This window comes from Pogona vitticeps, chromosome 15, assembly GCF_051106095.1.
Source record: "Pogona vitticeps strain Pit_001003342236 chromosome 15, PviZW2.1, whole genome shotgun sequence".
Lineage (NCBI taxonomy): Eukaryota > Metazoa > Chordata > Lepidosauria > Squamata > Agamidae > Pogona > Pogona vitticeps.
Genome location: NC_135797.1, coordinates 4,052,270 through 4,121,314, shown reverse-complemented (window position 1 = coordinate 4,121,314; position 69,045 = coordinate 4,052,270). Strand labels below are relative to the sequence as shown.

At 48.7% G+C, this 69,045-nt stretch overlaps 5 protein-coding genes across 7 annotated transcripts in view; 3 read left to right on the top strand and 2 right to left on the bottom strand.

Moving 5' to 3' along the window:
- Positions 1-9,739, top strand: part of MUC1 (mucin 1, cell surface associated) — a 13,012-nt gene extending 3,273 nt beyond the window's left edge. The window contains exons 4-9 of the mRNA XM_020797320.3: positions 387-814; positions 2,217-2,290; positions 3,382-3,527; positions 3,783-3,898; positions 4,500-4,646; positions 7,518-9,739. Coding sequence (XP_020652979.3) covers positions 387-814; positions 2,217-2,290; positions 3,382-3,527; positions 3,783-3,898; positions 4,500-4,646; positions 7,518-7,586 — 980 coding nt within the window. The 3' untranslated portion in view covers positions 7,587-9,739. The remainder of the gene's footprint in view (positions 1-386; positions 815-2,216; positions 2,291-3,381; positions 3,528-3,782; positions 3,899-4,499; positions 4,647-7,517) is intronic.
- Positions 9,740-17,238: 7,499 nt separating this feature from the next.
- TRIM46 (tripartite motif containing 46) lies at positions 17,239-32,941 on the bottom strand. Of its 3 annotated transcripts, none has more exons than XM_020797314.3 (10): positions 31,942-32,936; positions 28,855-29,110; positions 27,498-27,841; positions 26,595-26,738; positions 26,071-26,166; positions 25,122-25,375; positions 24,818-24,939; positions 21,541-21,840; positions 19,843-20,140; positions 17,239-18,732 (listed from the first exon to the last, which is right to left on the bottom strand). In XM_020797314.3, exons 1-10 carry the CDS (start codon positions 32,002-32,004, stop codon positions 18,354-18,356), a joined length of 2,256 nt encoding a protein of 751 aa, XP_020652973.1. In that variant the 5' UTR covers positions 32,005-32,936; the 3' UTR covers positions 17,239-18,353. The 3 variants fall into 3 exon arrangements, with proteins under 3 accessions (XP_020652973.1, XP_072840084.1, XP_072840085.1); XM_072983983.2 differs by lacking the exon at positions 31,942-32,936 and adding an exon at positions 31,119-31,535; XM_072983984.2 differs by lacking the exon at positions 19,843-20,140 and having other exon boundaries at positions 18,507-18,732; positions 31,942-32,941.
- Positions 32,942-33,006: 65 nt separating this feature from the next.
- KRTCAP2 (keratinocyte associated protein 2) lies at positions 33,007-36,323 on the top strand. Its single transcript, XM_020797394.3, has 5 exons — positions 33,007-33,161; positions 33,882-34,036; positions 34,796-34,859; positions 35,000-35,066; positions 36,091-36,323. The coding sequence occupies exons 1-5, from the start codon at positions 33,158-33,160 to the stop codon at positions 36,209-36,211; spliced, it is 411 nt and encodes a 136-aa protein (XP_020653053.2). The 5' UTR covers positions 33,007-33,157; the 3' UTR covers positions 36,212-36,323.
- A 10,719-nt stretch (positions 36,324-47,042) lies between these two features.
- On the top strand, positions 47,043-48,475 carry DPM3 (dolichyl-phosphate mannosyltransferase subunit 3, regulatory). Its single transcript, XM_020797408.3, has 2 exons — positions 47,043-47,141; positions 48,038-48,475. Exon 2 carries the CDS (start codon positions 48,049-48,051, stop codon positions 48,331-48,333), a length of 285 nt encoding a protein of 94 aa, XP_020653067.3. The 5' UTR covers positions 47,043-47,141; positions 48,038-48,048; the 3' UTR covers positions 48,334-48,475.
- Positions 48,476-51,352: 2,877 nt separating this feature from the next.
- Positions 51,353-60,559, bottom strand: SLC50A1 (solute carrier family 50 member 1). The gene is made up of 6 exons (XM_072983855.2): positions 60,340-60,559; positions 59,143-59,220; positions 58,728-58,851; positions 55,951-56,112; positions 53,005-53,124; positions 51,353-52,713 (listed from the first exon to the last, which is right to left on the bottom strand). Exons 1-6 carry the CDS (start codon positions 60,411-60,413, stop codon positions 52,612-52,614), a joined length of 660 nt encoding a protein of 219 aa, XP_072839956.2. The 5' UTR covers positions 60,414-60,559; the 3' UTR covers positions 51,353-52,611.
- Between the last annotated feature and the right edge of the window lie 8,486 nt (positions 60,560-69,045).

The window sequence follows — 69,045 nt, the reverse complement described above, 5'->3', positions numbered from 1 at the left end:
CGCGAAAGCGATCGCATTGCAATGTTTTTAATGGCTAAATATTACATTGCGATGATCGGTAAGCGTTTCGCATACCAATTTTCGCATTGCGATGTTTAGAAAACAGCTGATCGGTGGTTCCAAAATGGCCACTGGGGAAAAAATGGCCACCCGCAGCGTTTTCGCGCCCTTTCCTTGCTTACTGGGCAGCGAAAATGGCAGCCGGATGGAGGATTTTCGCATAGCGGTGAGTTTTTTGTTCCATATAGCAACGATTCCGGATAGCAACAATTTTCCTGGAACGGATTATTGTCGCTATGCGGGGCACCACTGTAATTTAATCCACCCATGATGGAGAAAGTATTGTCTGGATAGGTTATTAACAGTGATGTTCACAATTCATTCAGGGCATTCTACCGTTGTGCCTCCCTCCACCACCGCCTCCACCGGGACAACGCAGACCACGGCCTCGCCCACCGTCACCAACTCCACCGCCTCCAGAAACACGATGGAGACAACCACCTCGCCCACCGTCACCAACTCCACTGCCTCCAGAAACACGATGGAGACAACCACCTCGCCCACCGTCACCAGCTCAACCACCTCCACCGTCTCCGGAACCACGATGGAGACGACCACCTCTTCTGGAACCACCCACAGCACCACTCTGTCAACATCAAGCCAACACACATCAGAACCCACAACGGCAACCACCAGCACTGTGTCGGTGCTTGTCCTCCTGACTTTCCGCATAACGAACAGAAATTACAGTTCGGCTCTGTTGGATCGGAACAGCCAACAATTCAAAAATTTGGATAATTCAATTGGGCAAGTGGTGAGTGCCAGAGCCTTCACGTTACTTCCGAGGTGTACGAGAGCTGTCATTTCCCACAAAACGTTTTGGTTTCCCACCAGAGAGCTCCAAGGAGGATCTGTGTGGTTCTCCATCTACCCATTTTATCACCCAACATCCCTGTAAGGTAGACCAGTCAAGAGGGAGAGCGGCGTCTGTGCACCCAAAGCTCTCATCACCAAGCGGGAGGATTTGAACTCAGGTGTTCCAACACTCAGTTCACCCCACATTGGCTCGTTCTGCGCTATTGTTCCTCCTGCAGGCGGAGGGATTCTAGCCCTCTAGAGTAGCTTTCCCAAGCTTCTAGCAGTTTATTCCCTCTAATTGTCAATACAATTAAAAGGCCAGGACGTTAGAGTGCAGAGATTTTCCAAAATATATAAATCAGCTGAAATCCTGTTGCGGTATGGCGAAGGCATACTTTTGGGAGTGGAAGAAATCTCCATAGGCATTCCCTGGATTGCACAACTCTGCATGCAACTGATAATGGCTGCGGAGATTTCTGAAGTTGACGTAATTCACCTCTTAAAGGTACGTCATTTGCCTAGCGGTACGACAGGATTTCAGCCAAGATCTCGGAAAGAATCGAAGGGGAACGTGGAGTCGGTGTGGTGTCCTGGTGAGAGCTGGCACGAGAAAGGGGCCACTCATAGGGTAGATGTGATCCACTGAGGGTCTCATCACCATCCTTGGAACCGGGCCTTCTTGAAAGGGGCTGGACTGAATGATCTGTAGGGTCCCTTCTATGATCAGCAGTTCTTATAGGCCAGCTCAGTGGTTGAGGCATCTGGCTGCGGAGCCCGAGGCTGGGAGTTCAATTCTTCCATTGTGCCTCCTGGACAGGAGCTGGATGTGATGATTTAGGGGGTCCCTTCCAACGATGCTGTTCTAAGATTGTGATGAAGATGATTAAGGAGAAGAGGAAGAAAACAAGCTTCTTCCCGTAACTTGTTAACTCTTTATGCCATGGCTGGCAGACTGGGATGTGTGTGTGTGTGTGTGTGTGTGTGTGTGTGTGTGTGTGTGTGTGAGAGAGAGAGAGAGAGAGAGAGAGAGAGAGAGATGCATGCAAAATCATGCTCGTGTATGTCTACATGGGAGAAAGGAAAACTGTTTGTTAAAAAAGAGAAACCCTTGTAACACGGGACAGTAAAGAGGGTGAGGAGAAATAGATTCTGCCCATTTTGCTCACCTCTTTCTACACTGCTGGTTTAACCAAAGGTTGGGAGTTCGAATCCCCCACTGTGCCTCCTTGACCGGGGCTGGACTGGATGATGTATAAGATCTCTTCCTGCTCTGCAGTTCTAAAATGATGATGAATCTCAACAAATTCACTCCAGCGCTAATCCATCACCCCCTTCTTCCCCCTTTTTTCTTTTTGCAGTATAACTCAATATATAACTGTTCTACGTGCCCTCTGCGCACCGTCTATCTTGGCTATTACGTGACTGCATTCAGGTATGGAATGAGAGTCTGGTGGCAGAAAAATCCCTGGGAAAAATGATCTGGAGTAGCCGACGAAACTGGACCATGCCAGAATTTCCGGGAGCCGCAGAAATAAGGGCGGGTTGATCAGCTTCTATGTTGCTTTAACAGAGCAAAGACCGGCTTCTCCAGCTGAAGCCCCAAGGGATAAATTCACTGTCTTGCTCTTCATTTCAAGGTCTCCACCCCACCTTATAAAAAATCTTATTCCGTTTTGGCTGCTAAAGAGGAGGTGAGGGGGCAGTGGGTAACATATGACCGAAACACGGGGGTAGACCCCCCCCCGGGTTTAACTTGTGGGTCCAAGTGAGACCCGCCAAGGGCTGAACCCTGCCGGAAGAGAATCTATTCTTAATTTTAATATTTTTCTGGGTGTCAGTGGACGCTGGGTGTGTGTTTCAAATGAGACGGCCAGGATCCGATCAGCTTGGCACGTCATCGGCCTCAAACTATGAAAATGTGTGTTGATCATTCTGGTCGGCTGTTGTGCACCTGTGGACATACCCAGATCCCGTACTCAGTTACATGTCTGACGGCACAAGAGATGAATTTTTCTCTTACATGTGCATTCATAATAAGATTCTGGCTGCTGGCCTTTTCATGGACGGTTTTGAATGCTTTAATTAGAGATTTATTATAATTTTGTCTCTATTCCTAGTCATTGTGCTCCTTGCGCACATTCTTTTTAGTGGAAAAATCAATGAGGACTAGAGCCTTGACATTTAAATTGTAGTTGTTTCTGCCTGCCAGACTTAAGAGTGTATGTTTAATGTCAGAACTTGAGAAAGGTGGCCACTGAAACTTAGAATTTCTTGACCTGAAGCAACTTCTGTACCACAAAGTTGTGGGTCAGAAATCCTTCTGGCTATTTCATGTTCTTATTTCAAGAATAGGAAACAGCCGATAGGATTTGAGTCCTGCAAAATATCTCTCGCCCATCGCAGGAATCGAATTCGGGGCTTTCTGCATAGAACGGCAGAGTTTGGTGACTAAGCTACGAGCCTCCCTGGGCCGTTAATGTATTTAATGCTCTTTATGGTTCTCTTTCTCTCTCGAATGTAAAGGCCAGGATCTGTGGTGGTGGACTCAGAAATAAATTTCCGGAGTAACAGTGAGACATCCAAGCCTGAATTTGCGCAAAAAGTAGAAGAAACAGTTAAGAATGCCACGGACATTGAACTCCACGGCTTGAAGCTGACTGATATTGCAGGTAAAAGATTGGTTGATTCAGGCAGGGCTGAGACAGAACTCAATTTTTTCAGTGGGGTCCCACAGAAAAAACTAGCATGAAGTTTCTAGTCCTCATCATCAATGGAATGGCTATGGCTTGCAAAATGGGAACTGAACGGGGATCTGGGAAGAGAGGGTTCGGGAGACACAAAACCCCGCTAATTTATCTATAGATGATGGAAAACTCGCCCTCCTGAGTTTCTGATGGCCTTCTTGTCTTCCTCCCCTTTCATAGCCACGGATTCAACCCCTCCTACGTCTTCCTCACCTACCGTCCCCGGCTGGGGCATCGCTCTGCTTGTTCTGGTCTGCTTCCTCGTGCTGCTAGCCCTCATCGCCTTCCTGCTGCTGGTGAGTATTTCGCCGCCCTCCCTCCAGGTCGGGCCGACGGCAACTCGCCCGGCTGGCCACCGAGCCAAATCATGGACCTGCAATTCACCTCGGTGTCCTGCCAAGAGCTCTCCAGCCGAGTCCCCCCCCCTGCTATGTTGGCTTTGCAGGCAGACTGTCCCGAAATGTAGAGGCTCCATTTAGCAATCACGGAGCAGGCAGTGCGATATAGTGGTTAGGCCATGAACCACGAGAGATTTGGGATTGTTTTCGTCTCTCACCTTAGTATGAAGCTCCCTGAGTCGATAATAATAATCTAATTAACTCAAGATTTGCAGAGCTAGAATCCTGGGTTGGTCACTCCATCTTCGCTTGACCTGCCTCACAGGGTTGGTGTGCGGGGAGAGGAAAGCCTGCTTTGAGACTTATTTGGAAATAGACTAGAACTACCAATTCAGATCCAACGAGATGAATCCAGTCCTTAAATTATCGAGGACGGTCACCTAAACTTCTCTAGATGATGTAGTGGGTCGCCGTATTTTAAAAATCAGAGACATCTTCCTCTCTTTTGCTTTGCTGCATGCTCAATCCTTGCCTCTTCCCTCTTCGGATTTCCTCCCAGATCATTTACTGGTGTCGGCGGCACCAGCGCGGGAGCCTGGACCTGCTAAGCAGCCGAGACTCTTACCACCCCATGAGCGACTACCCGACGTACCAAACCCATGGGCGATACGCTGCCCCGAACAGCAAGCCGAACCCTTACAATGAGGTGAGTGCAAATCTCTGTCTGTCTGTCTGTCTGTCTGTCTGTCTGTCTATCTATCTATCTATCTATCTATCTATCCTTTCTCCATTTAGTCTTACTCCATCAGCATTCCCATCTCTATCTAAATGATGATGATGATGATGATGATGATGATGATGATGATGATGATGATGATGATGATGATGATGATGGCCTGAACCCCTTCCCCCTTCACGCCCCCTTGAGGGGCACACCACTGCCCACCCATCCCGGTTTGGGAACTGCCCCCCAATAGCACATTCCAGCCTCCGAATGCCATTTACTCGTCTTGCATTCTTGCCAAGCATTTTCAATTGTAATTATTTTTTAAATTCCATTTTTTGGGGTGTGGCCGGCACCCTGGCCCGCTCGAATCGAAGCGAAGGCGCCAGCCCCTCGTGAGTCACCAGCTTCGGAGGCGGTCCTGCCTCTTGCCCTTGATCCCAAGCCGCTCTGTGCTGTCCTTCTCCATCCCAGAGTTAATCTCTAACTGGGAGTCTGGTGTGAAAACAACAGCTGCCCTTGTGCGGGCCAAGGCTTCATCTTCGTCTGCAGCCCTCCATTATCACTTCTGCTCACCTGTCCCAAGACCACGCTAGGCCTTAACCTCTTGTTCCAACACACCTTCCCTTTTCCAAGATGGCTTCCCCCCCCCCCATTTCCTCGGGTTGGAGATTAAATCCGCGGTGGGTGGGTGGGTGGGGATCTGTCTGTGGGAAAAGGCAGGCTCGATCACGAAGCAGAAGAGGCAGGCGACTTTGACCCTCTGGGAACAGCAGGAAGGTGGGCGTCCCCTCCGGGTTCGAGTCCGAACGTTACGGGAGCGGCTTGAAAAGCCGAAGCCCATCCTGGAAACAGGTTCAGCACCCTGGACCGCTCCTTTCACGTTCGGACAAAGATCCGGGATGGGTTCATGTCAAAGTCCCCAGCCTCCGCCGCTATGAAGTTGGCCTGGTCTAACCTGGCCAGTGTGCGTTGAGAAGGCTTAGCCGGACCATCCAGGCTGGATAGGCCCCGTTGCCAAGGTCACCAACTGGAGCCTATTTTTATCCCCCTCGACAAAGGTGTCATTATTTTTATTGATTGGTTTCTCCCCCTGCTCGGCTCAGGGAGGGAGAGACACATCATGTCCGCCCAGCCGCTCCGGCTTTCTGCCCGCTGCGCCCTTAGCACCTGCCCAAGCCAGCCGCGAGCTGTTCTCTTCCGTGCACGGCTTGGCTGAACAAACACCAGGAGGGCTGAGCAAACACTCCGGTCGGCCCCTGTGGGAATGCGGGCAAAAGGAGAGCAGAAGGAAGGGGGGAGGTGTCTCTCCCCTCCCCAGCCTCTCTTTCGCAAGCATCATCCGCCAGGTTGGAGGATGATGCCTCTTCACGGCTTGTTTGCCCTTGGTGTGACCAGGCTAATGTTTACACACGGCACTGAGCTGTTCGCTCGTAACGTTGCTGGCGGCCCTCCAGGCCTCTTTTTCCTTTCCTCCTGAGAGGGAAAGGACATCGGGTTCAGGCCATGCTGGCCAGATATTTGGTTGCCCCTCAGATGCTCTGTTTCTGCCTCCCGTTTTTCCCTCAAGGAAGCCACACAGAAGGATGGGGTGTTCAGATTTGTTTTGGACTACAAATCCCATCCCCCTCCATTCTGGGAATGCTCCCTGACCGACATTCCAGGCACCTAACTGTCGCTCACCTGGACTGAGAGGTTTTCAAGGCCTAGCTCGGCCTAGCTTCCTGTTCAGAAAGCCAGCACTGGATTAGGGACAGGAAGCTTGGATAGAGCTAGGCCGAGACCAGCCTTTGGCCCAGGCGAGCCACGTTTAGGGGTTTCGAAGGTCTGCAAGGCCGATATAGCTCCTAGAATGGGAGAAAGGTGGTGTGGGGTCCTACAGAGAAGGGAATGGCTGGCTGGAATGCTGAATAGGAAAATAGTTCCCCCTCGAAATTTTGAGAAGTTACTTTTCGGCTACAACTTGTAGTCCATAAAAAGTAACTTTTCTGTTACATGGGAGTGTGTGAATCTGAGGATGGATTATCCTTGACAGTGTGGATCTGTCCCTAAGCGGTTTAGGGACAGAAATCTCCATTATAGATTTCCCGTAAGGAGAACTGCAAGCATGTTATTGTTGGAGAGACGTGACTCAGGCAGTCTTTCATGCCTGGGGGGGGGGCAGAGAAACAGACTGACAAAAACCTGCAGTTTAGTTCTGAAGACCTATCCTCAGACCAGGCTCCCTCAGGGAGATGGGAAGAGTCCTCGTGTGACACTCACACTTAATCAGCCCTTAATGGGTTTCGTCTTCTAAGAACAGCTAGTCTAGAATGTCTTTTTTTCAGCCCTCGGTTCTCCCTCCGCAGGCTAACCTTTTGGACATGCAAATCAAGAGGCGGATTCGAGGTTGTATTTAAAAATTAAACAAACAGACGTGACAACGCAGCTCCTTCTAGCGTGTGCGGGAACAAGACTCCCCACGTAAGCTGGTGGTAGCAAACACACCCTGACAAAGAATGTAGGAAACGTTTGCCTGGGACTGATCCTTTCACCTAGAAAGCTGCGGTCTTAGATAGTCACTGCTGTGTATGGATATATATCTAGAACATCCTATACCGACCTCCCTCTACTGGATTTTTTCCTCTGAGACACAGTCTCGGTGGTCAGGTTTCAGAGGAAGCCAACCTTCCGATCGCCACGCGAAGCAGGAAAGAAAATCAAACAGTGCGCCAAACAGATGACATTGATCATGAAGGGAGCACCTCTTTTAGACACAGGCTCAGTGTGATTGGCGCTGACCCCAAATCGGTTTATTAAGAAGTTAAATGAACTAATCATATCTTCTCTGGGTATTCTTTCCCTCTTCCGCAGACATTACCGAGGAACGGGGCCAGGGGCTTCTCTTACACCAACCCGGCGATGGCCAATGACAACTTGTAGGGGGCGAGACACGCATTCTACAACTGGACGTGGGGTGGGGGTTAGGGTTAGGCGGGACAACCAGGCTGGGCCGGGGATATCCCAAGACGCACGAACGAGAGACATCTGTGAAAATGTAGGCTTCCTCCAGATGTGAGAAAAGTCACACACCGTCTCCTTGAATTGAATTCACTGCGTTAATAATGAGAATTTGTCATCATCTGAGAACAGCGGAGCTGGAAGAGAGCTGACCGATCATCGAGTCCAGACCCTATCAAAGACGCACCGGGGGAATTCGAACTCATTACTTCTGGCGCCGCAGTGGCACAGAAATGGTGGCCCTTGGAAGAGTTTAATGTATAGACTCCCAGAGGAGGTAGAATTTCATTTTCTATCAGCGCCCATCCGGCCCAAGGCGATGGGGACTAGCAGCTTGACTACTAGGCTAAGCAGGGTCTCTCGACAGCAGAATATATTAATGTCACAAACTGCAGCACAGGAAAGATTAACCAGGAGGAAATGCAAAATATTTCTAGCTGATATTTAACGTCCAAGTTCCCATCACCAGAAGGAGGAAAAAAGGACTTCCCCCCTCCAAAAAAACCACACATTTTTATATATGTATTAATATGTTTTCTTCCAAATATTATTTTTCCCTCTCTCCTTTTTTTTTTTTTTTTTTGCCAATACCGCTATCAAATATTACTGAAACTGCCTTTTGTGTGGGGTTCGGGAAGCGTCCAGGATACATGGCTGAGGGTCTTTCCTGGGGTGTGCAAGGGGGAGGGGTCCTGTCCGTTCCGGGTTTTAGTCGGAACTTGACACAAGCTTTCCCAAGGTGCTGGACTTAATTTTGTTGTGTTTTTTTTTGTGATGGGCGAGGGTATAGAGTACGGTGTCTTGGGGAGAGAGAGTCTGTAAATTTCGAACTGAAACACGGACTGGATTCAGCCTGACCCCCCCCCCCAGTCAGCCGTCCCGCCATGCAATCGTGGTCTGAAGAGGGCGAGAGTGCAATATTTAAAACAAGGACGTGGCAACCCTCCTCCCTGCATGTTTGCTGCTCTTGCGGAGCAGGACTCGAACTCCAGACTACGACTTATACAGTAGCAGGACGCAGAGGTAGCGAGATGAAGGATAACTACGCAGGGTCTCCTAACCTCATTCCAGCGTTCCTGAAGAGCCAAACAGGACGTATGAAGGAACGGGGGAAAATAACATGGATTTCAGATTATGGGGTTGGAGCAAAATGGGGCATTCAACAGATTCAGAGGGACAGCCGTCGCCACCTGCCTCTGGCCGTTTCTCTCTTTTGAAGGACAAAGCTGTGTGGCTCACATAGCCCATCCTCCACTCCTAACGCTGCTTCCAAGGACGATGGGTTATTGAATGCCAGGGCTAGCGTTTCACCCCTTGCTAAAGCCGAAGGAAAATCTGGGGGCCACGCTGTAGTAAGTGGGAGCCGGGCAGCACAATCAGTGGGCACAGCCTCAGGGTGGCTCTCTCAGGTGCCTGGGGGACGAGACTCCCATCGTCCTTGGATGTGCCAAGGTCAATGGGAGTTGTAGTCCGGCGACGCTCCAAAGCTCTGCCTGAGCTCAAAACGCTCACAATAACCCTCAAGCCAACCAGTATTTTCTCGGGAAAAATACTCCAGGGCAGAGGAAACCGAACGAAGAAAACTTGTTTTTCTGAAAAGTCTTCTTTGTACCCTTCAGAGCGACGAGATCGAGTTTTGTCTAGCCGAGCCTGCGTTCTGGATAAATATAAGTTGAGTGTTCCTGGCGTGGGCGAAGCGCCACGAGGCAAAACCAGGTGTGGGAGGGAGGGAGTGCCGTGGCATTTTGGGGGAAAATTTATTTATAACTTTTGACAATAAAAGGAACAACATGGATAACAAGGTGTGCCATCTCTGTTTGTGGCCAGGAGGGCCGACGTCTCTTTCCTAGGTAAAGAAGGCAAATTATTTTCAGGCGTGGCTGAGATGTCGCTGGACGAAAACAAAACTATCTGTAGCCATTATGTTGTTTTCCGAATGACAATATCCCTTTTTTAAACCACCTAAAGCTGCACTATGACAGCGGCAATATTTTCCTTATTACATCTTTCTTCCAAACTCTGGACGCTCAAGAGAAAACCAGCATTTCCACCGACACGCAGGGGATACAGGGCAGAAACGGACCGAGAGGGCAGCTTTGCAATTAGGAAGTGATTAAAACTTAGCCCTCTGGAGTGGCTTGCTTCAAAGCTTCGGCGCTTTGCCCCCTCCAAGCCCATGGGCTCCCCCACCGCCGATGGCCAACCCCCAAACAGACCAAGATCACCAGCAGCTGTTGGAGCTGAGAAACCTTTTTTTGGGGGGGTGATCATCCAATGTCCTTTACTTCTTAAGGCAGCTGTGCTTCTAACTGTGAAGCAGATGGCTGCTTTGGGACCGCCGACTGCGGCGAATGTTTGCACACTCCTCTTGACCCTTTTGAAAGACGTACGTGGTGCATAAAGTAAGGCTTTAAAACGATACGATTGTCTAAAGACAATAAACCCTTGGGAATTACCCTCATGTCTTTAAACACATCCTGTAGTGTTCACTTTCCTGTAACCTGGCTCATCTCGGGGGGGGGGGGGAGGCCAGAATGATAGGCACTTAGATTATAGCGAATTTGTTACAGATTAGATCTTTGCATGCACATAAGCAGATTCGCAGATTCATCGCTTTTCTGCCATTCCCCCTCTTCCGAAACCCTCACCGACTGGAGCCAAGAAAAATCTGCGTTCCAGAGGCCGTTCTGTCAAAACCAAGAAGATGCGGCCCTTTGTTTGTTTTGCAAAATTTCATCTGTTCACCTAGGGGGTGAAAGAGCCGTTCCAAGAAACACCGTTCCAAATTTCGGGCGACTGGGACTTCACCTGCCGATGTTCTAAAATAATCCCTCTTGACACCCATAAGGACTAGGAACTTAAGCTTTTGCTTTGGTGGAGGGGGGAGAAACCACCCCAGGCTAGCTTTCGAAAAACCGCAATTTCTGATTTTAATGTTACTCAAAAGCCTCTCTTCCTGCCACCTGTCCACATACACACATGTACAGAAGCTAGGAAATCTAAATCGGTTAATTCTTGCCTCTTAGGGAGCCATTTCTGACATAGGCACCTTTCCTCTCGTATAAAAATAACCGACAGAAGCCAGGGCGTTAGATGTTCTGCCAACTTTTCAGTGCACTTAAGGAAGGAAAAAAATCATAATAATGTGATTCAGCCTGCTCAGAGTTAAGAAAACATAATTGCCTTTAATGTCCTTTACTTCTGCAAGAAATATTCAGATTAGCATCGTTCGCCGGCTGGCTCTCAAGCGAGGTTGATACCAGAAAGGTCTTAACTATATCGGTTACAGCTTGTCCGCACAATGCATGCAGGTTGGGAAACTATTCGAGCAGGAAAATAATTTTTTTAAAAAAAAATAAACAAACGGACAAAAACCTGCTGGACGGACTTTTTTAAAAACCGCACACGGTATGAAAATAGACATCAGTGGGGCTACTCTGTGCCTTGACCACGGGGCAGGCTGGAATTCGAACAGCTTGGCCTTTTACAAGGATGGTGTTGGAGTAACCTCTCCCATCGTCCTTCAGCAGAAATGGATCGCTCAGGGTTTTAGGGATCTGGCTGCAGAGCAAAAGGTCTGGAGTTCGAATCCCTTCCCCCCGGGCCTCTATAACAGGGGCTGGAGTGGATGATCCATCCTTGCAGTTCTAAGACGACTTGAAGATTATAATTCAACATGGCCCCGTGCACAATTTCAGTGCCTATTTATTTATTTAAAAAGCTTTTATGCCCCCTTTCTTCTTCGAAAGGACCCAAGACAAATTGCAACAATTAAACAATTAATTGAAGCTGATGGCTATGGATTGCTGATGCGTTGGGGTGGAGGAGTCAAATGATGATATACTCAAAGTTTGGAAAATAGGAGGTTACCGATAACTGTCCTTGGGGATTCTGGGACCTGCAGTTCCGGGGAAGTTGCTTTTTTAAAAAATGGACCTTCCACTTTTCTGGATGTATACATTTTTTCGCAACATAGGAGGAGGTGGTGGTGCAGGATCTGGGTGTGTGTGGTGGGGTGCTCAACCCTAAAACCGGTCTGGAAACCCAGACTCTTCCAGGTTATGGTGGGGATGATGGGGGCTGTAGTTCCCACAATCTGAGGACTGCCATCAGTCACGGCGTGCGATCAAGTTGTTTCCGACAGATTGCAGCCATTGTAGAGTTTTCGGGGTGAAATCATCGTCATTTTAGAACGGAGTAGCTGAAAGGGACCCTTGGGGTCATCCAGTCCAGCCCCTGTCAAGGCGGCGAGGCGGAGAATCGAACACCCAATCTCTGGTTCTGCAGCCAGAGACCTCAACCTCTGAGTTATCCACCAGTTCTGTAGAAGGAGGAGTTTACCTCGGCCGGCCAGCAGGGAATGTCCGTGGACATGTGAGGATTTGAACTCCGAACTCGAGTCTCTGAATAGATAAACAGTGATGTGAGCCTTGATCGCCTATGAAAGCATGTCTCCTCCGGGATGCTGTAAAACCACAGCAAAGTAGAGAGAGCCCGGGCGTTTCTCCACGACTCTGGAACCCACCTTCGACCAGCATCGAAACGAAATGGCTCGCAGCCAAGATCGAGAAGCGGGCCAAGTTGCGATCGGAAGCCGAGCCGGCGTTTAACTCATGGGAGAGATGGGGAAAGAGGTTGAACCATGGTCGCTGTTTTTAAGCTCTTAATGTCCTTTAGCTGTAAATAAATACTGCTTCTTCTTTTTTTAAAAAAACTAGGGTTGTCCCGTAAAGCCGAAGGGCCTTATGACGATTTAGTAATGTTTGCTTTAGAAGCAGAAATGTACACAAGGGCAAAATGAAACACCTGTAAGGTTAGATGTTCCCTGGAGATCTGCCTGGGTTAGACATTGCTTTAGTTCATGGTGTGAAGTGTATGTTCCCCCTGCCGCCCTGTTGCTGGGCTTTCTGATCAAGGTGCCAACCCTAAACTCTGTTTTCCCTTAAAATGTCTCGGAATATTGCAGTTGAGTTCTGCAAAAATGTTGGGGGTTTTTTGCAACCTCGCAGGCTGCCTTTAGTAGGTTTGGCAGGGAGGGACCTTTCTGGACTGAGTGGACTGTCCGTCTATCTAGCAGTAACCAATCGTTCCTTCCCTGCTTCGGAATCCAGGGAGAGCCCGCCTCTCTGCTTTGTGCCATTTACCCTCTCTTAAATCTATTGGAAGCGTTGAGTCCGTTGAAGTCTGTTGTTGACAGACTCCTATCTTTCTCAGTTTGCTGTTTGGTCTGTTTCATTATAAGCCATGTTTCCTCTAAGCTGTGCAATGCTGGATCGGGATCACCCATTTGCCTTCCGGTCACAGCTGCACATGGCCCCTACCTGGTGCTCCATAAAAAATTAGAGGAAACTTTGATCATAAGTAATGAAACCTTTTATTCTTTCTCCTACTAAGGTCTCAGAGTGAGTTATTGAGACGGTAAGCGCCAGTTGATGTAAAAGAGAGGTGGTCTACTCCGGCGAACTTGAAGCTATTCTTTGTGACTCCCTGTCCTTCTGCTGGAGGAATTTAACCCGAAATTCAAAACTCCGCAACACCAAAAAAATGTATACACAGTGTGGACATGAAGGGAAAATGGAGATAAACGTATATTCCAGCGTCCATTTCCCTATTTGCCTAAATCATCAGACTCCATTCCCATAACGACAAGCTCAAAACTGGGCCAAAATAAATAGTGAAAGATCTTAAACCACAGAACCTTGAAATACCGGTCTTCCATCCTTGGGAGCGTGTCATAGCAGGAAGCCATATGCCTGTACAGAAATGAGAATATCTCTAAAATATATTGTGATCAAACCGATGTATCAAGTTCTTTTTTTGGGGGGGGAGCTCATGGAAGCCACTATCTGGGTATCTGTGGACAGTTTTGCGTGTTTTAATTTGCAGTAAATTTAAGTTTGTGGTTCAAGGATCTTACCTTCTTCAAACCCCGATGCCCGATCACATTTCAAAAAGCAGGAAGATGTGTTCAAGCTAACAGGACACCTTTAACCTTTATTGTCCATTTATAAAACCGAAGCCAATCTTCCTCGACTCTTCTCCTAACAAAGAAGCATTCAGTTATCCAGGAACCGATTTTCCACCGCCGGTGCCTAACAAAACATAGAGATGATCTGTTTGTTTATTTATTTATTGGGGGGAAAAGAAGTGTAGAAGATCTTCCAGAGTTGATCCTTAACTTTTTTTTAAAATGAGTTTTAAAGGCAACTGAACCGTCAAGCATGCTTAAAGATCTCCCGCTCGTACGTAATTTCCCCGAATCGAAACCAAGACACTCCGGCTCCTGTTCCCAACGGATTGGGTTCTCCCTGGGATCTGAAGCCACCGATTCGCAGGAAGACTGCCACGGCGCCTGGAGGTTCTAGGCATCTGTCGTTCCCAGGCATTTGTAATTTTAGAAATTTGGGGAAAGCAAACACGCACAACCCCTTGCTGATTTAAACAAAAAAAAGGAGGAGAGGTTTGGACAAGAGGCGTGGAGGCGATCGAGGGAGGATCCAGGGAATAGATGGGTTTCGGTCTGCTGTTTCCCGGGGTAACCTTGAAAACAAACATCTTTCATTACCAGTCATCTCATTTTTTATAAACTCATTTTTCCCCCTCCTTCCTTGCTTATCAGTCAGTTGAAGGCGGACATGACCAAAGGCTTCCGCATGGATCAATGCATCGCCGGCTTCTGGAAACCTGCTTAGGCAAGCCGCAGGTGCAGCCGGCGGGAGGGAGGGAGGGCACTGCGGGCTTTCAAAAGGTTCAACTGTTGCTGGGTGGAGGATGATGGGATGCATAGTCCATGGAAAGAATGCTTCTGGGGGATTCCCACCCACCTACCAAGGCCTCTCCGGATTGCCGAGGAAATAGAAATCCACCCTGGAATTCATTCTCTGAGTGTGGGGGGTGGCACTACCGATCCGGGGATGATGGGGTTTGTCGTTGAAGGAGGAGCCCAGTTCCCCCCTAAACCCATCATCCCCCCTCCAACGGCAGAGAGCCAGGCGCCCACGGAGACTCCTCCAGGCTCGACCAAAAATAACAGCTTTTGTCTCGGCTTGTTCCAACAGCCGACGGATTCTTGGACTTCGGGCAGAAAAGGGAACAGACACACACTGGAGTCCTTTCTTACAGCCGAACCTTGCTTTTTTAAAAAAAAAAAAAAGCGAAGAAAAGTTTTCAAAATTAGACTGTCCTGGTTTGGATAAAGGAAGACGAACAAGGCCAGGAGTAAAAAAAGGGACACAGAGAGAGATTTACAATTCTTCTCCTGTGTACTGCTCCTGTCCTGTTCGCTCAATCAATTTATTAATTCCTTGCGCTAATTAATTCAAGGCAAAGCCCGCCCTGCACCCACTTTTTGCTTGCTTCTTCCATCATCAGTTTACTATGGGACCCCGCTATCCGCAGGATCCGTATCCACGGATTCGCTGGCTGAAAATATGAAAGGGAAAATATGGGGCAGATTCTTGGAATATGTATTAACAAGAGGAAAGGGGGAAACCCCAAATCAAGAATCAATGCAGTTCTGGAGAAAAGAACAATAAAAGAAGAGGAAGAATATAGATGGAGGAAGAAGAAGATTATTGCAAGAGGTCCCATTTACGGTGGTGGGGAACACAGTTAAATTGTATTTTGATTTGTGTATTTTATGTTTATGTTTTAGTTGATAATTTTTTTAAAAAAGGCAAAAATCCAGGAACGTCTATTTATATGTATTTTCAAGGTGTGTTTACTAGAACAGGCCACTAGAGGGAGGCAGAGACCATGCAATGTGTAGTGTTCCATACTTCTGCGTTTTTCAGTATCCGCGGGAGCTTGGAACAGATCCTCACGGATATTGTATTACTTCATTGCAAACTTTTCTTCCACTTCATTTGAGGTGGTTTGTCTTGATCATTTAAAATCATGGATCCCCCCAGTCCCATTTCAAGTGTTGGAAAATAACTTAAGTGGAGTGCAAGGTGCAAAATCCCCCAGCAAGTAAGGCCAAGGCCAGGCGGGCGAGGGGCTGCTGGGCTCCGTAGTCCGAACCCACCTTTTCCATGGCCTGCTAAAGGGATTGCAGCACTTAATATTTTAATTTTGGACAGGATTTTGTAAATTGTGAGCCAAGTTAGTTAGGCGATTTTGGGAGAAGTCATCTAAAAAAAAAATTACTGTATTTTTCCATCTATAAGACGCCCCCATGTATAAAACACCCCCCTTTTCTAAATCAAAATTTCTTTCTTTGCAAGAAAGTGGAGGGGGAGGCTTCTGCTTTCACCCTCCATTTTTGTTGCAAAAAGCTGCTTTCCCCCTCCACATTTTGCAAAGAAAATGCAGGGGAAAAGCGATTCCTGCTTTCCCCCTACATTTTCGTTGCAAAAGTTTTGAACTGAAAATGTAGGGGGAAAGTAGGAATCACTTTTCCCCTCCTTACTTCCGAGTATAAAACGACCCCCAATTTTTCCTTTAATTATTTTAGGGAAAAATGTGTCATTTTATACACGGAAAAAAATATGGTACTTTCCTGAGCCAGCCGAGGGATTCTGGTTGCTGTAGTCTTTAGTATCACTGTTCCACAGTCTAGTCATGAAAACCAGATGCAGCAGCTTTACCCATCGGTCCTCTGAACAACCGTTTATAATTTTCCCCCTCCTTTCTTTTTCTAATCTTTTAGGTCTGATTGATAGATGGGAGGAGTTTGGGACATAATAAGATATACGAAGGGAGCACAAATAAAAATCAATTTTTTTGAGACATGCAAATCCTTGGTAGTCTTGCCATGCCCCCTGCTGGCTCCTCCTGGTACTGTGCATCTGTTGCAGAAAGCTAGTTTCATCAAGTTTTCAAAGTTGCTTTTTCCCCCCCATGACTTGCTTTCAGACTGGACAGGCAGACAGGTGCCTTGCTGCCACCTCCCATTCTACGCCGCCTGAGTCACCCATCTTCATTCCGCCTAACGGTGAGCCTAGCTGTGTGCAGTCACAGCCTGAAGACGTCTGGAGGGCCACAACCAGCTTTATCGATCAGCTGACGGACGGTGCATGTTCTGACATCAGAATTCCAGAATTATAGGATGGTAGAAGTTCGAAAGCACGTAAAAATGCAAGTAGATAAATAGGTACCACCTCGGTGGGAAAGTAAACAGCGTCCCATGTCTAGTCGCGCTGGCCACGTGACCACGGAAACAGACAAAATGCTGGCTCTATGGCTTGGAAACAGGGATGAGCACCGCCCCCTCGAGTCGGACACAACTGGACTAAATGTCAAGGGGAACTTTTTAGGGGCCCCTGGAGGTCATCAAGCCCACCCCTGCTGAAGTGGGACATGCCTTTTCCAAATGATCCGCCTTGAACCGGGGAGGGAATTAAATCGGAAACAAGCCACGGCAGAGGCGTTACCGTTCCGGAACCGACAAGCCCCAGAACCGCTCCTAAGCTGTGGATTCTGGGAACCGTAGTCAAACCTGAAGCCCTTACATCCGAACTCTGACTCCCCCATGGCAAGCTGGGGGAAGTGGCCGGGATTTTAGAGGCTCCGTATCACATCGCAGGGTGAGAGAACACAACGACAAGAACAGAGAGACGGGAGAGATCCCCGCAGATCACCAACGCTTTAATGGGCACCAATATCTGTTCAGAAACAGTTGGACTGCCACGATTCCTCTATCCATCAGAACATCACCAACGTCCCCCCCCACCCTCACCGACACAAGGACTCCCCCTTTCTGGAAAGCCGTCCCTCGTCCATCATGCTTCCACCCCCCCTCCCATCTTTCTCAAAAAGTCAAGAACACACACCTGGGAACCCAAAATCATTCCCGGCCACGTCTGAAGAGCCAGACGTGGTTGAAGGAGGGGGGTCTGGAACAGCAGCCGATCTGCTGGGCATCACAAGGATCTGGGGGTTCGGGGTGGGATTTTTAATTGCATTCGCAAGACTATAGGAAAGGTATTGGGGGGGGAGAGGGGCCGATCCCCTATGGGTGGAAGGGGGCTGTGATGGACAAGGAGCAAAGAGAAAAAGAGTCGGGACAGGATCCTATGAATGGGGGAAAGGGGTCAGGGAGGGAACAAGCCATTAAAAAGATCCCGAATTTACTAATGCACCGAAACGAAATTCTTTCCCTCTGTGACACAGATCGGGGTTCTTGCCCCCGGCCTCTGCTTTCATGGGGGGGGGCAAGAGGAAAAGGGAAGGTTTACCTTCACGCGGGTACAAAGACAAGAAAGGAGAGGAACGGACGAGAAGGAGGGGAGAGCTAGACAAACACAGAAAAACAGCCCCACCCCACATGGGTGGGGCGTCAGGGAGGGGAACAAGGCTCCCAGCCCCTGTTTCCCCTCGCCACCAACATTTTGGCAACAACATTCGACACGGCGGGGCCTCGACGGGATCTTGGTGGTGGCCCCCTCGTTCCAAACAAAGAGTATCGTTCTGCTGGAAAGTCCCTCGGCCCACCAGGGGGCGACATCTGGTCTGCCCTGCAGGGGATGGACGGCCCTTCTAGCAACCCTTCGGCAACCTCCGCTGTTTATTTCCCCCCCACACCGACGCGTAAATGCTCTCCCCGAATGCCGTGTTTTTAACCCACCCCACCCCCGAGGACGGAGGTCGCCCCACGGGCTGCTCGGTTCACCCTCCCGGCCTCGGGGAGATGGCCCCGCTGTCAGCACAGGTCTGGACGCCAGATAAGAAGGCCCGGCGGGTCAGGGCTCAGTCCAGCTTGGAGAACCCGCCGATGGTGACCTTCCGCTCCTGGCGGTTGGCCACCAGCTCCTGGAGGTGCAGAGCGCCGCCCCCGATAAAGCAAAAGGCCGGGCAGACGGGCCCCGAGCAGTCGACGCCGCACTCCCAGAGGCTGCGGTACGAGACGGCGTCGAAGAACGTCACTTTCCCGCGCTCGTAGTCCAGGCAGATGCCCACCCGGGGAGGCAGCGGGACGGTACAGTTGCCGGGGTCCCGGGAAGAGGTCAACGCCACGCCGTGGGAGAGCAGGATCTTGCCCATGCCGATGGTCAGGAAGGCGAACGGCGGCGAGGTGTCCAACGTGGTGTCCTCCGCCCCGCTGTCGTGGCCGCTGTCGGGGTCGTACCTGTGCGGGGGGAACAAGGGGCGAAGGCAGGCGGGATCAATGCTTCGCCACGGGGATGTGAGATGCTAATCGACAGGGATGGGAAGTTCAGAAGGGCGACAAGCCCCATCATCCTCCCTTCTGGGAGGTCTACCGGGCAGACACCCTAAATGCGGCTCGCCTGGGAGAAAGGCCTAAAGTAGAAAGTGTTGAGGCCGAGCATGGCCTAGCTCCGCCTCAACTTCCTGTTCCTGCCCCAGTGCTTGCTGGGAGCTTTCTTTCTGAACAGGAAGCTAGGTAGCTGTTATATACAATGGTGCCTCGCTAGACAGTTACCCCGCATGACAGTTTTTTCGCTAGACATTCGCTTTTTGCAATTGCTGTAGCGATTCGCAAAACAGTGATTCCTATGGGGGAATTTCGCTGGACAATGTTCGGTCCCTGCTTCGCAAACCGATTTTCGCTAGACGACGATTTTGACAGCTCCCTCCGTGCTTGCAAAACGGGTGTTTTCGGGACCTAAGCTTCGCAGGACAGCATTTTAAACAGCTGATCGGCGGTTCACAAAGCGGCTTTCCTATGACCGATCTTCGCTAGGCAACAACAATTCTTCCCCATTGGAACGCGTTAAACAGGTTTCAATGCATTCCAGTGGGGAAATGCTTTTCGCTAGACAATGATTTCGCTAAACAGCGATTTCAGTGGAACAGATTATCATCATCTAGCGAAGCACCACTGTAATACTAGTCAATGTTTTTATAGCGTTTACTGTGCCTGGTGTTTTGGAATCATCATGATCTTGGAATGGCAGAGCTAGAAGGGACCCTATAGATCATCAAGTCCAGTCCCTGACAAGAAGGCACATTGGGGGTCTCGAACTCCCAACCTCCGGCTCCACAGCCAGAGACCTAACCCATTGAGCTATCCAGATCTGGAGGATGATTTTGAGGTGGGCTGGTCTTAAGTTTCGCCCAACCTCTAAGATCAGCATTGTTCCTCCAGCTCCCGGCCACCTTGTGCACAGGTGCATGGCTACAGGGCCTTCTTCTCCTGACGCTGTGGCGCCCATAAAAAAGACGTGGCGCTCCCGGCGGGGAAACCCCACCCGCTCCTCTCCCCCGTGGTGCTCACCTGGGGCTGACCACATCCTGGGGCACCTGGAACCACTCCTGCAGTTTGCTCTCCAGGCCGACCCCCACCTTGACCAGGTAAGAGCTGGGGTCCACGCAGCAGGCCCAGTAGCTCCGCCCCTGGGTGACGGCCACGTCGCCAATCACCAGGTCGATGGAGAGGTGGCAGCTGGTCATCAGGCGCTCGGCGGCAAAAAGCATGGGGAGCCCGGCCACGCTCCGGACGGCCCGCTGGTCCTTGCTGATGGCCAGGCGCTCCCGGTTGAAGCCCCACCGATTGTCCAGAAAGAAGTTCAGCACTTCAGAATCGGGGGGGGGGGGGGAGAAAAAAAAGGCGTTGAGTGAGAATCACGGAGAGACCGCGAAACTGGGTGAGAAGCAAACACGGGCTACCCGGCACCCCAAGTACAGTGGGGCCCCGCTAGACGATTACCCTGCAAAACGGGTAATCCGCAGGACAATGACTTTTTGCGATTGCTATAGCGATTCGCAAAACTTTTTTCCTACGGGGGATTTCGCTGGACGATGATTTGGTCTGTGCTTCGCAGACAGTTTTTCGGAATACGACAATTTTTACAGCTGATCAGCGCTTCCGTTTTTCGCAAGACAGCGATTCTACAGCTGATCTGCGCTTCCCAAAATGGCTTCCCTATGGGCGATTTTCGCTGGACGATGATGATTTCCCCCCATTGGAATGCTTTGAACAGATTTCAGTGCATTCCAATGGGGAAACGCTTTTCACAAGATGATGTTTTCGCAAAACAGCAATTTCAATGGAGCGAATTAACATCGTCTTGTGGGGCCCCACTGTAAAATCATTGATATGACACTGTAAAGTCCCTTCTAAGTTATGGGAAGGCTAATAAGGTTTTTTTGGTACAGTTTAGGAATCCTGTATCCGCAGGGGATTGGTTCCCAGGGCCCCCCCACGGATACTGAAAAACGTGGATTATAGTGAACGAGATTTGAATAGTAAACACTGTTAAACTATGGTCTCTGGCTCCCTCTAGTGACCCATTCTGGTAACTTCATCTTTTGAAATATACCGTATTTTACCATGTATATGATCCCCCATGTATAAAACGCCCCCCCCCCCTAATTTTGACCCTTGATGGAGGCAGAGGAGCAGTTAATGGGCTCCTCCACCTCCATCTCCTGCTGCTGTGGAGACAAGCCGTGAGTCTGGAAGAGGCAATTGGGCAGTGGTGGCCACAGCAAGAAGCGCCCGAGCGCGCGTGTGACTGCTACCTTCCGTGTATAAAATGACACTTTTTCCTAAAATAATTAAAGGAAAATTTGCGGGTCTTTTATACTTGGGAGTAAGGAGGGGGGATCAAAGTGCTTTGATCCCTGTTTCCCCCTCCATGTTTTGCAAAGAAAGTGGAGGGGGAAAGTTCCTGCTCAATAAATTTTGATTTAGAAAAGTGGGAGGCATTTTATACATGGGGTGTCTTATACACTGAAAAATGCGGGGAATAAAAACCCTAGCAATATACCCTTGCAAAATGTATTACCAGACCTGGCCATTAGAGGGAACCAGAGGCTATGCTCTCTCTGTTTCCCAGAAAATAAGACCTAGTATGATTTTTCAGGATGCTTGTAATATAAGCCCTACCCCAAAAATAAGCCCTAGTGATACACCGGCTCGCCCCCCCCGCCCGATCGAACCAATAGGACGCCGATTCCGGCAGGTCCTTACCGGGCGCGGGAGGTGTGTGCAGGTAGATGTCTTCGCTGTACTCCCCGAACCCGGCCTTGTTGCACCCCCGGACGCGCAAGACGTAGACGCAGTCGGTGTCCAGGTACTCCACCACGGCACTGGTGCCTCTCACTTCCTCCCTCCTTTGCCAGAGTTTCAAAGCTTTCCCCTTGGGCTCGGCCCGGCGGAACTCCACCGTGTAATGCCACGCTGGCGGGGAATGCTGGGGCAGGCGCCAGCAGAGGAAAATCTGGTCGTACGCGTAGGTGCGCTGCGTGTCGATCACAGGGGCTTCCGGAGCTGCGGCGGGAGATAGAAAGGGAGGGGAAAGGCAGGGGTGGCGTCAGACGGGGGGGGAACCGCGCTCAACCGCTCGGGTGTTTCCGGACGGACCGACAGACAAACCAGCTACGGGCTGGAGGGGGTGGGTTTCCAAGAGGCAAAAAAAGAGAACCGCACTCGGGCCCCGGGAGGACCGGCGGGCAGGAACGGGGGAAGGAGAAGAGAAGGGGAAGAGTCAGCTAGACGGGTCAAGCTGCTGAGAAGAGTCCAGGGAGCGAGAGAGAGGCAGTGAGTGCGAGTCCTGGGAAAGGGAAAAGGGAGGGGAAGGGAGGAAGGCAGAGAAAGAGAGGAGGCGATGGTGGATGCGGGAGGAGGGACGGTCGGGAGGAGGAGGCGGCGGGACGAGACAGATCGCGGCGTGGAAAAGAAGGGAAGGGGAGAAGGCGGACGGGGGTTGATGGTCACCGGGGGTTGTACACGACGGGTCACCCAAAAGGAAAACATGGAGACGCCACCCCGAACGAGGGGAAGAAGGGCGTAGAACAAGACGGGTCGCGCAGCTCAGAAGCGGTTGTTGGGCGACAACTCCCATCATCCTTGGGGCTGAGGGGAGCTGGAAAGGCCAAAGGCCCTAATCCTTACCTTACCGACAGGGGTGAGCGGGCATCTTGGGGCAGAGCCGTGGGGGGGGCCTGTTTTCTGGAAGCACAAACCTCATCGTGATAGTCGGCAGCGGAAACTAATTGTGGAAAAACCCATTTCTCGCCCAGTTACTTTGAAGATGGCAGTTCAGCTCAGTGGGAACGAGAAAACCTACGGGAGGTGGCAGATCACATCGTAGTCCCTTCCACCCGGGGAGCCCTGGTTCCACTACATCGCCATGAACCACCGACCGGGTTTCCCCGAAAATAAGACAGGGTCTGATATTAATTTTTGCTCCAAAAAACACATTAGGGCTTATTTTCAGGGGATGCTTTACAGTCATGCCATCATCTTCTTTGGTTGCTGCACAAAAGTGGAGGGCAGGGTCTCACTTAACTATGGCTTTTTTTGGGGGTAGGGCTTCCATTAGGAGCATCCTGAAAAAATTCTACTAGGGCTTATTTTCAGGCATAACTTAAGCAATCGAACATATGAGATTTCCATGGCATTCTGTAAATGCGGCGGGGGGAGGGGACGCAGGTTGTTAAGGGGCACAAATTAAGAAGCAGTAAGTACTAGTGGGGGTAAGAGGGGAAGATGGGGGAAGAAGTCAGGTAAAGCACAGAGGGCATCTGAAACCATTTGCCCACACCCCACAACCCCCTATTCCAAGACAAAGGGGATGTCTACACTGTAGAGTTACCGCAGGACCCCCTTATCCACAGAATCGGTATCCGCTGATTCACTTATCTTTTAATATTAAAAATATTAAAGGAAAAATCTCCAATATACCCGTATTTTTCGCTCCATAAGACGCACCTTTCCATAAGACGCACTAATTTTTTAGGAGAAGAAAACAGGAAAATATAATCTGTTTTCTTCGCTCCATAAGACACACAGACTTTCCACTCCCCTGTTTTGTGGGGAAAAAGTGCGTCTTATGGTGCGAAAAATACGGTATATATTTTAATGATGAAATTACCGGGACTGGCCACTAGAGGGAGACAGAGACAATGTTATGCATAGCGTACACTATTACAGTGGTGCCCCACTAGGCGCTGACCTTGCAAAACGACAAATCTGCATGACGACGACTTTTTGCGATCACCGTTGCGCTTCGCAAAACAGTGTTTCCTATGGGCGATTTTCGCTGAATGATGTTTCAGTCCATGCATCGCAAGATGGGCTTTTTTTCGGGACCTATTTCACAAGATGACGCTTTTCGCTACTTCAACTGCAACTCGAGCTACACCAGAGAGGGCTTAGCCCCTCCTTCAACTACATTACCCAGCATTCCACTACAGCTTAAATGGTGGACTCAGACTGCTATAACCAGGCAGTGTAGACGCCCACGGCCTTTTAGGGATGTCAAAAGGGTGACCTCTTTTAAGATTTCTTTTCTTGCATCCATGAGGACTAGGAACCTGATTTGAACACCAGAGAGAAGAGAGCTCAAATCCTTGCATTCTGTGCTATACAGGCTATAGCCCAGACTGGTACCGGAAAGGAGAAATCAATTTTATTTAAAAAAAGAAAAAGACACGCAGAGGGGGGAGCGAGTGAGCGGATGGATGGGTGCGGAGAGCAGGATTGAGAGAGGGAGGGAGGGAGGGCCAGGAAGGGTTGAGCTGGGTGACAGATGACTTGCCTCGTTTTTACTCCGATGTAGACTCAGCAGTTGCCTCAGCCTATAAACAAAGAGAGGTAAAGCAGATGGGTCAACAGCCAGGCGCGGAGCAGGACGTGGGCCTCCGGGAGGGGGGGGCGGCGTCGGTGGCGTGAGGAGGGGGCGCTGCGCCTGGGAGATCGGGCGGGCGGTGGATTATGGGATGCAGGGGTGTTTGCCGTGACGAGGGAAAGATGTCGTCCCCGGTGGGATTTGAAAGAGTTTTAGCGATGTGAAGAAAAGAAAAAGTCCCACCAGAGTTGTCCTATCGATCTGGTGGTGCGTGAAGGATCATGGCAGGATGAGGATGATGAACAAGAGTTGGCTTGATCGGGCCATGTTCTACTCACCGCCGGATCTCCAACGGACTCTACTGGATCTTCAGCAGGTTTTACACACGGACGCCTCTGTCGCAACCCACATCGCGGGCCTATACGGGTGGTGTGTGTCCCCTCCCAAACCAAGGGGCTCCATTATTGGGGTTCCATGGGGGGGGTCACCCTACGGCGGTTTGCAATGAACCCCACTGGGCAACAGATGCAAGCCAGGGTCTTTCCAGCCATGGGCAAACCCCACCATTGAGAAAACCAGTCCCGGCCGTCTGAGGCTGAGAAGTCCAACGTCAAGATCCCGCTGCCCCCCCCCTTACCCACCTATCCCCTAGATCCAGGTAACTGTCCGACCTACCCTTGATAAAGGTAAGATCTGTGAGCAGTTTCAGCTCCCGGCTGACGTCCACCTGGAAGTGGCTGAAGGAGGCGCTGGCGGCCGGTCGGAAAGCCTGCAGGGAATCCGTCGCCCGGATGATCCTAAGGGACGACAGAAGGGAAGGGAAACGTCGACGGGAGAGAAAGCGGGGGACGAACTTGTTGTGGGGTAGACCTTGAGCAATCAGCATGGCGAACAATAAGCCCCTAAAGAGCTCCTGTCTTGTTGTTCGATAGGAGCCCGGAGCCATCCGGGGGGTGGGGGGGCTGCGCTCGGAACAGACCTGGTGTGGAGCTGTTTGGCCGCCTGGACGAAGCAAGGCTGGTCGGTCTCCTTCAGCACCTCTTGCGCGTAGCCCACCATGCCCGAGTTCTCCATCATGGCCCGGTGTTCGTGCAGCTGGGCCCGCAGGTTCGAGACCCGGTCCTGCCGGCACTCCTCAATGGCGTTGAGCAAGGAGGTCTGCTTCTCTTCCAGCAAGGCGCTTAAGCCACGCATCAGCCGCGCCACTTCCTCCTTGGCCTGCGCCCCGTTGGCCTGCAACGGGAGGAGGGTTGTTTGTCACACAGAAGGTAGAAAAATCAGGCGGCTCTTTCTATCATAGCAGCTCAGTATGAATTTCCCAGGCCCTATCACGTATCCCAGTGACAGACATTGCCAATATCATTTATACATGTAAGGATCATTAAAACATCACTTTTCACACACCCCTCGCCTGAGAAAGAAGCTGAGATATTTCTTCCGCTCTCAATGAGTTTCCCCATGGCTCAGAACGATTTTCCGAAAAGCCACAAATAACCCATTCAGTGCTTTGGAATAGAAGCACTGAATGGGGTGCTCGTGCCTTGTCAAAGAATCAATCATTTTGTACTTATTCCGCATGTATAGGTGTCGGTCTGTACACGCTTTGCTCCTCCCAGAGGAAGGACACGGGTTCGGCCCAGAGGCCTTTTGTGCAAATTGAGGTGACTTTAATGAGGTTGAAAAAGGAGGAGACTTTAATTGGGGTGACTTTAATGAGGTTGAAAAAGGGAGGATAGAGGCCAAAGTACTTCTTGTCTTGCTCTCGCACTGGAGGCGAGAAATTTCACAGGGCTTGAAAATTCCTTGTTGGTGCATCTCAGCTGAACCAAAAAGAACGAGACACTGACTGAATACTCTTCACATCCCTAGTCCTTAGTGAGTACTGGGGCAGGGCCTGGTCATGAGTATGAAAGGTGAAAAGATCCTACCTCTGTTAGTCTGAGGGTCTCTTCCAGCTCGTTAATTTGAGCCTGCACGGTGTCTTGATTGCTCAGAATGTACGCCAGGCTTTTCGTCAGTTTATCCTGGAGTGCGGAAGGAAAACGGGACAGGGAAAAAGAGAGGTCAAAATGATTCCTAACTCATGTGATCCTTGCTTCCCTGGATCATGTGAGCCTTCGAGAAACCTGGCTAAAGAACCACCTAGTTTTGCCCAAGGATAGGCCTAACTTCCTGTTTGACCAGGAAGTTTCCCAGCACCCATTGGGGCAGCTTCCGTTTCAAACAGGAAGTTAGGCCCAGCTGGGCCTTCTCTCCAGGTGAGCACAAGCTAAGATGCCTGTAAGTCCAGAGCTATGGAGGTGGGGCTTCCAGACAGGAGAAGCATGGGATCTGTAGTCCCAAAAAAATCCAAAACACACTTTGTGACCTTTCTATACCTCTGTCCACCAATAATCTGCTGTTCCCCTACCTTCCCGTGTTGCAAGCTTAACCGCCTCTACAAATATCTCACCTTGAGCGCCTGGTAGGCGCTGAGCACAGGCGAGATCTTGTGACCTGTGTGTGTGCGGCGTACGCGGCACAGCTGGCAGAGCAGACGCTGGCAGGTCTTGCAATAATGTGTCACCTCCTCCCTGTGCTCTGGGCACATCAGACCCTGAAGAGGAAAAAGAAACGAACAAAAAAAAAAAAAAAGAGAGAGACAGAAATCCAGTATACAGCAGGATCCCGTATCCGCGCAGGAAGGGTTCCAACTCCCCCCCGTGGATACTGAAAAACATGGATGATAGTGAACACACTGGTGAATGCTATGTGTAACGTGGTCTCTGGCTCCCTTTAGTGGCCAATTCTGATAACCTCATCATTAGAAATATATATACAGTGGTGCCCCGCTAGACGCTTACCCCGCTGAACGACGAAATCGCTTGATGATGACGTTTGTTTCCTATGGGGGATTTTCATTTTACGTTGATTAGGTCCTTGCTTCACGAACCGTTTGTTCGCAAAACGATGATTTTTCCGGCTCAGGAAAATGGCTTCCCTTTGCAAAATGGCTGGCTTCCCTTTGCAAAATGGCTGTTTTCCGGACAGAAGCGTCGCAAAACAGCGATTTTAAACAGCTGATTGGTGGTTCTCTATGGGCAATCTTCACTGGATGATGAGGTATTTCCCCATTGGAATGCATTAACCAGTTTTCAATGCATTACAATGTGTGTGTTTTTGCATTATGACGATTTCGCTGTACAGCGATTTTAACGGAATGGATTATCGTCATCAAACGGGGCACCACTGTATTTCCCAGAATTTTTCTGCTACAATTTTTAATATTTTCAGAACATAGATAAGTGAATCACTGGATACTGATCCCGTGGATATGAGAAAGAGAGAGAGAGAGAAGAGGGAAACCCCCCCTTACTTTGGGTCGAAAATTGAGCGTGGGCGGGGTGGGCTCGTGCTGCGCCTTCTGGGTGCCCCACGGGTGATACAGCTTGAAGCACTCGTTGCAAAAGCTGGATTTGCACTCGGTGCAGCCCTTCGTGGCCTCCAGTTGCGGGGGCTTGCAAAACTGGCACATGATGGCCGCGCTGACGTTGATGGTGTGGCGGTAGCGCTCCACGACACGCTCCAGCGTCAGGTTGCGGAAAAGGCTGCCCAAGCCTCGCTCGCCCAGGTCCACGCTGCGCTGGCACAACGGGCAGGGGAAGAGGACACTCGGGGGGTGCACGCCCCCTCGTTTCCGCCCCGGGTACGTGCCGAAACCTGGCATGAGGGACAAGAGAGACGAAACCCTGTAACACGCGGATGTTTAATGTCATGCACAGCAAAGGAAGAGGTGCCTCAATAACTGCTGTCCATGCGGAGTTGATGGAACCTCCATGTGCAAGAGTAGTTTACCCTTAAATCCCAATAAATGACAACAGAAGGGGTTGTTTTGTGAGCTTTCTGTTCTCTCCAACCGGACTGATTAGACTAGGAAAGGACAAACAAGTCCGCCCAGAAGCTGGTTGAGAGCTTAGCCTAATTTTGTTGCTCCTCAACAAACCCACCTCTGGGAGCGGAAAAAGAATAAACAAACAGAAGTGAACGGTCACTCCTGGAAGCCTTCTTAAAAGCAACTCTGCGGATTCTATTCCCAAAAAGTAACTTTTTCAAGACCTGCAGAGATCTAAAGGTATCCCTGTAATGAAACAATGTAAAACATTATTTGGAAGGGGGCAGAACCTAGCGGTAGTATTGCTTATTATCCAATGACGCTAAGCAGGTTGTTACTGGGCCTCTATAGCTTTTTTTCTCCCCGTCATGCATTAAAAAGACATTGGCCAAAATCCTGTTTCATAAATTAGAGTCAGCCATTCATTAGAGACTTCCTGCTTCTGTCCTGGGGCTCACCCAACTTGTGTGCAATCAGTCTCCTCTGCGTGCAAAGTGATTTGCAATGCTTCCTTTTGCTATATAATGTCTTCTGCTCCACCCATATGGACCGTCTATGTCTTGGGTCGTTTAGGAATGAGAAAGATGGTGGGGGGTTAAAAATGTTTTAAATGAATAAGTAAATAAATACGCTTGCTAAGGCACTAGAGACTTCGCGGCTTGCTCAGAACTCAAGAACAAGAAGTTCACTGGGGTTCTGTTTCTGTCCCACAAAACTGCCCAGGGGTGGGAATGTTCTTAGAAAGAGGAGTAGAACGAATGTTTCCCCCACGGAAATGCACGACACCCCCCCAACATTTCTTGCTATAAATAGGATCTGAGAATTTGGGGTGCCTACTCACCGGATTTGAGGAGCCGGTCCAGGCGCTCCGGTTTGGGCACGACCCGGCGTCCCAGGCGGGGGCTCCGTGTGGCCGGGGTGGACGCCGGCGAGGTCGGCTCCGAGGTGGGGTCTGGACAGATGTAGCCCTGCTGGAGGAGGACCTCGGTGGCACAGATGTGGCAAACGTTATGCATGCAGGGTAACACGACGGGCTGCTTATACATTTCCTTACAAACCGGACAAAGCAGTTCTCGCTCCATGTTCTTCATGCTGGTCTGAAAGGGCAGGAAAAGGAGGATAAAGGGGGAGGTCGGCCAGAGTCCCTTCCCTTCTAGATCTCTCTGTTCTCTTCCCCGAATCTGGCGATCACTCCCAGACCACATCTGGGAGCGCCCTTGCCTTAGAACCACCCTCGCTCAGTCACCGCAGGCGACCAGCAGCTCTACAGAGGCGAATAAGCTGGCTGGCGGAAGACGCGAAATCTCTCTGGCTCTCCTGGTTTCCCCGCTGGCCACGGAGGACGGTAAGCCCATTTCCCGGCTCCGTCCCTCCTCCATCACCCCGGTCAACAGAAGGGCAGTTTTTAATATCTTTCGTTTCCGACATACGTCTGAGAAAGGGCCATTTTTTAAAGGCAAGTGTGAAAACGCAAGCTAGTTTAAAACCAAAGCCAAGCACGATCACATGAAAACAACATTCCTTGGTGTTCTTGTTTTCCTCTTCCCTCCTCATCCCTCTTTCCTCTTGTGCTGTGTCCTTCCCCTGAAAAATACAGCCTGACTTGAGAATTAACTATGTTCAGAACTTGAAGAATTCCCTTCTGTCTTCCTCGTACTCTTGTTACTTTGCACCCGACACACACAAGAGGGCAGTATCACTACACAATCCTCAAAGTTTGTTAATATATGGATATGTAGGTACGTGGACATCGATGGATTCATAAAGCTTAGAAGGGGGAGAGAAAACTCCAACAGGGGAAACATTTATCCTTCCCACCCCTGCTAAAAAAAACAATGAAATGTACTCCGGGATGGATGATTGACAGATGGGGAAGGAACATGGGATATGGAGTGGGGGAAAGTCTCAACTGTTAGAGCAGTACGACAACGGAACCCATGATTTCGGGAGGGGGCGAGCACTCCAACGTTGGAGGCATGCAAGATACAATTCGACCCTCATCCGTCAGATCTGCTTGGATTTGAGTTCCTGCCTTGAGCCGGGGGTTGGACTAGATGGCCTCAGAGACCCCTTCGCGCTCCATGATTAAAGGAGGAGGAGGATCTCAGTGGAAGTTTATCAAAGAGCCAAATAAAGGTTGGGATGCCCAAAACATTTTGGGAATTTCTGGGCTGGACAGACTCTAAACTGCTGGATAGGTCTTTGGCTCTGTAGCCAGAGGTCGCGGGTTCGATTCCCCCACGTGCGCCTCCTTTAATGGGGCTGGACTGGATGATCTATCGGGCCCCTTCCAGCTCCTGCCGTTCTAAAATTACTATAGAATAAAGATGACTATGACTATAATAAGATTACTGTAATAAGATTAGCATAATTATAAAAGGACGGCTAGAGTCGGTAGAGATAGCGCTTGCTAGCCTAATAATTTTCGCCCCACATAAAAACAGGCATGCGGGCGCAAAGGGGGGACGGACTCAGCCGCTACGGGCGAGCATAAAGATCTGGAACAGAATCCCGCCACCGGGCAGCCCCTCCCGATATGCCGAACCACGAGCCCATCATCTTCTCCTGCCCTCCCATCCAATATCTACGATTTCCCCCAGACAGCCCAGGGCCAGATCCTGCACCCGGCCTGCTCCCTGTCCGGAGATGGCCTCCAGCTGTCTAGGAACCGGATCATCGGTTCACCAGATCCATAAAGGGCGAGCAATTTCCCCCCCTCCTTTCCAACCGCTGAGCATGGTGGGGGGGACAGGGAGGGAGGGAGATAGGACCCCCACCTCCTCGCTCTATAGACACTTTTTGGCTGTCTTCCCAGTGGCTGCTGCACGCTCGTCCCATTCAAGGGCATCCGTGTCTCTCTTTGGGGTGGGCGATTCTCCCACCCTGGCCGTGCAGCCCCCTTTGCCGGCTTCCACACCCATCTTGCAGTGCCGAGGGAAGGGAGGCGACAAAGCAACCCCCCCCCGTGCCCCACACCTCTAGGAAAAAAGCCTCATGATGCATCTCTGAAACGCCCCTTTTTCCAGCCCGCAAGCCCACCCCCCAAGGGAGAATCTGGCCCAGCCTCCAGCACCCCATTTTCTCAAGGGACAAGCATGCTCTCACCTTGTTGCCCACCGACCGCCGAGATGCCATGGCCGGGTTTTTAATATATATATATATATATATATATAAATATATGTATATATTTCTTCGCTAGTGAAAAGGTTTTGCACAAAAGGATAGAGAAGGGTGGGGAGGGAGGGAGGAGGAAAGAGAGCGAGCAAGAGAGAGCGAGAGAGCGGGAGGGAGATGCTGGACCACAGGCCTGCCAAGCAGCCCTGGGAGAGGAGGAGGAGGAGGTTGCCATGGCGACGGGAGGATGTGCTCGGATGCCCGCAAGCATCTTTTCGCCTCCCAGCCCCGGAGGAGGAGGAAGCCCTGGGACCTGGGGAAATTAGAGCGAGGAGGGGGAATAGGTGTGTGTGTGCTTAAGCTAATGAGCAAGAGAGGAGGCGGGAACCCCAGATTTTTTGGGGTGGTGGTGGCAGATTTATTTATTTATTTATTTATTGGGGGGGTGAAGAGGCGTTGCTTAGCCTGGAAGCAGCCACAAAGCCAGGCGTCACGCAGGTATAAGGAAGACAATAGGATGCCCGTGGGAGCCGAGGGTCACCCCCCTTTGGCACAGCCGGGCCCGCCCCGAAAGCATACTTCCAGGACCCGCCGCGCCCGACCCGCGTTACGCCCCGACGCATCCCCACGTTACATTCCGCCGATCTCAATAGATAAAAACCCGACCTGGGTGCAGAGCGCGCTGGATAATAGATGCAGGGATGCCTGGAGGTATAGGGCCAGCTGGCACCCCTCCTCTCCCTTTGCCCCCCACCCGCACCCCCCCTCCCCATCCACCCACCCCCACCCACCCCTCCGTGGGCCCGATCCTCACGCTGATCCGGACGAGGGCATCCATGATGGAGGTGAAGGAGTGGAGATCGTCTCCCTCGGCCATGACTCCCCCAGGGAAGGGGGTCCAAAAGGAGGGGAGGGAGGGGTGCAGGCAGGAGATTAGGGGGGCGCTGTTGCTGCTGCTGCTGTTCCCGGCTTCTGTGCGCCCCCCCCCCGTCCCTTCCCGGCTCCCTTGCAAACGCCTCGGTCTATTGCGGCCAAGAGCCCTGCCGTCAGGGAGGGATGTTCACGGGGGGTGGGGGGGGGAAAGAGAGACTGCAAGCAATGCGCATGCTCCCTAGGAAAAAAACCCTCAACCCAACCCACCTTTCTTCCCCCCCCCCTTTGGAAGCGTTGGGGTGAGTGGGTGGGTTAGGCATTGTACGGGTTGCTTATGCAGCACATGCTTTATGGAAGAAGACAAACCAGCCTGGCCTGCGAGGGAAGGTTTCCGCCCCGAGGAGCCTGCGATTTATTCGTTTTTAAACAAGTGACATCATGCAACCTCAGAGGTGCCTGCGTGGTTATTATTCGCCCCTTCTTAGCTGGCTCCGGAACCTTGTTTCATTCCGTCACGTCCAAGGTGATCTAAGAGAGCCCAGGAGAAGCGTGCCTCTGAGCCTATGCAAAGTGCCCTTCCCCTTCTGCGTTGAAGAAAGCCTTTTCCCTGCTTCTAAATCTTAAGAGGGGAGGTTGTTCAAATAATCACAGTTAAGGCGTTGTTTTAATGAGCTCGGCCGCGCCTTGGTCCCCTTAGAGGCCAATCTGCCCGAGGGTTCCAATTGGAAGAGGCGGGATTCGAACTCGTAGTCCTCGGGCGCACCTTCGGGTCCTTTGTTCGCAGCCTTTTCGGCGGAGGAAGCCACTGCGCATGCTCCCTCTGGTGGCCGGCCGGCGGAAACAAGCGCATCTTGACTGGCTGTGATGCTTGCTGCTCGGCCGCCCGGCGGTCCCTGCTACGACGCATGCGTCAACCCTGGAACACACGGGCGGCGGAGTAGAGCCTTCTGCGCACGCGCGGGAGGGGGGAAATCCACGTCGCCGCTCCGACCGGTAGGCGGTCCCGCGCGTGCGCGCTAACGCCCGTTGCCTCCAGCCGGCGGGGCGGAAGGTGGGATTGGGTGGGCGCATGCGCAGTAGGGGAGGCTCATTGGTTCAAGCGAAAAAGAGGGGAGACGAGGTTCGAGCGGACGGAATAGGGGCGCCCGCGGTGCATTATGGGTAATGTTGCAAAAAAATTGGGGGGGGGGATGCATTGCATATAATGGGGCATTTATAAAGGGTAATTCCTGGAAGTGGGGAGGGTCTTGCTAATGGGGATAAGGAGACGGTTATTATGGGTAACATGGCATTGCAAGAAGGTTGGACAGGGATGGCATGCATGATGAATGAGACATGGCTGTGGTTTATGGGAGTTGTAGTCCCCATGGACCTGGAAATGATAAGCTGGCACGAGTGAACCCAATGAAACTGAAGGGTCGGCTCAGCTCGCGATGGCTGCTCCTTTTCCAGGTGCCTAGGGACTACAACTCCCATAAGCCACAGCCAACAGGGCCTGAGGGTCAGGGATCATGGGTCTTGACCTTAACAGGGCTCTTTCAGGGCGAGCGAGATATTTTAAGGAGTGGTTTGACCAGTGCCACACGCCCCCAGTGAGTTTCCACAGCTGGGTGGGGATTCGAACCCAGGCCTCTGGAGTCCTAGTCCATCACTTTACCCACGAGATGAGACTGGGCGTCCCCCGGCTGCTTATTCTGGGTCTTAATATGGGCCTCGGAGCAGCCCCTGGCTCTCTTTTCTGCGTCACCTTTTCTATTGGTGGATCATCCGTTCGGTTTCCCCAGGCAGGGCTTCCCGGCCATCTCGCCAGCCAGAAAATGGGGTCCTCTTACCTGCAGCTGCCATCTCACTTTTTCTGTTGTTGTTGTTTTTTCTCCCTAGCTGTTGGCACGGGAACGTCACTGGTGCTTTCCTCCCTCCTGTCCCTCCTGCTTTTCACGGGGATGCAGATGTACAGCCGCCAGCTGGCCTCCACAGAGTGGCTAACCATTCAAGGCGGACTTCTCGGCTCTGGGCTCTTCATATTCTCCCTGACTGTATCCTTAATGGCTTCCTTTGCTGGGGAGGAAAATGGTTTCAGGAGCCTTGGGGCAGAGATGGGACACGTTACTGTCAGAATTCCCAAAAAGACTAATACTTACCCTCTACGGTGCATCCTGTTCAAGCAGGATAAATTCTGACGTTGGCACCTTTCCATGCCAGCTGATCCAGGACAGCTCACGACAAACCATGGTTTGTATTAACCACGGTCTGTGTTAACCATGGTTTGTGGCATGAGATGGTGACTCTCAATTGATCATTTCTTGAATCCCACCATTCATTCTGTCAAAGGGCCAGCAACATCTTCCATCAGCTGACTCAAAACACTCCAGCAAAGGTACTTACATACCTGCATACATAATCGTGCTGGTACTGTATTTATCGTTTTTGGCAAGCAAGTTTGAACCGGGATAATGGGTGGTGAGGAAAACAAGTATAAAGTGATTCCTAGCATGACAGGACAGCCTGTAGCGGATGGAGTATCCGGGAGATTAATTTATCTTTCATTCTTATTTATTTTATTGAAAACATTTTTACCCCACCTTTCTTCTAAAAGAGGAACCAAGGCAGCTTGTATCATTGAAATACAACATTTAACACTAAAAGCAGGAAGTATACAAATAGTCAAAAGGATCAACTAAATACCATACTAAAAATAGTAAAGAAAAGCTACTCCAAAAAAAGTACATTCAAAGCGGTAAAGTATAGCATGCCACTTTTGGCAGATGTTTTCCTTACAACAAAATGTCTTCCAGGCCTTCAACAATTTTGAAAACCTGGTTTTCGGAAAAGGGTTTCAAGCCAAGATCTTTCCCGAAAGTAAGTCAAAGAGATACAGCCGGGTAGCGAACAGGGAAATCACAGACCTCCGTGTGGGTGATTTGAATTTTCTGGGTCAACCGTACCGATCATGTCTTATCCCGGACCTCACTCCAACCCTTCTTCTCTCTCCTTCACAGTCATCACCTGCCTCCTGTTGGCCCTGTTTGCATCAGGATTGATCCATCGAGTCTGTGTCACCACCTGGTAAAGAACGTCGATGTTAAATTTGCTTGGGGGGGGTCAGGGGTGGGAAGAGGCTGGCCAAGTGAAATATTCTGTGCCACCGTGTACGCAATCCAGCTGGACCCAGAAGATCAAAACCGTAGCGCGTTCCTGGAACTAAAGGGGAGGAGACAGAGAGAGAAAGAAATTCGGTTTTCTGGAAATCGAGAGAAGGTTCTGGAAACTTCCAGAACGAAGCCCACCACAACTGCAAGAACCTGGCAGGACGTGGGTGTCCTAATTTTCTCTGGCACCAGTTTCTCTAGCAGCAGTTTGCAACCTTGGGTCAACCAGAGGTTTGTGGACTGCAACTCCCAGAAGGCTTTGCACCACTAGAGATGCTGGCCAGGATTTCTGGGAATTGTAGTCCAAGAACAGGTGGGGACCCAAGGTTGGGAGCCCCTGCTGTGGGCTTGGCGTTCCACTCCCTTAGCATCCCTCGAAGAAAAAAAATGTTTCGCTTCTGTGTTCGGGAGAGACAGAAAAACGGGCACAGTTCGAGAAAAAGTCACATGGTGATGCAGGCCCCACCCACTTTGGGCTCTGGCTCCGCCCACCCTTGCATTACGTTCCGCCGTTTTTCCAGTGGCTCCTTTTTCATACGAGATGGGAGAAAATCCTTTGTTTTAATCTTTCCTGCCTTTCTCTTCTTTTGGGGTTAGCACCAATCCGGGGGGAACATTCAGGTTTTTTGCTTGGGCCCCAAGGAGGCCCCCGGCAGGGGGTTTTCTGGGAGTTGTACAGGAGGACCCTCTTATCCACAGGATCCGTATCCACGGATCCACGGTCTGAAAGTATGAAAAATATTAAAAGAAAAAAATCTAGAAACATATATTTCTAAAGACGAAGTTACCAGAATCTGGCCACTAGCGCCAGTTTTTCAGCATCCACGGGGGGGGGGGGGGGCTTGGAAGTGATTCCCCCACAGATGCAGGGATACAGATACTGTAGTTTTTTACAAACGGATGCTACGCAGAGGTAGCAATAAATCTGCTTCTTCCTACAGTTGCATCTTCTCCCTGATTGCCTTGTATTACATCAACAAGATATCATCCACCCTATATCAGTCTTCCACGCCGGCGCCGGCGCCCGCCAAGGCCATCAGCAAAGGCCGGAAGAGGAATTGATCTCTGTGAACATTCGTGCTGGGCGTGGGGTGAGAAAGGAAGTTGAAGGAAGAGGGGGATTCTGGCTGAGCAAAATCCGAACATCTAATAAAACAAGTCTTTTTTTAATAAATTTAGTTGCAGCACTGTCCTTCCTTGTGACCAGGAGAACTTCTATTTCCTTCTGTTTATTTATATATAGCAGGACTCCTGTATCCGCGGGTTCTGTATCCGCTGATTCACTGATCCACCGTCTGGAAGTATTAAAAATAGCAAGAGAAAAAAACCTAGAAATGCAGATTTCTAAAGGTGAAGTTACCAGAACTGGCAATTAGAGGGAGCCAGAGACCACCTTATAGTGTTTGCTATTAAAAAGGTGTTTGCGATCAACCGTGTTTTTCAGCATCCACAGGGCGGGGGGGGGAGGTAAGGCTTGGAACCAATCACAGTGGGTTCCTACTGTACCTTGAACCGTCTTTAGAGATGGTGGTCGGAATCCTGTTGAATTAGGTGATGGGATAAAAACCGTCCCCTAAGGATCCCCACCCCCACGTTGTTGTATGCTTGGTGTTGTACTCTTTGTGAAACTGATTGCGCAAAGGATGGTGGTGTGATCAGCCACACAACAGGGCCAGGCGGGGGCGTCTGCTGGAGTGGGAAAATGCAGATTTGGTTGTTTTTACAAATGGGATAGTGGCTGGTGCTTTCCCTAGGAGGGGGCAAATCTCCATTGCCAGGGCTGAGTTCTCGGTCTACATCCTCGGCTGAAGGATACAGATGCCTCCACGAGAGGGTGCCAAAGGACTGGAAGAAATACGAGCTGACAGGCCTGGCGAAGGGAATCCCTGATACAGCTGTTCTAAAAACGATGGCACTTTTTCCGCAAGGTGCCTTCGAGGAAATGGAGAGGTGTCCCCGTTGACCATCGTTCTAAAACGAGTAGAGAAATGCACCCCAACTTACTTCCTGCAGCTGTATCTGCAAGTAAGCGGGCGGGAGGGTCCTTCATCCAGATGTTCTCGGATCCTGTTGAGGAGAAAGGCGGGGTAAAAATATTTTAAATAAAATTAAATAAATGCTCCTTCGCGTCCTAAAAGCTCAGGGCGGCTGCAGGGGTCGGGCGATCCCTTGACACAGGTTTTATAGATTGCTTCTTTTAGATGAAACGTGAAAAGCCAATTTTTTTTTAAAAAAAGGTGGGGTGCTCACTTGCCTCTTTGGAAATTTTCATTTAAATGCTGGGGATGTGTGTGCAGGGATGGGGGGAGAAGGGATCCCATCCTTCGCTGCTCTTTGGGATATTCATACCGAGCACCCAGATTCAGAAAGAGTCTACCTGTAAACTACAGTTCCTAGCAGGGCAACAGAAGACGTGTGTGGTTAAAAATTACTTCTGAGTTCACCTATGCAGTTTGTGTGCGGGAGAGTTGCTTTCTGCTCTCCAGATGGCGGGAACCACCCATCCCATCATTCTGGGCCACTGCCTGATGGGAACTGTGGGCCAAAACATCAGGAGAACCCAAAGAGATACAGACTTTTTGGAGAGACTTGAAGGTTGTATTATTCTGCCGTGATCCTGTACATCACAGGGACTTGATCCAGGCGTAAACGGCACGGAAGACACCAAGATTTACGGTGGAGTAGACTTATATAGGATTGCCAGTCTGTATCTACTACTCTGTCGTCATTCTCTTGCGCCAGATTAAGGATGAAAAAACAGGAGTACACATAAATATCGCATTCCCTGTTGATTTGAGCCGTACGGCCCTCTAAAAAAATGGCCAGCCGTGGGGCGATGCAGGTTGTCCCAGGTTTAAAAACTTAGCCTTACTTCCCCCTTCCACCCCACAAACCTGCCTCAGGTTAGGGACAGAAGTCAAGCCGCCCCTCCCCTGCCCGGTTTTGACCCCCACACCATCCTGACCTCTGACTCTGGCCCGGGGGAAGGAAAACAGCTGCCAGTCTAAGGGGGGGGGAGAGAAAAAGATGGGTTTAGCAACAAGTTGAGGCTGGCGATTTACACCCTTCTTTTCTGTGCATTGCATTCCTTCCCCTGGAAAGCTGCTTGGAGCGTTGTTTATTTTGCAACCGAAAACCCCTCCAGCCGTGGCTCTCCCCACTCCGATCCCTTGACAGAGGTCAAAATTTCCAGCTTTGGAAATCCAGCCTCTTTCCTCACTAGGGACCGGGGCCATTTCTGGAAGAGAAGCCATAGCATTATAAAAAAGGGGCCTCGTGACACACACCCCACTCCCCCTTCTCACCTCAGCATGGGTAGGACTGTGAAAACGGGTTTGAAAGGAGGTCCAATATACAGTATAACTCGCCGTGTTCTGAAAGAAAACAGAAGAATAGATGCTTTTTTAAAAAAGTGCTGGCAAGGAGGCTTGGAAGGGGCAGCCAGCCAGGCAGTCAAAAAGAGTTCTTTGCACGTTTTCAACACCCTAGCAACAAGACAGCCAGTGCGGCGTAGTGGTTGGAGTGGCAGTCTAGGATTTGGGGGATCTGGGTTCGAGTTTCCACTGTGAAACCTCCTAGATGATCTTGTCCCGATCCATATGGACCGATGGCATCCTATGTTTGAAAGGATAACACATGGGTGGAGGGAGAAGTGCAGAAATCATCTGCAAACATAATAAAGGCACGTACGCAGCCAACTGCCACAATTCCGAGTGTAAAACGTAGAGATTCAAAACCCTGATCTTAGTTTCACACTGCGTTTCAGTTTGTTATACTCCTTTTGCACGTTGCAGTACTATCTTCAGTCACTAGGTGTCAGATTTCCCCTAAGCATCAGAGAGGAATCTGCAATATTCATTTTTTCCACCTTTTCATTTTCTCTAGGCAGATCCGTAGGATGCACCCCTTTTCATGGCCCTCAAATGTGAGAGTTAAGAGGCAGGTATCTACTCCCTGACATTGAGGGGAGGAAGAGAAATGATGACTAAAGGGGAACATTAGTAAGGAAGGGTTAAAGGGGGAGACCGAGAGAAAGAAAAGTAAGACGGGGGAGAGAAAGAGTGTGTGGGAGTAGGCTATGCAGCTGGATATGTCTGATTGCAAATTCAGTAGGACCCCTGTATCCGTGGGATCAGTATGCACTGATTCACTTATCCACAGTCTGAAATTTTAAAAAAAAATTTAAAAGAAAAATCCTAGAGATCTATATTTCTAAAAATGAAGTTACCAGTATTGGCCATTAAAGGGAGCCAGAGGCCATGCCATGCTCCTGATTAAAAGAGAGTTTGCTATTATCTGCGTTTTTCAGCATCCACGGGGGTCTTGGAACCGATCCCCCGCAGGTACGGGGGTCCCACTGTAAAGAAAACCGACATCACCAAATATATTCAGCCAGTGAAACAGAATCAACGGGGATGAGGATTTTAAAGAGACCGCATTTTTGAACAGAGGATTATTATGGATTTTCAGCCCGATGCCGCCCGTCTCAGTGAAAACTTGGAATTCTGGTTTTTTTGGCTGTCTCCTCTTGGGAAAGAGATTACTGGGAAGGAAGATAATCCACCCAGGTGTCAGGAGCCACTTGTCTAAGGAGAGAAAAACAAAACAAACAGAAAACTGGGCTTTGATGCTTCGATTTTGCATAATCCCTTTTTCAAAGTTGGTTTCTGCATCATCAGATGCCTCAGCTAATGGCCCATCGTGGGGAGAGATGGTTTTCTTTTGTCCTGCCTGTATCTGTTGCCAGAGAGATTTTATTCACTGGCCAATCCAAAGGGAAGTTTGAAAAATAATTGAAACAGGGGAGAGAAGTTCTACCAATTTTCTCCACCTTGATGCAGCCTGATTTAAAGATTCTTTTCCTGCTTGCCCTTTGCTTGAAGTTTAGAAAAGTTACTTTCTAGGCACTACGAATCCCAGAATCCACAAGCTGACACAGGAATCACTGTTTTGCGAATCACTATAGCGATCGCAAAAAGTCAATGTCTAGTGAAAAAACTGTCATGCGGGGTAACTGTCTAGCGAGGCACCACTGTATTATTTTCTGTTCCTACATGTTTTCTAAAACCGATTGTCCACAGATCTCTTTTTCTTTACAGGTTTCAGACTCCGCCGCTGACTCACAGCGCAGATGAGTAGTGTGGTGGGGTTGAAGAAAGGAAAAAACACACACACACACAGACACACCAGTGAGCCTATTTCTCTTGAACAAAACAACACAGATGAATAATCTTCTTGGCCCGCCTCGGGCAGGGGTCAGAGGGGCTGACCCCGGAGTTTACAGCCCTGGCCGTAAGATCTTTGGAGGGGTGGGCTGAGCAGCATTGGGGGGCTTAAGAGCGGGGCACAGGGGGAAAGGAAACAGAGTTTACCTTCCTGCACACCCAATTTTTCTCGGAGGTAAGCGCTAGCGAGATTTCTTTTGGAAAAAACATGCCAGACCAAAACAAAAAAAGTGAGAAAAATATCTGATGGAGACAAAGAGCAATACTATTTTTCCCCCTTAGCAAGAACATGTGAGGGCATGACCAATGTTTGAGAGAGGAACTTAGAATTTCTGGCATCTTTGCTATAAAAATAAATAAAAATAACATAAAATCCTTGTTTTTCACCCCCTTTGCCCCCACGGAAAACCCGTCCGTGCCATGCCGTGTGCCCGAGCATGAAAGGATTGGTTCGGTCCGCCTTGTTGAAGCCTGATATGGTGCAGCAGGGCCAGGAAGATCCAGAGAAAACCGGAGCAGGCTTGAGCTCAGAGGAATCCTTCTTGTCTGGTGCTTTGAATGAGGCCGAGAAATCTCTCTCTCCATCGTCTCCTCTAGCAAAATTGGAAGCAGCCATTTGCCCCACTCGCCTGTGGCGAGTGGCGAGCGGCGCCCAGGCGACTAGATGGTTTCTTGATCGACAGATCGACAGGTTCGGTCCTTGCAAACGCCAGGAAAAACTGGAGTAAACACCTTCCTGAACCAAAGGGCTTTCCAGAAGGCCAGGAGACACTAAGCCGTTTTGTTCACGGGGCCCTGGGGTGCTAATTCTGCAAAATAAACTATTTATTCTTTACTGATTCGTTCCAAAAAGCAGCTCTCGTGCTATCCATTCTGAAGACTGGTGCGTTAGCAAAGTGTGGCTCCCGTTGCTTGTTAATTACTTCTAAAATGGCCGTGAAAGTATTTTGGAAAATCTGAGCATGCCCCTTTGGACCCGGTGATGAAAACCCAGCCCTGTTGGCCATGCACCCATTTCATGGCGTCTGCAAGTTCCAGAGTCCTGCGTTCAATTCTTTCCAACTCTTAAAAACTTCTGGAGAGAGAGGCCCGGGAAGGAGAAATCATTGAACCCGGCCTTCTCGGTGGTGGCTCCCCTGTTTTTGGTATGGACTACTGCCCAAAAATTCCCCAGGTCCCTTCCTTGGAGATTGTTTGGAAATCTTGAAAAGCTATTCCAACAGGCCTTCCAAACGATACCCTCCTACTCTGAGACACTGAACTGTTTGTTTAACATCTGCAACCATTGCCTGGTTTTAAATTAAAGCAGGACCCCCACATCCGCAGTATCGGTATCCACTTATTCATTTATCCACGGCCGGGGAAAAAAAGCTGGAAATATGTTTCTAAAGATGATGTTACCAGAACTGGCAGCTAAAGGAAGCCAGAGACCATGTGTTCACAATTATCTGCATTTTTCAGTATCCACAGCAGTTGAGGAGTCTTGGAGCCGATCCCCTACAGATAAAGAGGTTCTACTGTAATTTTCATGGCTGTTGTTGAATTATATGTTTTACATTGTTTATTTTTGTACACCGGCTGAAGTGACCGTTGGTCAGATGGCCGGTTTAGGAGTTCAAAAAACAAGTACCGCATTTTTCTGCGTATAAGACGCCCCTCCACTTTTCTAACCCGAAATTAAGAAATCTAAGTGGGGCTTAGCAAGTGGAGAGGAAAGCAGGGATCAAAGTCCTGCAGGATCGCTTTGATCCCTGCTTTCCCCTCCACTTATTTTTGTTCTTTCCTCAGCTTACTTCCATTTATAAGACGACCCTCAATTTTTAGTCTAAAGATTTTAGACAAAAGTATAGCCTTGTACATGGAAAAATACAGTATATAATAAATACACATCTCACTCTCTCTCTGTCTTTCTCTCTCTCTCTCTCATGGCTTCTCCCACAAACCTTACCGAGGGAGGTGGGCTCAGAACGGTCATTCCCATCCCTGCGCCCTCTCAGATCCTTTTGAGCTGCGAACCCGCCGCAGGGCCTTTTCTGCGTGATCAAGCAACTGCTCAGGGGCTAAATTATGAGTTTTCTGGAGGATTGTGGGGGGGGGGGAGGAGAGGCAGAGGGAGGGGAGGGAAGGAGGCTCCTGTCTTGATGTTTAGCTTTGTCTTGTGGTCGGCTACCTACAAGAGAGATTAAGCATGTCTGCGGCCTCTCTTTCTTTGGCATCGGAACAAAGGTGCCCGCCACAGCAGCTGGCACCGCTCCGACTCTGTCCGCCTGTTGACAGACAAAGCAGGTGGAGAAAGCCCCACCCAGGCCTGGGGGAGATGAGATGTTCACTCATCTTTGTATGGATGCACATGTTGCTGCAGTGTGTACCATGTGGGTGCTTGGCATCCCGCACCCAAGCCTTTGTCCGCCCCAGATGTGAAGGGAATCTGAGGACTATGCTCTCCCCCTTCTTTGCCTTTCAAGATACCCTCGGGCGGCGCAGGGCGGCTTTGACTGAAATTAAAAACCAAGTTCCTCGTCCTCATTGTGAAATTCCCGGCGCACCGATCGCTGTCTCCTTCTGAAGGCCAAAGAATCTGATTAGAACTTGGGTCCAAAAAAAAAAAAGAGAGGGGACTTTGGAAGTTGCTCTCCAGTTTCGAAACTCTTCACAACACGTCTTGAGCTGCTCCTCCAACCCGGGATCGGCCGCATCCAGCTGGGCTTGTAAGAGCAGGTTGCTGGTTCTGCGTCTGGAACCTGCATCAGAAGGAAGCCCCGAGCCCACCGGGTGCGTGCCCGGGCCTGCGGGTTGGTTGATCTTTATAAGTCAAGGCGTCTCCTCCCGGCGGGGACCAAGGCTGGCGTGCGCCCGGCGGGTACAGCGGTGGCGTCCGAAACCATCAGCAGAGACCGAGGGACATGTCTCCCCCCCACAGGGTTGGAGAGCTGGGTGGGAGGTTGGTTCCCCCCCCCCCAAATCTCAATGCATCCATCGCCAAGCTGCATTCTCACCCCCCCCACCCATGTACCCCCTGTAAACAGTATATTTATTTTGACACACTCCGGTGCCCAAAATCCCTAAACAACTTGGCTTTTGGGGGATTCTGGGTTCTGTCGTCTGAAAACCTAACTTTGCTTCGGGGAGGGGACATGAATGCTAAATGAAATCTCAGGAGTGATGACTCCAGGCCACAGCAAGGCTCAAAATCCACAGCCCTCCCAGGAGTATGTTGTAGAATCATGGGCTACGGTATTCTGAAAGCATCTGAGTGCAGCCGAAGCTGATAATCACGGAGTGAAAGACCGGGTGGGGGGGGGGGGAGACACGAGTCTCAGACTGGGGGTCCGGGAAGGTTTGGGGCAGTCGGCCCTCCACGAATGGCTGTCCGGGCTGGGGATGATGGGATCTGCGGTCCAAAAGGTGGCAGGTGAAGAGAACAGGTTTGTGCCACGACTTTTGTGCTTCTCAGACCACCCCGGGATTGACATTGCTCAGGCGATTATGATCCAGCGATCACCCTGAGGGGGGGAGAGAGAGAGTCCACCTTTGTCAGCAGGGAGACGCCAGGTTTGCAAACCTCAGCATTTCGATCAGTTTTCGCCCCTTGGGGGTCTCTCTAATGAGCCAACATTCCTGGATCTGGATGACCTCCGGAGTGGGGGGGGGGAAGAAACCTAGCAAATCTCAGCTGCCTGCTATGCTTTAAAAAAAAAAAGCAACCAAACTTTGCAAAGGCAGGAGGCATCCAAAAGGGAGCCATCTCTGGAGGCACACAGGCTTTCCAGTGTAAAGGAAAGCCCTCTGTACATGCCCAGAGGCAAACATGAAACAGCTTTATGTGGAATCGGACTAGAATTGAGCGCTCAGCTGAGCAAAAGTCTCTCTCTCCCCCCACCTCCGGTCTTCTGGGCAGGTTGTTGCTGAGCTTCCCAGAGTTGAAATCCTAATTAACGGCCTAATAGGGATAATTACCCTCATGAATTAATCTCCTATTAACACGGTGAGATGGTGGGGAATCGAACACAGCGAATGAGCATTTAGCCATCTGTGGAGTCCCTCCCCTCAAATAAAATATCAACGCATCTCAAGAAGCCTCCCTTCCACCCTGACCCCCTCCGGAGGCTGTGGACTTACAGCTCCCATATGCCCCGACCGCTGGCTTAGCCTGGGGGTGTGGCTGATGGGAGTTGTAGTCCACGGAGGAAGGCTGGTCCCGGTGAGCCAGAAAGCCCTGAAGCCACTTCTTTGAGAGGAACCAGAGCAGATCTCGCCAAGAGATAAAATTAGCAAGGCTTTACTGAAGAAGTTAGGTAAATTTCGGGACACTAAGTATTTAAGGATGCCAGAAAGCCCCATATGACTCAGGAGGCTTGGGTTCAAATTCTCCCTCAGCCAAGGACGCTTCCTGGGAGTACGGAACTCGTAAGTAATAATAATAATGATAGTGCCAGAATTGTCAAGAGAGAACGGACCCTGAAGGACATTTATTCGAACCCACTGGGAGTGTAGGAAACCCACAAGAAAAGAGAAAAAATGTTCTCTAAAATACATTGAATTGGGGCTTTTTGATGTTTGTTTATCGTGACGATTTTTCTTGTTTAATTTGTTTCTAGTTACGTCGGTTAACTGCCACGAATGGCACCGCAAGGCCCTCTAAACACGGCGCGAATGTCTCCATCCATGGAAACTCTGCTACCTCCCGAGGCAGCCTGGCCCAGCCCTTGACCTCTCTTCGCAGCACGAAGGTTTCCTCCCGATAATGTTCAGCCGAAATCCGGTTCCCTCAAGCCAATACAGAGCAAGGGTGATGCATACTAGGGGAAGGAGGAGCAGAGAGCTGGTCCCGATCCATTTCTCCCGCCCCTCACGCTTTTTGTCCGAAAACCTCACACACTTGGCCGGCGTCTCCCGCTGGCCATCATCCTCGGCCGGAGGTGGGGGAAACCAGATGCTTCCTGCCCAAAGCCGCCTCAGCTTTTCCGAGGAAAAGCAACACAGACAAATCTTGCCATTTCCTTCGTGTCGGATTGCCAGAGTCGGGCGGCGTTTGTGGGAACGGGTGGAAGGAGAAAGGGTTGAGGGTGCGATTTGCACCTCTGGAGAGGCTGGGTGGGGAAGTGCCAGCCTCCATGAGGCCATCCATGCTGCTGCTTGACGCCACTTGGCACCTTAAAAACCTAGAATATCGCCTTATCTTGAATGCCGCTTGGCACCTTAAAGCCGGGCACCAGCTTCCTTCTGATGTTAAAAGGAGGAACACCCCCCTTTCCTCTTTCCCCGTCGTGTTTCGGCCATGGATCACGCCTTGGTTGGCAGCTCCGGTGGGAAAACCGAGGCAGCCGGTTCCCAGGTTGGCCTCACAAAAAAAAGTGGAGACCTGGCGCTGGGAAATCGGGCCGAAATCAGTGCCAGGGCAGGATCAAGCCTCCCCCCTGGACACCTCAACCCAGTTCCTATGTTTCTATTATGTAAAAATTGTTATATATATATATTTATTGCCTATTTTATGTTGTTAGCTGCCTAGAGTGGTCTTAACCGACCAGATAGGCGGGATATAAATAAAATAAAATAATAAAATAAATAAATAAATAAATAAATAAATAAATAAATAAATAAATAAATAAATAAATAAATAAATAAATAAATAAATAAATAAATAAATAAATAAATTCCTAGACGGACATGGCCTTGGGAACCTGGATTCGTGGCACTCCGTTTGTGGGCGGGGGGCGGCAGTGGCTGGATTCACGGCATCAGCCAGATTCAGCCCCTCAAAATTTATTTTCTGTCGACTGCAATTCCTAGGATCTATTGACTGTCTCTCTCTCTCTCTCTCTCTCTTTTTTTACAAAAACACTGGATAAAAGCTGGTTTTAAAAAGAAAAATAGAAAATGGATGCCTACCCAGTTAAACTGCCAGTCTAAGCTATGTACCTCCGTATAGGTCTAATCCAGGCAATTTTGTCCCTCTGGATGCTTGGACTACCATTCCCATAATCCCCACTCAATGGATTCCGCTGGCTGGGGATGATGGGTGTTGCAAGCTAAAGCATCTGGAACTCAAAGCTTTCCCACTGCAGGTTTATTATGACAACAAGTAATCTTATATGCAGTATGTCAGTTCTAGACTGTTAGGTTTCCTTTTTAACCTTTCTGTTTCATTGTATCATCCTTTTGTTTTAAAATAAGAATACATAATCACGCTTGTCAAATTACAAACACAGCTTTCAAGATTGCCTTTTAATTGATGTAAGCTGCTTTGGGGCCCTTTTGAAAAAGAAAGGCGGGGTAAACAATATTTTATACAGATAAATAAATCACATTCCAAATCAGTTTTCAATTCACACTGCTCAGTTTCTCAAGGCAAAAAAGGGGGCACAAATTCATCTCCAAAGAAACGTTGAACCTCCTGGAGTTCAACTTTTGACTCCGTTCTTTAATTTACTTTCTATCCCCAGGCAGTAACTTATCTGCACTCTGCACATGGGCAGGGGCACGCTTCCCAAGCTGCCTTCCTGCTATCCAGGAGTGGGGAGAAAACAGGGTTTAAAAGAGAGATGGAAGTTTGCTGGGTGGGCTGAGGAAGCCCGCGAGTCAGAATAATTTGAGATAATTTCAGTCAGGAAAGGGTAAAAAAAACTACTCCCCCCAGGATGCATCGCGGCACCTGTCGGCTCAAAGGGCGCGGCGATTGGAGGGAGGGGGCGTGACGTCATCACACTACGACCGACAGGCAGGGAAAAAGTCAGGGGCTCAGCGCTACCCGGGCAGATCTGATCTTGGTGAGTTTGTTGGACCTGGTGGGCAATTAACCTTAAGCTCAGAGGGGCATAAAAAGGATTTAATCTGAAAGTGGGTGTTGGAAACCATGGAGAACAGGGGCAGAAGTTTGCATTAAAGGCAGAGGATCATGTATTTCTTCCATTTGTGTGCAACCCCCCTTTTTTTAAAAAAAATGCATTTATGAAATCAGAAAAAAAAAATCAGTGCAAATGAATGTTTTAAAAGCCACGCACGGGGTGGTGCTGCTGGAAGATCATGCTTTTTGTCCTGAAATTGCTAAAAATTGTTAAAAAAAAGCCCAAGATCTCTCATTGCAAGAATTCACAAGTAAAATATGGCATACATTGCTGATGGAAAAAAAATGACTAATAAAGTTAGATTACATAAAAGAGAAATAAGCCATAGTAAATTCACTGAAAATTGGAAGCCATTATTAAAATATGCCGACAAAAATAGACTTTGAGACATATGGTTTGAAACGAAATTTAGATTGTTGGGTCAATATTTCTTTAAAAGGTAACAGGGAATGGTATATGTGTAATTTGGAGGATTGTGGGGAATAGCTTTACTATTTGTAATATGGTCGATTGTCTTTTCATTCTTTAGAAATAAATAAAAAATTTTTTAAAAAAAATCATGCTTTTTGTCCACTGTGGGGTGGAAAAATTAATCAGGCTGTTAAACATAAGGATAAGGTCGGCTGGGTGGGCATGTCGATAAACCTGTAAGCATTCTTGGGAAATTTGAGGGGTTTTTTCCTTTCTTTCTTTAATGGCAGATCTTGGGTGCTCTGATGGTGCCCCACTGCTGTGGACAGAAATAGGCGAGCTCAATCAAGTGCTCTGGTTCCAGAATCCAGAGTCACATGGATCACTGTCTTCCTTCTGCTCCACAGTGTCCGTGGTCATGATGACGAAGCTCCTGCAGTGGCTCTTGATCCTGGCCCTTTTGGGTGCCGCCTGGGCAGCTCTCGCCCTGAACCTTGGGGGGATCAAGCCGTTGCCCCCACCCTGGGATCAAGTGGTCTGGCCGCTGCCCACCTACCTGCTGGTGGCCTTCGGCTGCTACTCGCTGGGCGTCGTCGGCTATCGCGTGGCCACTTTTAACGACTGCGAGGAGGCCTCCCGGGAGCTCCAGGCCCAGATCCGAGAAGCCCGAGCCGACCTCGCGCGCCGCGGTCTGACGTTCTGATCTTGCCCGCAAAAGGACTGGGTGCTCTGTCCCAATGGAAGGAAAATCTATCTGGACCAAAAGAACATATTCGGGGAAGCGTTGCTTTGCGCTGTTGTGGGGGGAGGGCGTTTTTAAGTCAAATAAACCGATTGGCAGGGAATGGCGTGGCAGCGTTTTGTAGTCCTGAGTGGCAAACGTGGATTGTAAGATGTCTGTTCTACAGAACAAATAGCTCACAGTCATTTACACGTCACGATAAGCCAAATCATGGTTTGTTGAAATCTGGCTTGTGGTGTGGAAATCCACATATACTAACAATGGTTTGTAATGCAAACCACAATGAGAAGCCAGCAGTTACTGTTCTGCTGATGAACTCTAGGTTGCTTATATGGCTTGTTGAATGTCTGAAACTAGAACTACGGTAGGTCCTTGATTTTCTTGTTGATTTTCTTTGTTCCCTGCGGAGAAACAAAGAACATACTAACAGGAGTGGCAGGGAAATCAAACAGGCATCCAGAAGACAAGCTGTGGTTTCTTTAATCATCCAGTCATCTGTGAAGCTGGATAGCTCAGCGAGTTAAGTCTATGGCTGCAGAGCCAGAGGCTGTGAGTTCGAATCCTTCACGGTGCCTCCTTGAGAGGGGCTGGACTTGATGATCTATAGGATCCCTTCCAGTTTTGCTGTTCTAAGATGATCATGATAAGGATTATGATTATATTCTGCAATCTGTGGTTTAAGCAACAAACCATAGTTAACCCCAACTGCTACCAACGTAAATGGGAGGGATGGGGAAAACAGACTAGGAATCAAGACTATAAACTCTGGTTACTCTAGCTGTCCACGGGACGATTTGCAGTTAAAACATCGGACAATGGCTAACAGTAAATGCAGAGTTGTAGGTTTATTGAAGAGCATCATGTTAGGGCATCTTGCATGGAACAGCCTATTCCAACTTTGGGTCCCCAGATGTTCTAGGACTAGAACACCCAGATGCCTTCACCCCAGCTATGTCAGCCAGGATTTCTGGGAGTTGTAGTCCAAGAATATCTGGGGACCCCAGGTTGGGAACCACTGATGTAGGCGTGGGGAGTAGACCATGTATATATCCCCAGGGCTTCTGAGATTATTTGGGTGGCGCCTAGATCTCTGGAAACAGCTATTGACCCTTTCTGGAAACCTCCAGGAGGTGCGATTTTGCCAGAAAACATTGCAAACGGGCAAAAACGAAACGAGAAATGGCCAGCAACATTTATCTTTGGTGTTTCGACTTCTTGAAGGTTTTTCAAGGCTTGACCCTCCAAAATCCCTCACCTCGTGCTAGACTCCGCTGGTATAAAGCAGACCCTTGCACCCAAAACTGGATTTTATTTTAAGGAAAGTGGAAATTCCCCTAATGGTGAACTTTTGCCCCATTCCTGGATTCTCACCCCCAGGAGCGGCACAATAAGTAAATTTGCTGACTCAGTTGCTAGTTGGTTCTCTTTTTTTTCTTGCTAGAAGCAAGGTGGGAGGTGGAGATCCGTATGAAGGCTTTGTTTTTCCAGGGCCTGAAATTCCCAGGCAGACAGAGGTGGTGTTTTCCCTCCTGCCCTCCCCTTGTGAACATAGGAGCAGTGTTCATTTCCTGGGGATGTCCAGAACAGAAATTCTGCATGTTCGGGGGTCAAAATGGTGCCTTCCAAAATGACAGGCGTGGTCCGTACGAAGTTTGGAGAGACGGATGAAGCGCCCTGTCAGAGCAAGCGGCTGTCGGCATTAGTTAACCCTCCCAACCTTGGCTTCCCCAGAGGTCCTTGGACTACAACTCCCAGAAGCCTGTGCCACTAACGTCTGGGGATCCAGAGTTGGGTGGGAAGCACTGGGTTAAAGACACGCTATGTCACTCCCAATCCGTGTGTGGGAGAAATATGACAAATTATAGAACGGCGGCTGTGAGGCTTCTTAACTTTGGCAAGCAAGGAACGATGGCTAAGGACACCGTTTTCCAGCCTCCTCTTTCTCAAGAGAGACCTTCAAACAAAACAGCGCAGCCTCATACATTTTTTTAAATCCTGCCTTGGTTTTCCTTTTCAGACATCCAGAGTGCTGTGTAACCTGGAAGCTTGCCAGTTCTCCTTGAAATAGCAGCTCCCCGCCCTCCTAGCTCGCCAAAAAAAAGGGACAAAGGGTCAATTATCATTTCTGTCCCTCCACCTGGCTGGTTCTGCTGTTCCAAAAAAAGCAGTATCTTCTAGATACATATTTTTAATTAGCCCTTGCGCAATTAGGTGCAGAGCTGTATAATTAAGTAGGAACAAGCTAATGAGCCATTTCCTGAGCGATCACTGCCTTCCTGGACAGGAGGGTGCGACATGAGTTGCCTAGAGCAACCTTCTGCCCTCCAGATGTGTCTGACTACGACGACTATCATCCCCAGCGGCACAGGGTAAGAAAGACTGCCTCAATCCATTACATAACGTAGTCTAGTGGTAGCTGCCCCTCCTGCTGGTTTTTTTTATCTGTGCCAACAAGTGTTTGCAGGTATACTGCTCCTGAAGAGGGAAGCTCTACCACTACCTAAAATCTTCTAATCTGGACATTCTACATGATATTCCTCCTATTCTTGGCCCAGTTCTGTACTGCACTGCACTACGACGCCCATCATTCCCTAGACTGCATGTCCAAAATATCTGTGGGTATCAGATTGAGGAAAGCTGTCCTTGGAGAAAAGCATTACATGAATTGATGTCTTTTGAAACAAATCACAGGGGTGGTTGGCTTAAAACTGGGCTTGGAATCATAGCGGTTTACGAGAACGTGAAAAAAAACACTGCACATGATCAGAGGCACCCGAGTATTAGTAAATCACACACCGCACCGAAATCAGATGCCAGAGTCCTTCTGGGAATTATTAAAGCCAGCTCAAGCCCAATGTGAAGCTTTGCTAGCCCGTTTTTGTTGACAAGAGATGGAAATGCAGTGTTATTTCAACCTCGGGTCTGTGCAGAATAGCTTTGTAGGGTTTGACCCATCACGGATTAAAAAAAGATAACTCAATTCCCCCAAAACAGGTTTTTTTATTATTACAAGGCACTTGAAACAAAGCCTCCCGATGCAGGAGCAGCCACGCCTAGCATGTCCAGGGAAAAAGCGTGTCCAACACTGGAAAGTTAAATATCTGAATCTTCTTTTTCTTAATTTTTTTCCCCTCTGGCTTTCCTGGAGCTCTTACCCCACGGAAAAGGCTCAAAGGTAGGGGGGGAAGAGCGTCCTTTTCCAAACTGGTTTGTAGTTCTCTGCCGAACTACAAACACCATCATCCCAGAGCCGCATCGAAGAGGGACGATGGGACATGTAGTCTAAACCACCAAGGACATCTATTAGTGACCTTATCACAGCTCCGGCAAGCGGGGCGTCCAAAACTTATGAATATATACGCAACGAAATGGGCTTTTTAACAAGGCTTCAACCCCGCCTTGAAGCATTTTTTTCTAATTTATATTTTCTTCCCGATTCTCCCAACCACCCGTTGCTTCATTGTTTATGATGCATTTCGTGTTTAATTTATCTTTTCGTTTTTTTTTTAAAGCCTGCTTCACGCCAGCGGTGAAGGTTTTGTCCAAACGGAATTTGGTGGTTCGTTGCTGATTGCTTTTAATCTTCGAATCCTGCGGAGATTAACCAGTCCCCGCGCTCAAGGCTGTAAGACGGTTGTTCTGAGAAGGGGTGTGGGCTCCAAAATCCATCGAAGGCCTGGTGGAGGTAAGATAGGATAGTGGGGGGTGTGTGGAAGGGGGCAGAGGGGTGTATACAGACTTGGTCCCAAGGCACTGCCAGAAAAAGCCACAACATGACCCCACAACTTCAGGAAGGGCACCGACAGGGAACGCTTGACACATATTTCAGAACAGAGCTCAGCAGAGTGGATTCCAAAGGACCACTGAGCCCAGAATCCCCAACCAGCCATGCTAGCTGGCTGGGGGATGATGGGGACTGTAAACCAGCACCCCCAGGAACTTTTCTGCAAACGCCTCTCTCTCTTGGGCCAGCTTTCCGCTTTTTTAGGCAGAAAGTTTTCCGGCATCTTTGCACATGTCTGCTTTTTGCTCCGAATGTGGAGGGAGGAGGAAGTCAAGATGGCCATCCTCCTTCTGTTCGGAGGGCATTGTTCGTGGCTTGTGGCTCTTCAGGGCCAAGAGGACGGACTCCCCACCACCAGGCTTGGACGGCTGATGGGTGTCCCCCAGTTTGCAGGGCAACGGCTCTTCCGCTTCCGCGGACGGCGGCGACCACCATCCGAGGCCGCCCTCCGATCCTCAAGCCTGCAATAACCGGTACGGTTTCTGGTGCTCCGTAGGAAAATGCCAAAACAGCCAGAACCGCACGAGGCTGGTCACGATGCCCGGCACATTGGGGACCTGGCGGATGAGACGGGGGGGGGGCAAAGAGGGGTGAAGGGCAAAGAGACACCCAGCAGGAAGGGAGGGGAGAAAAGAGACGGGGAAAAAAATCAATAAACCCTGTTCCAACTGCATCACCCCACATACACCCTAACCCTTCCCTCCCTCCATCTTTCTCCGCTCCAGTGGGCTGATCGGCTGCTCCATTTAATTAATTAAAATCAATAGCGCATGATTTGTCAGCGGTCAAGGGTGGGAGGCGAGCGCCGGGGCTCATGAAGAATCCCGCAAATGGGGGTCTGCGCTCACCGCTATATAAAGATCCTGGAGAAGGAGCCCGTACATCGTCCAGCAGGAGGAGGCCAAGAAGGTTGTGACGGTCAGAGGGAAGGACAGGCAGCGGGTTGATCGGCTCTTCACAATCTTGGCCTGCGGAGGGGAAGCCATAAATCATCCCGCTGGGGACTGAAAAGAGGAGTTTAGCGGGGAAAGCGCTCGGCCGCCCCTCCAAATCTTTGCATCAGAGAATCAGACCCATAGAATCGTATACAACACGAATGCAAGAGGGAGCAATACCTTTATAGACCACTAAGCAATAGATAGATACATCAGCTTTCATGGTCCACGATCTGCAAAGGCGAGTTATTCTTTGAATTCGGATTTTACTCTATACAGTGGTGCCCCGCTTAACGATTACCCTGTTTAACGATGAATCCCCTTCACGGCGATGTTTTTGTGATTGCTTTTGCGATTGCAAAACGATGTTTGAATGGGTTTTTTTCGCTAAGCGACAATCGGTTCCCTGCTTCGGGAACCGATTTTTCGCTTTACGACGATTTTCCAACAGCTGATCGTCGGGTTTCACAATGGCCACCGCTGTGTAAAATGGCCCCCCGCTGTTTTTAGGACTGATTTTTCACTCTACAAGCACCGGAAAACGGCCGCCCTATGGAGGATTTTCACTGGACAATTAAGTATTTCGCCCATTGGAACGCATTAACAGATTTTTAATGCGTTTCAATGGTCTTTTTAATTTCGTTTGACAACAATTTTGCTGTACAGCGATTTCGCTGGAACGAATTAACGTCGTCAAGCGAGGCACCACTGTATAGACCACATGGCTCCCTTTAATTTTCATATAATCTGAGGCAGGTCCCGGAAGGATCACAGTGGGAGGAATGAAGTTAGCAGCTACCTTTCTAGCGACAGGGAGATGACGGTGCCTCAAATGTTTATAAGATATATTGTTTTGTCTTGTTCTCCTGAAGGCTTGTCAACAAAAAGGGGGGGGGATTAAAAAAGAAACTAAGGTAACAAATACGGGAAGAGGGGTCAGTTTTCATGTTTTGATTTCCTAACGAGTAAGTTCTTAAACGCAGCCACCCATCTGCTCAAGTGTGGCTCTTCTTGCGTCCGTAAGCTTTTGATTTCGTTCTTTTTACAACAGAAAAAGACAAGGGGAAAGTTAGCCACCGTCTGTTCCCACGAACGTTAAATCTGGGTTCCGCGTGATGCCTTCTCTGTCCGGCCCGCAACAGGATAACATTTCACTCTCTCTGAAGTAAACAAGGCTGTTTCCTTTTCGTCTTAAGGAAACGAGAACTTGTCACCGTTCTCCCGTTGGGCCTTTGTTGCTTTGCAAACAGGGAAAAGCCCTCGCGAGCTGTCGTTGTTTTGGAGTGCCAGTGATAGGGCTCGCTCTTAGGGTGCGGATGGGACCAAGGCCAGCCGGGACGGGTGTTATGCAAGACGGGAGGAGACGAAGCCAAGAAGGGAGACTCAAAGTCATGACACCAACAGGATTCCAACGGGGGAGAATGCGCAGCCCTATAGATGTTGCTAGAGCAGGGGTCCTCGGACTTTTTTAACAGGGGGGCCAGTTCATTGTCCCGCAGACCGTTGGGTGGCCGGACTATAGTTTGAAAAAAAAAATGAACGAATGGATCAAGTTTTTTTTTAAAGGACCCAGGTCCTTTTATTTATTTATTTGTTTGTTTGTTTGTTTGTTTGTTTGTTTGTTTATTTATTTATTTATTTTACTTGATGGGGTGAACTGATTATTTGAATGAGTTTTTAAGTGAAGAAAATATACAATTTTTTTAAAATTTGAAAGAGGGAATTGGAATGTATTTTTAAGTTTTTATTAATAAAAAAAAATCTGTTAGCTCATTATTTCTCTATATTTGAATATTTTCTTCTGGGTCAGGTTTTTTTTTTTTTTTGGTTAGTTGATCCAAACAAATTCCTACGCACACTGCACATATCTTCTTTGTAGTAAAAAAAACCACACACAAATAAATAAATAACAGGAGAGAAAGGGAAAGAGATCACCCGGCCCCCGACAGGTGGAGCAGGAGCTGGCAGGCCGGATAGAACAGCAAGGGGGGGACAGATGTGGCCCGCGGGCCGTAGTTTGAGGACCCTTGTGCTAAAGACTGGCTAGAGAGCTCAGTGGTTTAGGTCTCTGGTTCTGAAGGCTGGGAGTTCGATTCCCCATTATGCCTCCTGGGAGGAGAGCCAGCTCGGGTGTCCTTGAGCAAGCTGCACAGCCCCAGGACAACAAGGTCTCAGGACCCCAAAAAAAGGGGGAAAGATAAAGCACTTCTGTGTATTCTCTACCTAGAAAATCCTGAAAATGCTGTAAATCAGACCTGTCATTTCAAACACTGGTTAGAATTACTTCAGCAGCTTGCTTAACCCTTCTGTACTTGCTTTATTTTACCAATTGACAGGGAAAAATTATTAAATATTCCAAGGTGTCTTCTTTTCCATTCTGTTTCTCAAGATGATTCCTCTAGCTGTTGGGAGATTATTACTCTCATAACCCTAAGCCAGTTAATTGGCCCTGGAGTCCAAAATGCATGGAAGGCTAAAGGTTACCAATTCTCTCAATAAAAGAAAACTTCACACACACACCCCAAAAAACTCAAAACAACCCCCCTCCCGGTGGATAAAAAAAATGCAGATTCCTTACTATTCCAGGGGGAAGTATTTTTTTGGATTATATCATGATAGTTGCTGCTCTGATGGGAGCATTCCCAGAATAGGGCTTTCAAAGTAAAAATAACCGCAGTTCAAAGCACGCCTGAATCAACCACGATCAGAAACATGCAGGAAGAAAATATCCTGTAGGACCGAGAATCTTGGATTTCACTCAGCGGTGTGAGGAAACTAGGCCCCCTTTTCTCAGGAAATCTAAACAGCCAGATTGAAACCGCCTCCCTTAAAAGTGATTCAACCTGAAAGCCAACATACCAGATCAGCCAAAGGTGAGATATACATGGCGATGGTAAAAAGGCTGCAAAACAGCCCCAAACGGTTCAGGCGTGTGGGAACATCTGGAACCAGAAGGTTGAAATAGCAGTAGCCAAGCAGCAGGACGGTCAGTAAGGCTATGGTCTTCAACAACACAGCACCCTTGATAAAAACAATAAGAATAATAAAAAGGTCCCTCTGTTTGCAGCAGCAGTGACTATTATTGTTGGATGAAAGCAGAAGTCCTGTGAAGACAGAAGCAATAACAGGTGAAGACAGAAACAAGAAAGAAGACAGATGAAATAACAGGTGAAGGTGAAGAAAAAAGAAGACAGAAGCAATACCAGGTAAAGACAGAATCAAAGGGGCTGATTTGAAAGTAACCTCCTGTTAATAATGTGACTTTTCCTCCACCATGTGATTTAAGATACTGAAAACCTGTTGATTAGCTAATACAACAAGTGTAAATTTTGGAAGCAAACTGCCATAAATGAAGAAATGTCACTAAGCATTACCTGCAGAATGCCAAGTCAAGGAATGCAGTCTGCAATAGGTAATATCTAGGGAGATTTCTTAAATTATAGCACGTTGACTCCAAAATTTGTACCTATTGCATCAACAGCATTTCACCCTTGAGGGTTCAGTGTCTCCAGGGCTGGCTTCCCATCTGAGCACTAACCAAACTCATTGAATTATGGTTCATGGAAAATTGCCCACAACAAACCATAGTTAAAAGAAGCTGGGTTGTTTTCATTTGCCACAGTTAAGAACAACCGCAACTTAGGGTCTGGATGATGCATGAAACTGTGGTCAGTTTAAAATGGAAGATTCTGATCTCCATCTTCCGGCTGTGCTTGAAACAACCTAGGAATCTACAAGGGTACATGGAGGCTAGAATTCCTCCTGTAATACTAAACTATAGTTTAGTGTTACTCCAAATTGCAGCTGTGGAATTCACGACAACGAAAAGCAGGATAATCTCTGTCAAAGATGGACAGTTGTTTTCCTGGAAAAAGAGGAGAGCCTGTAAATTGATCATTGTGACATCTGTCTCATGCAGGATTTGGAAAACGCCATCTTATTTATTTAACCCTATCCAGTCCTTCTCAAAGGTCTAATCCACGGCTTGCTAATTAGGGGGGAAATCAGCGGAGCACCCCCCCGCCCGCTGCCATGTCTTTCAAAACTTTCAGCACCCAGTCCGAAGAAACACTTTCTTTCAAATCACGACGGCTTGTTGTCGACTCCCGATTTCCTATGCATGCATGTTCTGATGGTCTGTTCAAACATTCAAAACCAGGCACCAACGCACAGTGCCCTAGGAATGACCCAGTAACAGCCAGCCAGGAGGTGCGGCCCAAACCCGCCTGGAAAATTTATTGTCCGCCTAAGACCCAGTTCCTTGTTGACTCAAGGATACAACACCGTTTTTGAGTCAACAGCCTATCAAACTGTCAATCTGAGTGTATCAAGGAGACGTCAACAGACCCAACTCTGACTAAAAAACACAGGTCATGTTAACACATAAGAAGGCAGGCAGGAAAAACAGTCACGCAGTAGTGGGGAGATTTACAGGAGGGAACGAAGGAAGGAATATAACAGTAAATCGATAAATAGATAGAGCAAGATGGTTGTTGTGGGTTTTTCGGGCTCTTTGGCTGTGTTCTGAAGGTTGGTTTTCCTAATGTTTCTCCAGTCTCTGTGGCCTGTATCTTCAGAGGGCAGGAGTAGATAGAGAAGGATTTTAAAAGTAAATTGACTGATAGGTTTTAAAAGATAGGTTTTAAAAGAAGATAGATTATAAAAGTAAATCAATAGATAGACAAACATTTTGATAGATAGATAGATAGATGATAGATAGATAGATAGATAGATAGATAGATAGATAGATAGATAGATAGATAGATAGATAGATAGATAGATAGATAGATAGATAGATAGATAGATAGATGTAGATATAGATGACAGATAGATAGATAGATAGATAGATAGATAGATAGATAGATAGATAGATAGATAGATAGATAGATAGATAGATAGATAGATAGATAGATAGATAGATAGATAGATAGATATAGATAGATAGATAGACAGACACAGACAGACAGACAGACAGACAGACAGACAGACAGACAGATAGATAGATAGATAGATAGATAGATAGATAGATAGATAGATAGATAGATAGATAGATAGATAGATAGATAGATAGATAGATAGATAGATAGATAGATAGATAGATAGATAGATAGATAGATAGATAGATAGATAGATAGATGTAGATATAGATGACAGATAGATAGATAGATAGATAGATAGATAGATAGATAGATAGATAGATAGATAGATAGATAGATAGATAGATAGATAGATAGATAGATAGATAGATAGATATAGATAGATAGATAGACAGACACAGACAGACAGACAGACAGACAGACAGACAGACAGACAGATAGATAGATAGATAGATAGATAGATAGATAGATAGATAGATAGATAGATAGATAGATAGATAGATAGATAGATAGATAGATAGATAGATAGATAGATAGATAGATAGATAGATAGATAGATATTAAAAGTCTCCCTACAATTCTAACTTTCTATACATACAATTCCTGTAACTTTTCTAGCCCGTATCCTGGATATACCTGTCTGGACGTTTTAGGAAAAAGGAGGCCAGATTTAAGGCACCTTTTTCTGACGCAAGGGTGAATTTTTTAATTTAAAAAAAATCCTGAATTCCCATGGCTTCGGCTACGCTTTGAACCCACCTTCTCCGGGCTGAAACAGAAGTAGACCACGATGTAAAGCGACTGAAGCGCAGCGCCGACCGCGTTCACGATGATCAGCGTCCCATCCCCCTTCAGGAAGCCGTAGCTGAGCCAGCTTAAGTTGCTGATCAGGAGGAAGAACAGAGGAAAAAAAAGAGTAGAAAAGATGATCCTATGTGGGCCTGAAAAGAGTAGTGTTTTGGAAAATGTATTTTCTTTTAGATCACAACTTTGAGATGTCCTGGAAAAAGCAGCTGATGGGTTTAATCCCCAAACTCAGTTCCAAGGGGAGATTTCTGGGGGCATGCTTTCCCGGCAGTTACCAAACATGGAAAGGGGTGTCCTGAAAACCCGAAATTGACAATTATATGCGTGCATAACCCCGAACCCCTTAAGAACCCTGTTAAGCTCGTACTTGATGTCCGTGGTGAGGAAGGGCAGGAACTGGACGTTCTCCACACTTCTGGTGAGGGACATCTGTCGGAGGTCAGATCTGGGACAGGAGAAAAGACAGGACCGGTGACCATCTCTAGACCATCCCTCTGCCCTACGCCAAGACCATCATCCACAAACGCTGCTGCGTTCCAGACTACAAGTAAGGGTCTAAGCATGATTCCCAGTGTCCCTGTTTTAAAAACAACCTTTCTTCTTTGTTTACTGCTAGTTTGCTTTTGTTTTTTAAACTTAGATTTGTTTTCAGTCCATGTTGCATTTGATTTACCCTACAGAAAAACAAACCCAGACAAAACAAAACTTTGTTAACTTCCTCCTTGGCAGCCAACACAAGGGATCCTGTGGGGCTGAGTTTCCCCCTTTTCCTCTGCCCCACAGAGCTCTCAAGCGCTGCCAGGGACCCCATCCGCGGGTCCCATTCTCTCCCATTTATCTGTGATTTCTTGAAAACAAGGGGGGGGCCATGGGGTGGGGAGGGGACAATGGGGTATGTAGTTGGGGGCAGGCAGAGGGGTAGATATGTGGGGCAGGTGGGGGGGATCAAACACAGAGAGCTGTCCGACAGACCCTTCCACCCTGTTCTGCCCCATTGCATTTCTCAGGTTGTGCCCCCCGCAAAAGATCTTAAACCCCACCCCACCTATTTCTCTGCAATTTCCTGGAGTCGAGGACCAGGAGCCAACAGGGGCAAAAGGCTCTGACTCCCCCCCGCCAGGCCCCATCTCTTTCTGCCCCCCCAACCACAGATCCCATGCTCCACCCCACATCCCTCTGCTGGGATGCAAAGACCCAGGAGGGCTGGGGGGGGGGGGAAGAGATGTAGCACCATGGAAGGACCTGCCCCACAGCTCTCCGTGTCTGATCCCATCACCCTCTTCTGCCCCATTGCCCCGGACCCCCCGACGACAGATCCCATGCTCCCCCAAACTCTCCTGCAATGCCTGGGAGATGCAAAGACCCGGGGAGGACAAGAGCAGAATGAACCCCCCCCAACCTTCCCGGGCCCCATATACCTCTCCTCTGCAACCCCCAACAACCACAACAAAGCCCATTCTCCCCCGATTCCATTCCTGGGCGGCGGAGAGCGGGGCATGGCATCTTTTGCACCCAGCTCTTCCGCCTCCCCCCCAAATTCCCGGGCATCCCCCCAATCGCTCACAAGCCGGTCCCGAACATGCCCAGCGTGAAGACCAGGCAAGCCCACGAGAGGAGCCGCAACCCGGCCGCCCACATGGCTGGGGAGACCGAAGCCCACGACGGGAGACGCAGGCGAAGACGACCCGCCCACAGGCCCAAGCCCCGGCCTCGATTTGTCCCCGGCGGCCGCCCAGGGCGCCGCTCCGCCCGTGCGCCGCCTCCCGCCCCGCCCCGAGCGACACGCAGGCAAGGCGGGGAAGGGAAGGGACCTAGGCTCGCCAGCCCCAGCAGCAGAGCTCGGAAAGTTACTTTTTTTCCCCACCCCAAAAAAGAAGGAAGTGGAACGTCCTTTCGTTCCCGTTACTCCCAGGAACGAAAAACGCTTCCCCGTTCCACGCGGCGGTGCGCCGACCTGGATCAAAACGCATTCGAATTGCGGAGAAAACTCCGTTCCCCATTGACCTCTGCGTTTAAGGAAAGGAACGGGGGTGTGTAGTTGATGGGGAATAAAGGAGTGAAGAAGGGTAACTTTTGGGGGGCAGGGAAGAGTTAGAATTGCACTTTCAAAACGGGACTTTGAGTTACTTGCATCCTGTGCTTGCCCCCCTTCCCCTTCTTGCTGGAAAAGGATCAGTTTCAAGCAATGTTTAGGGTCATGCCTGTAAATTCTTCCCATCGTGCCTTAAAATGCCGTGTAAATGTAACTTTTGAATAGTAATTGAAAACATTATTTCTTACACCAAGGGGTGTAATTATTATTGCTGGAATGGAGTTGATTAGCTGCGTACTGTAGTTCGGTCCTAAGGACAGGTACTGACTTCTGAATTTAGAAAATAGAGGGAAATGTTATTATCTCCACAATACTGACTCTGGATCTCATCTGACAAACCTCCTCGGAGGCTCTAAAATGGCCTCCCGCTGTGCTTTAGGACGGATTCCTCGCTTTACAGGCACCGGAAAATGGCCGCCCTATGGAGGATCTTCGCAAAATGAGCAGGTATTTAGCCCATTGGAACGCATTGAACAGTTTTCAGTGCATTTCAACGGTTTTTAAAAATTTCGCTTGACGATGATTTTGCTTAACAGCGATTTCAACGGAACGGATTATCGTCATCAAGCGAGGCACCAGTGTAGCTTTGAAAAGTTACTAGGTGGGACTACGACTCCCAGTGTGCTCCACTGCTAAGCAGCGAACAATGTAAAACTAGCACTACTGAACCTATTCATTTAACTCGTTTGCTCATATACATCCTTATTAAGTCATCATCGCAAGGTTTTGAAGGACTCTGTGCCACCTCTGGAGGAGATGAAACAGCTTTCCAAAGTATGCTGCCACCCCAGTTTTACAGGCTGGAAACTGAAGCAAGGGAAAGTGGCCTGCCCAGCCTCCAAGTCACCCGGTCCCACCTCGTGCATTATGCTTTAGAGTATTAGTGGCACATCGTCACGTTGCCGAGTCACTTCCAGGCCGGACCTGTTCTCCGGCGGTACCCGTCGGGTATCCTGTCTCTTTCCATAACGACTCATTAATAAATGCTTGGCAAAGAAGTAATCAGGAACCAGGACAATTAGGGCAGGGCGTAAGCATACAATTGTTCATTCCCCATTTCTGGCTGTCTTTAAGGAATGGTTTGGAACTCTGAATTTCAGGGGCCAGAATCCTATACAGTGGTGCCTCGCTAGACAGTTACCCCGCATGACAGTTTTTTCGCTAGACACTGGCTTTTTGCGATCGCTATAGTGATTCGCAAAACAGTGATTCCTATGGCGGAATTTCGCTGGACAATGTTTGGTCCCTGCTTCTCAAACCGATTTTCGCTAGACGACGATTTTGACAGCTCCCTCCGCGCTCGCAAAACAGGTGTTTTCGGGACCTAAGCTTTACAAGACGGCGATTTAAACAGCTGATCGGCGGTTCGCAAAGCGGCTTCCCTATGACCGATCTTCGCTAGACAACAACGATTCTTCCCCATTGGAACACATTAAACAGGTTTCAATGCATTCCAAAGGGGAAATGCTTTTCGCTAGACAATGATTTCGCTAAAATCTTTGGAACGATTTCAGTGGAACGGATTATCATCTTCTAGCGAGGCCCTACTGTAGTTGGTGTAACAGGATAACCCCCAAGTTACAGAGTTGGTGTAGGCATCTCTTCAACAAATAATATTCGCACTGACTTGGCAACTTGTTGGAATGTGCTCCCTCCCTGTTACGCCGGTGATGAGATTTTAGCCATCGTGCCCTAAACACCAGAAGTGTGGGAAGCAATTACAGGAAATACCACGGCGCTAGCATTCAGTCTTGAAAACAAATCAGTTAATTCATCTGATACCATTCAGAAGTCGAATTGCTTGCTAAGATCCTGGGTAAGGACATGAAATCATTAACCAGAAAATATAAGGCTAGGGTTGCTGAAAAAGACCCATCGCAGGTCAATGAAACAGTGTCGTTTGCTTTCTTCGCAGCTACAATGAAAATTCAAGGCTTTCCTTCCTAAAAAGCAAAGATCCTTTCCTAGAATGAAAATAAAAATTAGTTTTAATTAATCTTCCAGTCAAAAGCTCGTGGTCCTAAATCAAGAACACGATCCATGGGCTCTGAAGTTCTGGAGCGAGAGGAAGCCAGATTTCGGCTGAATATCAGGAAAAACTTCCTAACTGTTTGAGCCGGACGATGAGGCGGCCCGTGACCTCTAGAGGTCAAATCCGCTTTGATTTGGGTTCCTGCTTTGAGCACGAGGTTGGAGCCGATGGCCTCGGAGGCCCCTTCCCACTCCAAGATTTGATGGTGATGATGATCCGGTCTTGTCCAACTCCTGAATCCTCTCTCGACTTCGTCTCAGCCTATTTTGCTTTCCCCTTTAAAAAAAAGCATAAACAGCCCCCGTACACCATTTTGCCCTCTAAATAACCTCACGCCCCCAAAGTGCCTCGAGGTAATTATAGAGCTGGTAAAAACGAAGCTTCGTGGTCGTATAATAAGCGGTGCCTGCCGACTGTATGGCTGTCTATACATCTTGGCGTGTGGGATGGGCTCGGTTCGTACTTTGGGTCCAGCTGTAGGGCTACTGCGTTTTGGGGAGCAGATTCCCCGGCAGAGATAAGGGTTGGTTTAAGGGAGGTCGCGTCCAACCAAGGGAGCCTCTTGGATTTGATGGGAAGCGCACTTTCCCTGCCTTCAGATTGCACCGAGCATCTCCGAGTACAGTGGTGCCTCGCTTGACGACGTTAATCCGTTCCAGCGAAATCGCTGTAGAGTGAAACCGTCATCAGGCGGGGAAAAACCCCATTGAAATGCATTGAAAACCACTCAATGCATTCCAATGGGCTAAATACCTAATCGTCCAGCAAAGATCCTCCATAGGCTGGCCATTTTCCAGTGCCTCTCTTGCGAAAAATCCATCCTAAAAACAGCGGGGAGTCATTTTGCACAGCGGGTGGCCATTTTGAGAATCGCCAATCAACTGTTTTCAGACCATCGTTAAGCAAAAAAAATCGGTTCCCGAAGCAGGGAACCGGTCATCATTAAGCGAATTTTACCCACAAAAAACCTCATTGTCAAGCGGATTCATCGTTTAATGAGGTAATAGTTAAGCGAGGCACCACTGTATGTACGTTTTCTGCCTTTTAAAGATTTCCATCACAGGGCCCCCACGTATACAACCAACAGCTTCCCTTGCGCCCCCCCAAACCGTAAACCTGTTTCCACTGAAATCATAACCACCACTTTCTTCCACAAAAGCGTCGCCTCCTTTTCAGCCGACACTGGGGGCGAACTCCGAACTCAACCCCATAAATGGAAAACTCCAGGATTCAAATTCCCACAAAGCCCAAACTGTACGCCTCCCCAAATCCCGCAGACAGGGTGCAGAGGGAACAGCGCTGGCCGGTGCTTGCTTCCCGGCACCTAGCGTCGGAAGATAGACTGCCTCTGGACAAGGAGGTTCTATCTTGTACGTGCAGCTCTCCTCCCGCTGTGAATATGTGGACTCCTCTTTCGGATCTGCTGGGAGCAGTTTTCCACTGCCACACCTTGTGGTCACAAATTACGTGGAGTAATAGTTTCCACAGCCTTTTACTCTCGTGCCGATCGATCTTCGCAGATAAGTTGCAGTTTTGAGTTGCTGACAGGAGGGACCTACGGAAGGAGAAATCTCTGGCATCCAGTTTTCCCCTCACATGCCTTGTTTTCCAAATCTCTTCCATGGGTTTCTCCTGCCCCACGTATGTGGTTTTCCTAGACAAGAAAGCCACGAATGTTTCCAGAGAACAGATTCCCCCCCTTGAAACCTTAACGTGGTTTTGGCTAAATGGTGCCACAAAGGATAGGCTGTGTTTCGGGGCAGCCGTCCAGGACCACAGGCCACAACATGATCGAGAGTCTGCCCCCTGAAGCAACGGCAGGAGTGGCTAAACACATCTGGAAACAGATGTTGTTGTTGTTATGTGCTGCTAAGTCCCAGCAGCAGCGACAGGATTTTCAAAGAGTGGACTATGCATCTCCTGTATGGAGAATTAGTGCAGGGAAATCGGCCCAGAGGGAGACCACAGCTGCGATACACGGAGATCTGCAAGCGGGATCTGAAGGCCTTAGGAATGGACCTCAACAGATGGGAAACCTTGACATCTGAGCGTTCAGCCTGGAGGCAGGTGGTGCATCATGGCCTCTCCCAATTTGAAGAGACCCTTGTCCAGCAGGCCGAGGCAAAGAGGCCGTCCTGAAATGAGCAAAACCAGGGAGCTGGACAGGGGACAGATTGCATTTGTTTTCAGTGTGGAAGGGACGGTCACTCTCGAATTGGCCTCCTCAGCCACACTCGACGCTGTTCCAAGTCCTCCATACAGAGCACGTTCCCATAGTCTCTCGAGACTGAAGGATGCCTAATCTAACTGTGCCTTAATGAGCTTCCACAGCTGGGTGTGTATTGGAACCTGGGTCTATGGGGTGCCCCTCTACCCACTACACCTCACTGCATCTCTTAAATAAATCGGGAAAGTAATACGCTTCCCGGATCTCCATGGAGCGCTCACACACCCCTGCCCAGCGTGGGATTGAGTATCCCTTTCTAATTTGCCGTAATTCACCTCGAGAAATTGGAAAAAAGGTGGAGACTCAAGAAGGGCGACAATGGAGGAATTTGTCCATGGACCAAAACACAATCACAATACGGAAAGAATAGGTTTTTAAAAACATCGCAAACCAGCGGCACTCAGATTTTTTCCCCCCTATAAAAGTAACTGAAAAGGAGCTATCTGTTACTAAGTTACTCGTTATCAGACCTAACTTGTTCTGAGAGACGGGAAAGGCACTCTTAGCTGGGCCCTTGTGGAAAATCTTAAAAGTCACATTTTCGAAAAGGAATTTCCCAAGTTCTTCTGGAAAGACGGGAGCTGTCTTTTCTGGTCTTACCCATTTCCCCCGTGACGCTTACAGATGAAAGCTTGGGGCCGCCGAATAAAAAGGCGCCTATGAAGGAGCGAACCGGTTCTGCAATAACTTTGTCAGCAAATTATTAATTGCCAACGAGAAACGAAAAAGGCGGCCTCTGTTTCGTGCTGGACTTTCACAAGACGGTGTGGGACGGATTCCATACCACTGGAGAACAGGTTTCCCCCACTTGTTGATCTTTAGTGGTCTGAGACTACAGCTCCCATGAGCCCCTGGAGTGAGTGGGGATGATGGGAGTTGGAGTCAATGCCTTTGGGGGTCTTAGATAAGCGCCTTTGTATCTTTTAGATCGGCCCTCTGAATCGATGCAGCCTTACTCCTTCATTCGTACAGGTGTAGCCTCTAGCTGGGGGTGGGCTTTTTACTGATCGGGCACTCTGCATATGCTCAGAGGTGGTTTGTTCTCCTCAGGGGTGGTGGTAAGAGATTCCCGAAGGGCATGTATGCTTCGAAGGGCATAAATCAATGAGAACCGAAAGGAATTATTGGAAAGAAATCAAGCCACACTCTGCAGGATTCGCGGACAGCGTGGTTTGGTTAAATCTACAGAGACCGGGTGTCAAGGCTAGAAAGCCGAATCGGAAGATCTGGGCTGCGGAAGATCGTCACAAAAGCACTCCCGGATCAGGCCCGAGGTGGAGACCCGAAGCAATCTCACACACCTTCCTGATCACATGGTGCCAAAGCATACAGAAGCAGTGAAAGTAAGAACACGCTCCGATCACGACATGTCCTCCTTCCAGCCCTCAACTCCACTTTCCGGGTTCCCGATATGTAAAAGCCAACTGCTTCTAAACACACGGTTTTGTGGAGTTTGTCGAACCCGTATCGGAAAACTGGCTGTGCCAAAAGCGGGAAAAGGGCGGCTCCGAGAGACGTTGACCTCACCGCTTTGGAGTGTTTGTGCGTCTTCCGTGACTGGTCCTTTTCTGGCCTTGTTGTTCTTTTAAGGCACTAAAAAGCAGCTTATTTTCTTACCATGGCTGTGTATTTTTTGAAAATTGTAACAATAATAGTAAATTAGCCACTTGGAGCTGCTGAAGAATTATTATTATTATTATTATTATTATTATTATTATTATTATTATTATTATTATTATTATTATTATTATTATTATTATTATTATTATTATTATTATTATTACTACTACTACTACTACTACTACTACTACTACTTTTCAGAGGAAGAATATTTTAGTTTTCAACATTGGCCAAAGAAAACCTTTCAGTGGTTTATCCATTAAAAAGACCCCCAAACAGATCCAGCATTTCAATAGAAGACTCTGAGGTTTAGTTCAAATTAGGAAGCAATTAATTGCCTTTGACCTTCTATTTACTTTCATTGCTGCCTCTTTTCTGTGGGCAAAATGCAGCCCGAGGCCCCTTTTTTCTATAGCCATTGCTTAGTAACTCCGGTCCGAAACACCCGCTCTTTTTCCGCTGGTTCTCTCCACTCCACCCTCTGTGTAATTTCCCTTCCTTTGCAGCTAATTAATTAACTAATCAAAAGAGCCCCATGGGCAAAGCAAGAAAGGTCAGGGGCTCAAATTTAGAGAGCCAGGGAGAGGAGAAAAAGAACTATCCGGGCTAATAATGGAAAACGGACGAGCTCACAGAAACAAAACGGGGGGCCTAAGAGTGCGTTTTCCATTATGGTCCAGCTTGTATTCGTGTTTTTGCATAAATTGTGGGAATCTCTCTCTCTCTCTCTCTTTTCAAACATGAATTTTAGCATTGGAGTCAGCTGATGCCTTTTTGCAGTGGGGGGAATTGATAATCTCTTAATTCCATCTTCAAAATCCAGGTAGACTGTTTGTGGAAAGTGCGATCCAGCCGACCTAAAGGTGGGGGCCGGCTGGGTTTAGCCTGTGTATTGTGGTTGAGAAGGCAGACCTGATTATAGATGGGATTTTTGAATATACAGTGGTGCCTCGCTAGACAATGATAATCCGTTCCACTGAAATCGCTGTTTAGCGAAATCATTATTGAGCAAAAAGCATTTTCCCCATTGGAATGCATTGAAACCTGTTTAATGCGTTCCAATGGGGAAGAATTGTCGTTGTCTAGCGAAGATCGGCCATAGGAAAGCCGCTTTGCAAACCGCCGATCAGATGTTTAAATAGCTGTCTTGCAAAGCTTAGGTCCCAGAAACACTCGTTTTGCAAAGTATTAAAATAAAATAAAATTAAAAACCCACGAAAGCATGGCAAATTGTATTTCATATTTTAATTTTACTACAGAAATGGGGATACTCGTTTTTGTATGGTTTCCAAGATGCACCGTGCGCTTTATCGCAGCTTTTAATGTGAATTCAGAACTGTTTTTATCTATTAATTTTAATATTTTATTTGTTTAATTCTTTCCCCACCATCCTTTAACGATTTATTGATCTCAGCTGTTAATGCTATTTTTTTAAAAAATCTTTAAGCCCCCTTCGGTCCTTTTCAGGAGAAAGATGGGGTACAAATATTTGAAATAAAAAATTTGCGAAGGGCCCTCTCCATCTTTTGAACTTGGTGCAAAGTGCAATTTTGTGTGTGTGAATGAACTGCTCTGTTTTCGTCTTACATTGAAAAGGCCAGGTTCTCCGTATTTCTAACCACTCCTGACCGCTCGCCAAGCTTCATACTGGGCCACCCATCAATGGGACCGATATTGGATGCTCCAGTTCCCTTTTTGGCCTACAGGGGGTGCTGTGTCTGGGTTCAAGCATTTCTCGGATAACTCATTATTAACAGCATCTCCCTGGACAAACCCAGATTGCCTGTTATTAATTTCCCTTATTTATCTCTCCTGGTGTTGTCATTCTGCGCAGTCAAGCTGCTTCCTGCCTACCTTGATCCTCATATGCTTTTCAAGGTACTGTATATGAGATGCGTCAAACATACCGTATTTTTCCAGGTATAAGACTATACTTTTGTCTAAAATCTTTAGACTAAAAATTGAGGGTCGTCTTCTACACGGAAGTAAACTGAGGAGAGAACATAAACAAGTGGAGGGGAAAGCAGGGATCAAAGCGATCGTGCAGCGCTTCGATCCCTTTCCCCCTACACTTGCTAAGCCCCACTTAGATTTCTTAATTTTGGGTTAGAAAAGTGGGGGGGTGTCTTATACATGGGGGCGTCTTATACGCCAAAAATACGGTAGTTCAGCACTGCCACCACCCCCAGTGAGTTTACACAACCGAGCGAGGATTTGAACCCAGGTCTGACGATTCCTTGTCCAACACTCCTAGGCTTTCCCTGACCTGGAGAGGTGACAGACCTTTTCCCTTTGGCGT

What these genes read in the sequence shown, in the direction of transcription:
- TRIM46 (XM_020797314.3), bottom strand. Translation starts at nt 32,004, where the DNA reads ATGGCCGAGGGAGACGATCTCCACTCCTTCACCTCCATCATGGATGCC. An exon ending in GGACCGGCTCCTCAAATCCG is followed by an intron (nt 27,842 to 28,854) that starts GTGAGTAGGCAC and finishes CCCTCATGCCAG; the next exon opens with GTTTCGGCACGTACCCGGGG. An exon ending in AGATCTTACCTTTATCAAGG is followed by an intron (nt 21,841 to 24,817) that starts GTAGGTCGGACA and finishes CTCCCGCCGCAG; the next exon opens with CTCCGGAAGCCCCTGTGATC.
- KRTCAP2 (XM_020797394.3), top strand. An exon ending in AGCCAAGATCTTTCCCGAAA is followed by an intron (nt 34,860 to 34,999) that starts GTAAGTCAAAGA and finishes TCTCCTTCACAG; the next exon opens with TCATCACCTGCCTCCTGTTG. An exon ending in CGAGTCTGTGTCACCACCTG is followed by an intron (nt 35,067 to 36,090) that starts GTAAAGAACGTC and finishes TTCTTCCTACAG; the next exon opens with TTGCATCTTCTCCCTGATTG.
- DPM3 (XM_020797408.3), top strand. Translation starts at nt 48,049, where the DNA reads ATGATGACGAAGCTCCTGCAGTGGCTCTTGATCCTGGCCCTTTTGGGT.
- SLC50A1 (XM_072983855.2), bottom strand. Translation starts at nt 60,413, where the DNA reads ATGTGGGCGGCCGGGTTGCGGCTCCTCTCGTGGGCTTGCCTGGTCTTC. An exon ending in GGCATGTTCGGGACCGGCTT is followed by an intron (nt 59,221 to 60,339) that starts GTGAGCGATTGG and finishes CTCCTGTCCCAG; the next exon opens with ATCTGACCTCCGACAGATGT. An exon ending in TTCCTCACCACGGACATCAA is followed by an intron (nt 58,852 to 59,142) that starts GTACGAGCTTAA and finishes CCTCCTGATCAG; the next exon opens with CAACTTAAGCTGGCTCAGCT.